This window comes from Mobula hypostoma, chromosome 5 (genome assembly GCF_963921235.1).
Source record: "Mobula hypostoma chromosome 5, sMobHyp1.1, whole genome shotgun sequence".
NCBI classification, from domain to species: Eukaryota; Metazoa; Chordata; class Chondrichthyes; order Myliobatiformes; family Myliobatidae; genus Mobula; species Mobula hypostoma.
In genome coordinates, this window is record NC_086101.1 from 177,746,679 (window position 1) to 177,807,626 (window position 60,948).

Genomic DNA, 60,948 nt, shown 5'->3' on the forward strand with positions numbered 1-60,948 from the left:
GTTTCTCTGTAGCAGCAATGTTTGGATTATGGCTGGAGATAACAGGACTTGGGTATGCATGTTAGCCAATCAGTATTTTATTGCCTTGTCTTGTGAATCTGGAAGCAGTTTTTTTGTGGGCTTTTGCCGGGAAGAGATGAGGAGAGAAGACGCAAATAGAGAGATCTGATTGATCGCTGGACAGGGTGGACTTGGAGTGAGGGTCCGAAGGGCTGCAACAATCAGAGGAGATCGATGGTGAACGATCAGCTCTTCTGTGAGCTCCAACTTCGCGCAACAGACTGTTTAATAAGATTGGGCCCTTTTTTTTCCTTTTATTTCGTTTCTTTACTAACCATCTGGTCAAAGTAAGAATTATAAAGCTTAATCGTTTAATCGCATATTGTGTACTGTTTGTAATTTCAGGGTACTGATTTGCAACAGGGGACACATCGCGCAGCATCCACCCAAAACGAGACTTATTTTAAGTTTGGCTGGGCCAGGGACTATCACCCACTATATTAAGTCGCTAGCCAAAGCGAGAGTTACATAAGAAATGTACGGGAACATTTAAGAAAGAAATCAGGAATGCAAAAAGAAGGCATGAAGTTGTCCTAGCAGACAAGATGAAGGAGCATCCTAAGGGATTCTACAGATATGTTAAGAGCAAAACAATTTCAAGGGACAAAATTAGTCCTCTGGATGATCAGTATGGTAATCCACCTGTGGAGCCAAAAGAAATGGGGGAGATCTTTAGTAAGTATTTTGCATCTGTATTTACTCAGGAGATGGACACAGAGTCTATAGAAGTGAGGCAAAGCAGCATCAACTTCATGGACCCTATACAGATTATGGAAATGGAGGTGTTTTCTGTCCTGAGGTAAATGAGAGTGAATAAATCCTCAGAGCCTGACATGGTGTTCCCTCACCCCCTGCACGAGGCAAGTGCAAAATTTACCGGGGCGCTATGAGGGATATTTAAAATATCCTTAACGATAGGAGAGGTAATGTGGCTAACTGGGTCAACAAATTTGCGGATAACACCGAGATTGGGGGTGTAGTAGACTGTGAGGAAAGCTAACATGGCTAACAGAGGGATCTGCATCAGCTGGGAAAAAGGGCTGAAAAATGGCAGATGGAATTCAATACAGACAAAAGTAAGGTGTTACACTTTGGTAGGACCAACCAGTAGGTCTTACACATTGAATGTTAGAACACTGTGGAGTGTGGTAGAGAAAAAAGGAACTGGGAATACAGGCCCATAATTCATTGAAAGTGATGTCACAGGTAGACAGGGCCACAAAGTAAGCTTCTGGCACATTGGCCTTCATAAATCCAAGTATTATGTACAGCTGATGGGATGTTAAGTGGAAGTAGTATAAGATGTTGATGAGGCCTAATTTGGAGTATTGTGTGCAGCTTTGGTCAGCTACCTACAGGAAAGATTTAAATAAGATTGAAAGAGTACAGAGAAAATTTACAATGATGTTGCTGAGCCTGGAGGATCTGTGTTATAAGGAAAGGTTGAACAGATTAGGACTTCATTCCTTAGGATGTAGGAGATTGAGAGGATATGTGATAGAGCTACACAAAATTATGAGGGGTATAGATAGGGTAAATGCAAGTAGGCTTTCTCCACTGAAGTTGGGTGGGACTACAGCCAGAGGTTGTTGGTTAAGGGTGAATGAAAGGTGAGAAGTTTAAGGAGAAAATGAGGGGAAACGTCTTCACTCAGAGGGTCATGTGCGTGTGGAAAGAGCTTCCAGCTCAACTGGTGCATGCAAGTTCGATTTCCAAATGTGAGCAAAGTTTGGATAGGTAACTGGAGGGCAGGGGTATGGGGGGAGGTGTGGCGCTGTGGTCCCGGTGCAGTTTAATGGGAGTAGGCAGTTCAAATCATTTTGGCATGGACTATATGGCCCAAGGGGTCTGTTTCTCTGCTTTAAACTTCTATGACTTTATGACTCTTTCGAGTCTTCGAATTGCTGTTTTCTGCATGGAAACTTGAAGTTCATATCTGTGATTAACTACTTAAGTGATTAAAAAAATACAGACAGCTTCAAGAAAAGTTGAACAGTCAGCTTTATCAAAGTACTTTTTGAAATTTGCAAATGCCTTTGTCGACATACCAACTCTCCTAACACTTCTAATTGAAATATAACTGCTGTCATGCCTTCTTTGCAATTGTATCAATATATTGGGCCTAGATTAGATCTTCAGAGATATTGACTCCAGCGAACTTGAATATCTTCACCCTTTCCACTTCTGACCTCACAATGAAGACTGGTGTGTGTTCCCTCAACTTACCCTTCCTGAAGTCCACAATCAGTTCCTTGGTCTTTCTGAGGTTGAGTGCAATAGGCGACACCACCCAATCTATCTTGCTCCTGTACACCACCTCGTCACCATCGGAAATTCTGCCAAAAATAGTTGTGTTGTCAGGAAATTTATACGGCATTTTAGGGTTTATAGAGAGTAGAGCAATCGGCTAAGTACACGTCCTTGAGGTGCGCCAGTACTGATTGTCAGCGAGGAGGAGTTGTCATTTCCAAAACGCACAGACTGTGGTCTCTCGATAAAGAAGTCAAGGATTCAGATGCAGAGGGAGATACAGAGGCCCAGGTTTTTAAGCTTGTTGATCAGAAATGAGGATAAGATTGTCTTGAATGCTGAGCTGTAGTCAATGAACAGCAGCCTGATGCAAGTATTACTATGGTGATCCAAGCCCTTCAAGAGCCAGTGAGATTGCATCCTCTGTAGACCTATTGTGGAGGTAGGCAAATTGAAGCGGGTCCAGGTCCTTGCTGAGGCAGGAGTTGGTTCTAGCCATGACCAACCTCTCAAAGCACTTCATCAAAGTAGGTGTGAGTATCACTGTGTGCTAGTCATTGAGGCAGCTCACCCTGTCGTCCTTTTGAAGCAAGTGGGAAACTCTAACTGCAGCAGTGGGAGATTGAAGATGGTCCAATGATTGAAGATGATTCAATGGTCCAGCCAGTTGGTTGGGACAATTTTTCAGAGCCCTACCTGGTACACCCTCAGGGCCTATCACCTTGCGAGAGTTCACTCTGTAGACAGTTGTCCTGACGTCGACCTCCGAAACTCAGGGTAGACGTAGTTTTATTCTCTCTTTTAAGACATGCATGAAAGGTGTTCAGCTCCTCTGTGAGTGAAGCTTCACAGTCATTCATGATGTTGGGTTTTGCTTTGTAGGAAGTAATAGCCTGCAAACCCTGCCAGAGCTGATGTGCATCCGATTCTGTCTCTAACCTCAATTGTACTGTATTATTGTTCTTAAGATAAGATATTGTTCTGTAGGTTGTTCCTGGACTTCTTGCATAGTTCTGGATCTTTGGTCCTGATTGCCACGGATTTAGCCCTCACCAGGCTACGAATCTCCTGGTTCATCCAAAGCTTTTGATTTGGATATGTCTGGTATGTTCTTAGAAGCACACACTCATCCAGACAGGCTTTGTTGAGGATAGTGACAACTGTGGCGTATTCATTCAGCCGCAAAGTTGAATCACTGAATATTGTCCAGTCCATCAATATGAAGCAGCCTTTAAGTGCTCCTCCACTGCCCTTACTAATATTACCAAGGTTCAAAGGGGTTATGTGGCCTTTAATTTGGTAATTTGTCAGTCACCCATAAAAACAACATAAAGACAGCTCCAAATTGTTTCCATAATGGATCAGCCTCATATTCCACACCTGTCTCTAATTCAAACCAGGTGGAACTCACTCACTCCCAAAGAAAGAAACTGAGGGAATTACTGTGTGTGTGTGTGTGTGTGTGTGTGTGTGTGTGTGTGTGTGTGTGTGTGTGTGTGTGTGAGAGAGAGAGAGAGAGTGTGTGTGTGTGTGTGTGAGAGAGAGAGAGAGAGAGCGTGTGTGTGTGTGTGAGAGAGAGAGAGAGAGAGAGTGTGTGTGTGAGAGAGTGTGTGTGTGTGTGTGTGTGTGAGAGAGAGAGAGTGTGTGTGTGTGTGAGAGAGAGAGAGAGAGTGTGTGTGTGTGTGTGTGTGTGAGAGAGAGAGAGTGTGTGTGTGTGTGTGTGTGTGTGTGTGTGTGTGTGTGAGTGGCCTCTGTCATTTGTGGTTGACCATGGGTACTGTGCCTCTGGTAGTCAAGCGAAGCTGGAGTGGCCTCTCCAGGGCACAAGCCAGGGCAGAGTTGACCTGGAGATCCATCTGTTGCCCATGCAACATGGGATCCCCCTCTCCATGCTGATGACAGGTCCAAAGGAACGACGAAAGTCGATACAGTTTGGTGCCAGCAGCATCGCAAGAGTTGCCGTGCCGGTGCTGGGTACAGCAGTTAGCCGCCTTCGGGTCTCTGACTCAGGACATTTCAACGGGGTTTACTCCCAAAGCCTTTCCCATGAGCGGGTATAGCCGCAAGGCAGTGGAGGTTTGAAATCGGAGTTTTCCCTCTCCTAGATGAGCTACCATCCGTGGTTAACGAGCCCCATCTGCCAGGAGCAACTGGTTTTAAGGCGCCAGTGGCCCGCCTTTGCCCCTTCTCCTGTCAGTGAGAACAGTTCTGCCGGGCTTAAGAACTGTACCACATGTGAAGGCCAGGAGTTGGACTTGATTGTCAGAGGCTGTTTAAGACGCACGCCATGAAGAGCATTTATTTAGCAGTGGGAGCTCGTCCCCACTACCACCTTCGGCTATGACTACCTTTGGAGCAGGGAATTACTATGAATGCAATTTCTACAATCAATTTAGAAAGGCAGGATATCCTGACTCTGATCTGCTCTTGTCTTCTCAGTATTTATGTGAATGGTCCAGGTGATTTTCTGAGCTCCAGTGGAGATCCCCAGGAAGTTAATGGTAAGAGAATCAGCAAGGATAATGCACTGAATATATTACTGACCAGTGAGAAGCCGATGCCTGAATGAAATATAGATCATACTACATGCAGGCTTAGGCCGCTTCAATTGCTAGTGAATGGAATTCAGTATTGTTCAATCACCAGTGACTATACCTATTCTGATCTGATAATGGAAGAAAGATGGTTGATTGTTGGGCTGAGGACACTGCTCCACCTGCGAGTGAAGAACTGCAAGCCTAGTGTTTGGGGTCCTTTCATGGGATAGTGAGGGGATCGATCCTGAAGATCAAAGCCTGAAGGTCAATCAGAAATCCAGAAGCTAAAGTCCGATGGCCGAAGCCTGGAGACTGGAGGCCCAGCGGGCTCTCCTGGGGTCGGAGGACTGCCCTCTGCGATGTGTGGGAGGGAGGAAAGGGTCTTGTTTTGCTGTTGTTGTTTCGTTACTTGTTGTGTTCTGTTTCATTGAGTTCTGTGTTGTCCTACTAGGCGTTGTGGACATGCTGTGTTGGCGCCAGAACGTTTGGGGATACCTGCGGGCCACCTCCAGCACACCCTTATGTATTGGTCATGAATGCAAACAGCCCATTTCACTGTGTGTTTTGATGTTTCAATGTACTTATGACAAATAAAGCTAATTTTCAATCTTTAATCTTAAAAAAGAGCAATCACCCCAGAAGCTGAAGGCCATGCTGGAAACTGCTGACTGTTGGATCAGTCAATGCTTCTGTAATGCCCTGGTTCATATGGTTCATATTTTTTCTCTGTTATGCTTTTCCGTTCTCTGTGTAAGCTGCTTGTTTGATATTACTGTTGAAGATAAGAGATAGGAGAAATGTGTGCCATCGAATTGGGGTGAACGGATTCAGGGGAGGTTTCGCTGGTGAGGGACACTAAGGTTGGGCTTGGGGCCTTTGACAGGGGAGAAGAGGTCGGAGGAGTCGACCCGGAGTGGTCAATGAAGTTTGGAGAGATCGAAGGTGTTGTATTCTTTACACGTACCGTGGGTTACTAAGAACAAACCATATTCTGGAAGAATTAAAACTAGAACGTTTATTTACAACAGCAAACAGCAAGCATGCCTTTAACATACAGTTTCTAGATCAGTCTGTCATTTCTGCGCATGCTCCCGACTCCATCCAATCACGTTCTTACACGTGATATGTGATATCACCACAGGAGGATCGGTGAAGGCGAAACCATGAGTTCCAACTTGTGCACATTAGACTTTCATTTAAAATGGGCCCTTTTCTTTTTTTGCTTTTTCTTTACTAACACTTTAGTCAAATTAAGAATTATAAACCTAAATCTGTTAATTGTATGCAATGTACCGTCTGTTATTTTGTGGTACTTATTTGTAACAGGGTAACAAATCACGCAGCATCCACCCAAACAGGGGGATTTGGGGGGCCTGCACTTCAATCTCCCACGTTTGGCGGGGCCGGAGGGTGTCTTCCCTAGACTTACGCAGCCGAACTCAGAGTGTCACATATAATTAACACTAAAAATGTCAGCTGGTCCACAGTAAGGAAGCTGCACAGCAGAATGCATACATTTTTAAACAGTTCCAGTGGACACATAATCCAAGTGTCCGTATATTCCTGGAGCAATTCCACTCTTCACCTGAGTTATAATAATCACATCAAGAATAGCTGTCATTTCAGCTGTCAAAACTTAAAGCTGAAATAACCACTCCCTAAACCTCTTTCCTTAAAGATACCTCCTTAACCCTATTCATCTGACCGTCCACATTACTATGATCAGGGAGGTGGTACAGGAGCCTGAAGACCCACACCCAAAGTCAGACATCCCATCTCTCCCGGAAGTTCCGGGAGTCTCCCGCATATTAATAGTGGCTCCCTAACCCCCGCAAATTATATACAATATCACAGAAATCAATTATTTGGGAGTGAGCGAGCGAGAAAGCAAGCAAGAGCACGAGAGAGTGAGAGAGAGCGCGCCATGGCAGAGTTTTCTAAAATAAAAGGAAATATAAAATGTATGTCACCCCAGACTACACTAAAGTGTACCCCTGCCTAACAGGGGTCAAAAATAATGACAGTGTTGCTCACTGCACCGTTTGCAACAGTGACTTTTCTATTGCCCATGGTGGGTTAAGACTGTAACAGATGTGTTGAGGTGAGTTTAGCAGGTATCATTCGTTCATTAGCATAGCTAACGTTATTTAAACTAGCTGGCTAGCTGCTAAGGAGCTACTCTATTGCAGACATCCCACCTCTCCTGGAAGTCTCCCGCAAATTGATGGTGCTACCTCTCTGAAATGAGTTTTTGTAGGGTGGGATGTCTGCGCAAAGTTTTTGGAACAGAGTCTTCCCCTCCGCCAGCAGAGTTTTGAAGCAGTCCATTCTTTGTCTTGTTACTTCTTGCTCATTATTTATTGCTATTTATTTATATTTGCATTTGCACAGTGTGTTGTTCATTAATCCTGTTTACAGTTACTGTTCCATAGATTTGTTGAGTATGCCCGCAGGAAAAAGAATCTCAAGTGTGCGTGGTGACATGTATGCATTCTAATAAAATTTTATTTTGAACTCACGAAAACTGCCTTATTATTCCTCTTTTGCACTGTAACTTACAATATTTTTTAATGTCTTGCTCTGTACTGCTGCTGCAAAACAACAAATTTCATGACACATCAGCAATAATAAACCTGATTCTGAAGGTTTTGATCCTTTGTTTTGAAAGTTTCTTGTGTTGCTCATTATCAAATCAGTTTGGTGAAATAAATGCCTTGTGATGCTTGCTACCTTAAAGGCATCAAATAAATGTCACACTATCAAGAGAAGACAGACCTTGGACTAGATTGTTTAGAACTGGCAACACTCCAGTAATTTAATAACAAGCATTGAGGGCAGTTTTGGGCCCCTTATCTTAGAAAGGATGTGCTGAAACTGGCGAGAGTTTAAAGGAAAATGATTCCAGGATTGAATAGTTTGTCATATGATGAGCATTTGATGGCTCTGGGCCTGTACTCATTAGAATTCAGAAGAATGAGGGGTGACCTTATTGAAACCTATCGAATGGTGAAAGGTCTTGATTGAGAGGATGTGGAGCTGATGTTTCCTATGGTGGGTCTAAGACCAGAGGACACAGCCTCAGAATAGAGGGGCATCCTTTTTGAATGCAGATGAGGAGGAATTTCTTTAGCCAGAGAGCAGTGAGTGTGGAATTCTTTACCACAGGCAGCTGTGGAGACCAATTCCGCTCCTAATTAACGGTTCTCCTTTTCTATTCCAACTGTTTGCTTTGTCCACTAGCCAAAATCAAGAAATAAAATGTGCTCAACGCACTCAAAAATCAGCGCGATTTTTCGAGTCCTGTTCTTAAAGCTACCATCGATACTTCCCGGAGATCGAAGCATCGAAAAGTGCATTGCAGTTGAAGCAAATTTACTGCACAGAAAGTGCTTAACCTTCAAATAAAGTAATATGAATTGAACGGAAAGGCCATGCTCTGATCCGGCGGAACTATTATAGTTACATAGGGCTGACAACTGACTAAAATTCAGCGCAGAAGCGTTGCTTCCACAGCGTCCTCCAGCAGCCACCGTACGTGGGTGAAGTAGGAAGTCTGCAGGAGGCTCTGAGAGCGCCGGACATTTGAGTGACGGGCTGTCAGCTTCCGTTGCCATGGGGCTCCCGGGCTACGTTCCATTGTTGCTGGCGCTGAGCTCCTATGACCGAGGAGCGGTTGCCCAGGTGCCCCTGGTGCTCAATACGTGGGGCTTTGCAGACGCTGCGCAGCGGGGTGAGTGCTGTTTAAGTGCTGTCAGCATGGAGGGAAACCAGTTACTTCCTATCTCTCAAACTTTGCAGACAGTGTGACTTGGCTTGACCACAGGCATTGCACGCTCATTCGTTATTTATTGTTCTTAATGTCGAGTCCCGATGCTGTTGTAGGAAATGTGGTCGGCTGTTAAATGCATTCTCCGCGTATAGGATGGAGTGGGCAAGATCGAGCGTTTAGTGCCCTTCTTCCATTTACCCTTAAGGAGTTCGCAGCTACTGCCTTCAAAATTGCGGACCCCACTGTGAAGTACAGTACAGTCAGATGGGGTGCTCCAGAATTCGGTGGAGTGATATGTTTCTCTGCCAGTGATATATTTGTAAGCCGGGATAGTAATTAAGCAGCGAACTTGCAAGTGGTGATGTTCCTCTTGTCCATGACTTTCACGGGACAAAAGGTGCAGAATGGGCATAGACATACGGCCCACTGGGTTTGTGCTAGCCATTGATAATCTTTTTAAAAACTATTTTTAAAAAATTCTTCCCACATGCTCAGTAATTTCCTCCAGGGCAGTTTAATGCTACCAACTGACAAGTCTTTGGAATGCAGTAGGAAACTCCATGCAGTCACAGAGAGAATGAGCAAGCTCCACACAGACGATTAGTCAGCACCAAGACGGGAAGATGTTCCTGCGGTGCTCTGAGATACGAAGCCTCTTCGCCAGTGAGCTGCCCTTCACCCCCCCCACACACACACACACACCTCCAGACCCATCACCCTATTTCTTTCCCCTCCCGAACGCACTCCATCTGCCCATCACCCCATAGGTCTCTCACAGGGCCCCTCCACCTACTGTCCCACCTCCCCAGTTGACTCCATGCTCCTCCTTCCTGTCCTTTCAGATTCCGTCAGGTGCAGCCCTTTGTCACCTCCCCCTATCACATTCCAGCCTCTGCAGTTGTTTCTAATCCACACCTCCTCACTTGGATCTGCTTCTCACTTACCAGCTCTTGCCCCAGCCCTTCCCTCTCTTAGACAAGCTATATCTTTAGGTCCAGGTGAAGGCTCCTGACCCACAGCTGGACCTGCTGAGTTCCTGCAGCATCCATCAGGAAGGAGAGACAGAAGCCTGAAGGCACACAGTCAGCGATACAGGAACAGCTTCTTCCCCTCTGCCATATGGTTCATAAATGGACATTGAACCTGTGAACACTACATCACTTTTTAAAATATATTATTTCTGTTTTTGGACTACATTTAATCTATTTAGTATACATAAATATACTTACTGATATTGTTTTACTTATTTTTCCCTTCTATATTATCGTGTATTGCATTGAACTGCTGCTGCTAAGTTAGCAAATTTCACGACACATGCCTGTGATAATAAACCTGATTCTGATTCTTATTTTCCGCTTCAACTGCCTTGACATTAGGGCTAAAAATGTATCTACTCCGGGACTATCTCTTCAACTGTTGTATTATTCTCCTTTTAGCACTGGCCAGTGCAAACACCCTTATCAGCCAAGGACTTTAACTAAGCCTGACCTGCAGCACTGAGATGTGAAGGTTATGTGTCCTGATTTGTAAAGTCAGCATAAAAGGTACAATATAATTGCAACATTGAAAGTGGTGTAGCGATGGCTACACACAGCGCTAGAATAACCACACGGAGTCAGAGAGTTAGAGTTGCGATGAAAGAGATTTATTCAAACTTTGCGGCCTGCTTTAAAGCCTTCCCGTTCCCGCCCTCCCTGGGCGGGATTGCTGTGGGGAATGCATATTCCCAGACCCTTTCTGCGCGCGGGATTTTCCCCCTGCTGGTAAAGATGGCCTGGCGCCCTTTTTGGGGCCGGGCCTCTGCCTGCGCGCGCTGTTGTGAGCCGGTTCGTGTGTGCCAGAAAGTGGGTCGCCACAGTGGTATTGATTACAGAGCAATCAAAACATCATCGAGCAACAAATACTGTTGCAATACTCCAATTCTTTTCAAAATAGCATTGTTAACATATTTAAAAACGCAAACACGAGGAAGTCTGCAGATACTGGAATTTCAAGCAACACACACTTAAGTTGCAGGTGAACGCAGCAGGCCAGGCAGCATCTCTAGGAAGAGGTACAGTCGACGTTTCGGGCCGAGACCCTTCGTCAGGACTAACTGAAGGAAGAGCTAGTAAGAGATTTGAAAGGGGGAGGGGGAGGGGGAGATCCGAAATGATAGGAGAAGACAGGAGGGGGAGGGATGGAGCCAAGAGCTGGACAGTTGATTAGCAAAAGGGATATGAGAGGATCATGGGACAGGAGGCCTACGGAGAAAGAAAGGGGGAGGGGAGGAAAAAGCCCAGAGGATGGGCAAGGGGTATAGTGAGAGGGACAAAGGGAGAAAAAGGAGAGAGAGAAAAAGAATGTGTGTATATAAATAAATAACGGATGGGGTACGAGGGGGAGGTGGGGCCTTAGCAGAAGTTTGAGTAGTCAATGTTCATGCCATCAGGCTGGAGGCTACCCAGACGGAATATAAGGTGTTGTTCCTCCAACCTGAGTGTGGCTTCATCTTTACAGTAGAGGAGGCCGTGGATAGACATATTAGAATGGGAATGGGATGTGGAATTAAAATGTGTGGCTACTGGGAGATCCTGCTTTCTCTGGCGGACAGAGCGTAGATGTTTAGTGAAATGATCTCCCAGTCTGCGTCGGGTCTCACCAATATATAGAAGGCCACGTCGGGAGCACCGGATGCAGTATATCATCCCAGCGGACTCACAGGTGAAGTGTCGCCTCACCTGGAAGAACTGTCTGGGGCCCTGAGTGGTGGTAAGGGAGGAAGTGTAAGGGCATATGTAGCACTTGTTCCACGTACAAGGATAAATGCCGGGAGGGAGATCGGTGGGGAGGGATTGGGGGGTACGAATGGACAAGGGAGTTGCGTAGAGAGTGATCCCTGCGGAAAGCGTGGTGGGGGGGAGGGAAAGATGTGCTTAGTGGTGGGATCCCGTTGGAGGTGGCGGAAGTTACGGAGAATAATATGTTGGACCTGGAGGCTGGTGGGGTGGTAGGTGAGGACCAGGGGAACCCTATTCCTAGTGGGGTGGTGGGAGGATGGAGTGAGAGCAGATGTGCGTGAAATGGGAGAGGTGTGTCTGAGAGCAGAGTTGATGGTGGAGGAAGGGAAGCCCCTTTCTTTAAAAAAGGAGAACATCTCCCTCATCCTGGAATGAAAAGCCTTGTCCTGAGAGCAGATGCGGCAGAGACAGAGGAATTGCGAGAAGGGGATGGCATTTTTGCAAGAGACAGGGTGAGAAGAGGAATAGTCCAGATAGCTGTGAGAGTCAATAGGCTTATAGTAGACATCAGTAGATAAGCTGTCTCCAGAGACAGAGACAGAAAAATCTAGAAAGGGCAGGGAGGTGTCGGAAATGGACCAGGTAAACTTGAGAGCAGGGTGAAAGTTGGAGGCAAAGTTAATGAGCTCAGCATGCGTGCAGGAAGCAGCGCCAATGCAGTCGTTGATGTAGCGAAGGAAAAGTGGGGAACAGATACCAGAATAGGTTTGGAACATAGATTGTTCCACAAACCCAACAAAAAGGCAGGCATAGCTAGGACCCATACGGGTGCCCATGGCTACACCTTTAGTTTGGAGGAAGTGGGAGGAGCCAAAGAAGAAATTATTAAGAGTAAGGCCTAATTCTGCTAGATGGAGCAGAGTGGTGGTAGACAGAAACTGGTTAGGTCTAGAATCCAAAAAGAAGCGGAGAGCTTTGAGACCTTCCTGATGGGGGATGGAAGTATATAGGGACTGGATATCCATGGTGAAAATAAAGCGGTGGGGGCCAGGGAACTTAAAATCATCAAAAAGTTTAAGAGCGTGAGAAGTGTCACGAGCATAGGTGGGAAGGGATTGAACAAGGGGGGATAAAACAGTGTCGAGGTATGCAGAAGTGAGATTGGTGGGGCAGGAGCAAGCTGAGACAATAGGTCTACCAGGGCAGGCAGGTTTATGGATCTTGGGTAGGAGGTAGAAACGGGAAGTGCAGGGTGTGGGAAATATAAGGTTGGTAGCAGTGGATGGGAGATCCCCTGAGCTGATAAAGTCGGTGATGGTGTGGGAGACAATGGCCTGGTGCTCCTTAGTGGGGTCACGATCGGGTAAATAAGAGGAGGTATGCGCAATACGTCGCTGTTCCTCGGCAAGGTAGAGGTCAGTACGCCAGACTACAACAGCACCCCCCCTATGGGCGGGTTTAATAGTAAGGTTAGGATTAGTGCGGTGGGAGTGGAGAGCACAGCGTTGGAAGGAGTAAAGTTGGAATGGGAACAAGGTGCGGTAAAGTCGAGACGGTTGGTGTCCCTTTGGCAGTTAGCAATAAAGAGATCCAGAGCAGGCAGAAGACCAGAGCGGGGTGCCCATGAAGAGGAGGAGGGTTGAAGACAGAAGAAGGGATCATTGGTGGGGGTGGAAGAGTCCTTGCCAAAGAAGTAGGCTCGAAGACAGAACCGGCGGAAGAAGAGTTCCGTGTCATGGCGAACGCGGAACTCGCTGAGGTGTGGGCGAAGGGGGACAAAGGTGAGGCCTTTACTGAGGACAGAGCGTTCTGCCTCAGACAGTTGAAGGTCAGAGGGGATGGTAAAAACCCGGCATGGATGAGAGCTAGGATCAGAGGGGGCAGGGGGAGGCATCTCCCCCTCGTACCCCATCTGTTATTTATTTATATACACACATTCTTTTTCTCCATCTCACTATACCCCTTGCCCATCCTCTGGGCTTTCCCCCCCTCTCCCCGTTTTCTTTCTCCATAGGCCTCCTGTCCCATGATCCTCTCATATCCCTTTTGCCAATCACCTGTCCAGCTCTTGGCTCCATCCCTCCCCCTCCTGTCTTCTCCTATCATTTCGGATCTCCCCCTCCCCCTCCCACTTTCAAATCTCCTACTATCTCTTCTTTCATTTAGTCCTGACGAAGGGTCTTGGCCCGAAACGTCGACTGTACCTCTTCCAATAGAGCTGCCTGGCCTGCGGCGTTCACCAGCAACTTTGATGTGTGTTGCTTGTTAACAAATTGTTCCCTAGGTACAGATTTGATTTGTTGACCTGCGGTATATTGATGATAGGGAGCCAAGGTGGAAGAAAAGTTCTGCCTGTGCATACCAACTTGTGATCTGGGAATCTCCACCCGAAGGCATTCACATAGTTTATTATTTTGATCTTTTAAATTTAAATCCATCAACTTTTATTTGTGAGGCCTGCAGCAATGCAAGGAAATTATGCAGAGTGAAGACCAAAAATAAGAATGAGTGTGAATTGTGCTTAATAAAATGGAACTGCTTGACATTCAGATTTGCAAACTGGTAATGACTGATATGATGGACTTGGTGCTACATCGGCTAAGAAAATCGTTATTGGTGCGCCAGGGAGGTTTTACATCTGCAACATTAGAATCAAAGTTAACTTTTTTTTCTCGAGTTCAACCCATTAAGGCGGGAGGAGAGAGCAGCACACTGCGCGTGTGCAGCTTTCCAGTGAAAATTGATACCGTATCCATTAAATAGGGGCCGTGGACAATTCTGATTTGATGGAGTGGGACATGAAAGTACAGAGGAACATCTGGAGAAATTTCTGAAATGCTCGTCCGCTGCTGTTGTTACTGCATGGTCGGGAATCTTTCGGAGGGAAGGCCTCAAAATCCCCTGCTTTGCCTGCTGTTGGCGACCGAGATTGAGGTCGAATTGTTCGGACAGAGATGGCGCTCTGTACTCGGTGTCGGAGAGCTGATCAGATCTCGAAGTTTTCGGATGACTCAGAGTCGGACTGTGGTCAGCATGGCAGGGAGAGTTCTTCCTTCTCCCGTCTGCATGAGATGTGGGACATTTGAGAGACTTTGAACTTCACTGTGCTCATGGACTTCTTCATCAAGTTATGGTATTGTTGCACTGTTGGAACTATATGTTATAATTATATGGTTTTGTCAGTTTTTTCAGTCTTGGTCTGTCCTGTGTTTTGTGATATTTCACCAGAGGAAATATTGTATCATTTCTTAATGCATGCATTACTAAATGACAAAAGAGGACTGCATGTCTTCATAATCTAATTTTGGTAGCTATTGACCATGTTGTTTTTTTGCTGAATATTTTCTCCAAAAGTAGCTGTGGAAAATTGCTGATTGTTGTTCTGTTATATTTACCTTTATGAATAGGCTTGTCTTCCCTCATACATCGCTCTCAGTTTTTCTGTATGAATGAAATGACGCTGTTCTAATCTTCCCTGTCATTTATTGAGATACAGCTCAGAGTAGACCCTTCTAGCCCTTTGTGCCGTACCCGCAGTTTAACCCTCGCCTAATCATGGGACAATTTACAGAGACCAATTAACCTGTACGTCTTTGGCCTGTGGGAATCAGAATCAGGTTTATTATCACTGGCATGTGACGTGAAATTTGTTAACTTAGCAGCAGCAGTTCAATGCAATACATAATATGGAAGAGAAAAAAATAAATAAAATAATAATAAATAAATCAATTATAGTATATGTATATTGAATAGATTAAATATGTGCAAAAAACAGAAATACTGTATATTAAAAAATGTGAGGTAGTGTTCAAGGGTTCAATGTCCATTTAGGAATTGGATGGCAGAGGGGAAGAAGCTGTTCCTGAATCGCTGAGTGTGTGCCTTCAGGCTCCTCTACTCCTACCTGATGGTAACAGTGAGAAAAGGGCATGCCCTGGGTGCTGGAGGTCCTTAATAATGGAAGCTGCCTTTCTGAGATATCGCTCCTTGAAGATGTCATGGCTACTTTGTAGGCTAGTACACAAGATGGAGCTGACCAAATTTACAACCCTCTGCAGCTTCTTTCGGTCCTGTGCAGTAGCCCCTCCATACCAGACGGTGATGCAGCCTGTCCGAATGCTCTCCAGGGTACATCTATAGAAGTTTTTGAGTGTATTTGTTGACATGCCAAATCTCTTCAAATTTCGCCATCTTGTCTTCTTTATAAATACATCAATATGTTGAGACCAGGTTAGATCCTCAGAGATCTTGACACCCAGGAACTTGAAACTGCTCACTCTCTCCACTTCTGATCTCTCTATGAGGATTGGTATGTGTTCCTTCATCTTACACTTCCTGAAGTCCACAATCAGCTCTTTTGTCTTACTGACGTTGAGTGCCAGGTTGTTGCTGCGGCACTACTTGACGAGTTGGCATATTTTACTCCTGTATGCCCTCTCATCACCACCTGAGATTCTACCAACAATGATTGTATCGTCAGCAAATTCAGAGATGGTATTTGAACTATGCCTAGCCACACAGTCATGGGTATATAGAGAGTAGAGCAGTGGGCTAAGCACACACCCCTGAGGTGTGCCAGTGTTGATCATCAGCGAGGAGGATATTTTATCACCAATCCGCACAGATTGTGGTCTTCTGGTTAGGAAGTAGAGGAGCCAATTGCAGAGGGAGGTACAGAGGCCCAGGCTCTACAACTTTTTAAATCAGGTTTGTGGGGATGATAGTATTAAATGCTGAGCTATAGTCGATGAGCAGCATCCTGACATAAGTGTTTGTGTTGTCCAGGTGGTCTAAAGCCGTATGGAGAGCCATTGAGATTGCATCCACTGTTGACCTATTTGACGGTAGGCAAATTGAAATGGGTCCAGGGTCCTTGCTGCGGCAGGAGTTCAGTCTGGTCATGACCAACCTCTCAAAGTGTCTCATCACTGTAGATGGGACTGCTACCAGGTGATAATCATTTAAGGCAGCTCATATTCTTCTTAGGCACAGATATAATTGTTGCCTTTTTAAAGCAAGTGGGAACTTCTTTCCGTAGCAGTGAGAGGTTGAAAATGTCCTTGAGTACTCCCGCTAGTTGGATGGCACAGGTTTTCAGAGCCTTACCAGGTACTCCATTGGGACCTTCCGCCTTGTGAGGGTTCACTCTCTTTAAAGACAGTCTAGCATTGGACTCTGAGACAGAGATCACGGGGTCATCAGGTGCAGCAGAGATCTTCATAGCTGTAGTTGTGTTCTCCCTTTCAGAGCGGGCATAGAAGATGTTGAGTTCATCTGGTAATGGAGCATCGCTGCCATTCATGCTATTGGGTTTCGCTTTGTAGGAAGTAATATCTTGCAAACCCTGCCAGAGTTGCCGTGCATCCGATGTCACCCCCAACCTCATTTGAAATTGTCTCTTCACCCTTGAAATAGCCCTCTGCAAATCATACCTGGTTTTCTGGTATAGGTCTGGGTCGCCACACTTGAATGCCACAGATCTAGCCTTCAGCAGACAATGTACCTCCTGGTTCATCCACGGCTTTTGGTTTGGGAATGTACAGTAAGTCTTTATAGGCACACACTCATGCACACAGGTTTTAATGAAGTCGGTAACAACTGCAGCATACTCCTCCAGGTTCGAAGATGAATCCCCGATTACAGTCCAGTCCACCGACTCAAAGCAGTCCTGTAGGCGCTCTTGTGCTTCCTTTGTCCATAACCTTGTTGGTCGTCGCTCCTGGTGCTGCAGCCTTCAGTCTCTGCCTATACGCAGGGAGTAGCAACCAAAGCACGCGGAGGAAACTCACACCATCACGGGGAGAACGTACAAACTGCTTACAGGCAGTGCCAGGAATTGAACCTGGGTTGCCTGTACTGTAGAGTGTCATGCTAACCACTCTACTACCGTACCGCCCCTTATCATGTCCATCTCTAAACTGTGACAGACACGTTTACACGATGGCTTTATTTATTTGTTTACAAAATGAATTGTTGGGCAATCGTAGCATTTATTGTTCACCTGATTGTCTCTGAATGATTATTAAGAGATAACTGCACTTGTCAGTTTGGAATTATATGCACATGGGACGAATGAGTAAGCAGATTTAATTTCCTAAAGAAGGTGTGTATCGTTTTAAAGTTATTCTGTTATTGTTCCTCGCCACGCCTTGTGGCGCATCGGGAGGCACTAAAGGTAATGTACTGTTAGGGAGATGAGGCTGAGTACAGGGCTACAATAGGAAACTTTGTCACATGGTGTGAGCAGAATTATCTGCAGCTTAATATGAAAAAGGCTAAGGAGCTGGTGGTAGACCTGAGGAGAGCTAAGATACTGGTGACCCCTGTTTCCATCCAGGGGGTCAGTGTGAACATGGTGGAGGATTACAAATACCTGGGGATACGAATTGACAATAAACTGGACTGGTCAAAGAGCACTGAGGCTGTCTACAAGAAGGGTCAGAGCCGACTCTATTTCCTGAGGAGACTGAGGTCCTTCAACATCTGCCGGACGATGCTGATGTTCTACGAGTCTGTGGTGGCCAGTGCTATCATGTTTGCTGTTGTGTGCTGGGGCAGCAGGCTGAGGGTAGCAGACACCAACAGAATCAACAAACTCATCCGTAAGGCCAGTGATGCTGTGGGGATGGAACTGGACTCTCTCACGGTGGTGTCTGAAAAGAGGATGCTGTCTAAGTTGCATGCCATCTTGGTCAATGTCTCCCATCCACTACATAATGTACTGGGTGGGCACAGGAGTACATTCAGCCAGAGACTCATTCCACCGAGATGCAGCACAGAGCGTCATAGGAAGTCATTCCTGCCTGTGGCCATCAAACTTTACAACTCCTCCCTTGGAGGGTCAGACACTCTGAGCCAATAGGCTGGTCCTGGACTTATTTCATAATTTACTGGTATAATTTACATACTAATATTCAACTATTTATGGTTCTATTACTATTTATTATTTATGGTGCAACTGTAACAAAAACCAATTTCCCCCGGGATCAATAAAGTATGACTATGACTATGACATTATTAAAGCATATCTGATTTATTGAATTTAGTTTAAATGTCACATTGTCTTGGCGGAATTCACATGTATGGTACTGTGCAAAAGTCTTAGGCATATATATCTAGCTAGAATGCCTACGACTTTTGCCCAGTAATGTAGTAATTTTATGTATTGCACTGTACAGCTGCCACAAAAAAAATTCTTGAGATATGTGAGTGATGATAAATCTGATTCTGATATGGGTCTCTATTGTGGACGGAGAGTGGGAAAGAGGGCAGGGAAAGGGGAATCATGGTTGGGGAGAGGGAAGGGAGTGGGAAGCAGTAAAGAGGCATTGAGAATGGAATTGAGGAATTAAATGAGCTTGCCTGGTGTTTCAGGGTTGAGTGTGCCTCCCCCCGGGCACTCGTTCTCTGTCACCTGTCCCACACCCCTCCCGCGGCAGTCGGTCCACCCTCGTCATTCCCAACGTCCTTTGCTCCCACCAGATCTACGGACTTGCTCTCTGCTCCACGTTGTCAAATACGGTACTGTGCAAAATCCTCAGGGTAAGTGCAAGCAGGCTGTTTCCACTGGGGGTGGGTGAGACAAGAACTAGAGGTCGTGGGCTAACACTGAAAGGTGAAATGTTTTAGGAGAACATGAGGGGGAATGTCTTCACTCAGAAGGTCGTGAGAGTGTGGAACGAGCTGCCAATAAAAGTGGTGGGCTGTCATATTACTGTCATATCTGCTTCCACTACTTAATTCATTCTTGCCCAATATTCACTGGTTTGCATTTTCTTGATCGGTTAAACTCTACATGGCATGTGCTTGAAGTACGGAGTTTAAGCCACTTCTATAAAATTGCCAAGACACAATGTCAAATGTGTAGTTGAGAATTTAGGAGCTTTATTTCATAAAAAATGCCTTTATTTATTTCTGCGATTAGCCAATTAAGTGATTGTGTCATGATCCAATTAGTGTTAAGGCATCATGTATATCAAGAACATGAGAAGGAAGAGCCTAATACCCAATGTATCAAGGCTTATCTCCATGTCCTTTCTCTGCACTGTTCCCGTATCCCTCATTTTCCTTAATATCCAGAAATCTGTAGCTCTCTGTTTTGTATGAACTTCCACAATGCTCAATAATAGAGGAAAAAAACTTCATCTCAATTCTAAGTGAGACATCCTTTATTCAGAGATTGGAATTTCTTGATTTGGCCCCCTGAGCAAAGTGAAATATACTCCTTCCATCTTGCCCATCGAGCTCTGTGAGAACTTTGTACTTGTATGTCTTAGAGTAACACATACAAGATGTCGGAGGGTTTCAGCAGGTCAGGAAACATCTATGGAGAGAAATAAAGAGTCAGAGTTTCGGGCTGGGTCCTTTCATTAGGATTGGAAAGGAAGGGGGAAGAAGCCAGAATAAGAAGGTTGTGGGAGGGGGGTGCTAGTACAAGGTAGCAGGTGAGAGGGAAGGTAGATGGGTGGGGGAGGGGAGATGAAGTGAGAAACTGGGAGGTGATAGGTGGAGAAGGTAAAGGGCTGAAGAAGAACACATTTGATAGGAGAGGAAAGTGGACCATGAGAGAAAGGGAAGGAAGAGGGGCACCAGTGTGGGAGTGTTAGGCAGGTGAGTAGAACTGGTAAGAGGGGAACCAGATTGGGGAATGGAAAAGGAAGTGGGGGGGGGGGAAGAAATTGCATGAAGTTGGAGAAACCAATGTTCAAGCAATTATAGTTCTCATTTTTCTGAATACTGGAAAATATCAAAGGACAATCCTACCCTGATTAAAAGCAGACATGACCCCCTATCCTGACAAAACTGTGCAAGTTGGTTTTAATATTTTAATTTTTATTTCTTCACTTAATGAATTGTCAGAATAAGTTTATTTCCGTTCAAAATACTTGCACAACACAATTTTTTGTCAACCCGTGGAAAGATTTGGTCCCAGCTCTTTACGTATTTGGGATTAATTTCTATGTGCTTTATGTTTAGCATGGAGTACTCTTGCCTCTGGGGGTTCAGCTCTGGATGCAGTGGAACAAGGGTGCAGGCAATGTGAAGTCGAGCAGTGCGATGGCACTGTGGGGTATGGAGGAAGCCCGGATGAACTTGGGGAGACAACACTGGATGCAATGATAATGAATGGGTAAGAATTATGCCTGATCACTGTAACATAATGGGAATCTACTGTATCTATTTAGAAATTAAATTTTAGTGCTGATATACATTGGTTTACCATGACCCGCAATAACATGGAGGGTGACTAACATTCCGTACAGTACTATAGTGGTTAGCGTAACGCTTTACACAGAGACAGCTGTAAGATTGGGGTTCCGTTTCAATTTCTATCTATAAGGAGTTAATACTCCCTCCCCGTGACTGTTTGGTTTCTTCTGGTTACTCCGGTTTCCTCCCCCATTCCAAAGATGTAAGGGTTAGGGTTAGTTGTGGGCATGCTTTATTGGCGCAGGAAGCGTGACAACACTTGCAGTCTGCCCTCAGCACATCCTCAGACTTGTGTTGGTCTTTGGCGTAAACAACACATTTCACTATATTTCAATGTACACGTGACAAATAAAGCTAATCGTAATCTTCCATTTTGTGTGTTAAATGTAAAGCAAAACTTCAAAATTTTGCCATGTCATTTCAAAAAGCAAAATCTGCGGGTAGAGTTGTAGAGCTCTACAGCAGAGAAATAAACCCTTCGGCCTATCTAGTTTATGCCTACTTCTTCGACCTACACCCAGACCATAGCCCTCCATTCCTGTACCATTTACGTACCTATTCAAACTTCAAAGTTCAAAGTAAATTTATTATCAAAGTACATATATATCACCTGAGATTCATTCTTTGCAGCATACTCAATAAATCCAATAACCATAATAGAATCAATGAAAGACTGCACCAACCAGAGCTTATCAATCAATATGAAAAAATAACAAACTATGCAAATACAAAAGGAAAGAAATAATAATCATAATAAATAAATAAGCAATAAATATAGAGAACATGAGATGAAGAGTCCTTGAAAATGAGTCCGTAGGTTGTGGGATGGGGCAAGTGAAGTTAACCTCTGGTTTAACATCCTGGTGGTTGAGGGCTAACTTCCAGAGTTAGTGTGCCTGCTTCTGGCCTATTTCATCTAAACCTTTCCTAACTATGAATGTTTCAAAATGTCCTCAGAATGTTGTAATAGTCTTTTACCCACCTCTGTCACTTCCTCTGGCAGCTCATTCCATATACCTCTGACCCTCTCTGTATGAAAACTTGCTCCTCAGATCTCCTTTAAATCTTTCTCCTCTCAACTTAAACCTTTGCCCTGTAGTTCTTGACTCCCCTAACCTGGGAAAAAAGACGATGACCATTCATCTTACGTATGCTTCTCATGATTTTACAAATTTCCATAAGACCACTTCTTGGCCTGTCCATTTCCCCCTTATAACTTAGTTCCTCTATCCCAGCAACATCCTCGTGAATCTTTTCTGCATCCACTCTAGCTTAATCACATCCTTCATATGGTATGGTGATCAGAACTATGCACAATACTCCAGGTGCGGTCTCACCAATTTACTGAAACCACAGCAGATGCAAACATGAAAATCGAGATCTGTTAATCTGCTTGATAAGGAAATTCATCAGTGTGAGATAACTTATTTTAAAACTCTCTCCAGTAACACAATTGAGGTTGGTGCAGTCGGAGGCCTTCGAAGGATTAAGAGTGCGATCAGTGTTGCTCGGGCAGTGATGGAACACAGTACCCATACACTGTTGGTGGGGGAGTCAGGTAATCCTTTCTCATTCATCTTCGAAAAATAAATTATTTTGCATTGTTGTTGAACTTCCTGCTATGTTAGAATGCCCCAAGTCATACAGCAATGTATAAAGGTAATGAAGTTCCTTGATGTAATGTAGTCATGATATCATGAACAAGAAGCATGCATATCAACATAAAATGTCTGAAGGTTCATGGTATTCAGAACAAAAATGTTGGATAACAATGGCTAAGGCAGCATCAGATTATGACTGATGAAGGGCCTTTGATATGAAGTATCATCTTTTTTTTAGAAACTGTACGGCACAGTACAGGTCTTTTGGCCCACAATTTTGTGCCAACCTATGTGAATCTATTCCATGATCATCTTAACCCTTCTCTCCGACATGGTCCATAACTCTCCATTTTCTTTTGATCCATGTGCAATCTACAAGTCTCTTAAAAGTCCTATTGTATTAGCCAATATCACTAAAGCATCAACCTTTTCTTCCACAGATACCACCTAACCTACAAAGTATTTCCAGTGTTTTCTGATTTTGATGCAAATTAGTGTGATGACATTAGGTGCCAGTTAGTCAAGTTCTTACAATTCCATATTGTCTTTGATTTTCAAAATAATAAGACCATAAGACATTGGAGCAGAACTATGCCATTCAGCCCACTGCGTTGCTCCGCCATTCCATCATGGCTGATCCCGGATCCCACTCAACCCCAAACACCTACCTTTTTGCCATGTCCTTTGATGCCCTGACCAATCAGAAAACAATCAACTTCCGCCTTAAATATACCCACTGACTTGGCCTTCACCGCACTGTGGCAGAGCATTCCACAGATTCACTACTCTCTGACTAAAAAAAAATTCTCCTTACCTCTGTTGTAAAAGGTCATCCCTCAATTTTGGGGCTGTCCCCTCTAATTCTGGATACCTCCATCACAGGAAACATCCTTTCCACATTCCATCCTTTCTAGTCCTTTCAACATTCGGTAGGTTTCAATGAGATCCCACGGCATTCTTCTAAATTCCAGTGAGTACAGGCCCAAAGCTGCCAAACGTTCCTCATATGTTAACCACTTCATTCCCAGAATCATCCTTGTGAACCTCCCTCTGGACTCTTTACAATGACAACACATCCTTTCTGAGATATGGGGCCCAAAACTTTTGACAATACTCCCAGTGCACCCTGACTAGTGTCTTATAAAGGCTCAGCATTATTTCCTTGCTTTTATATTCTATTCCCCTTGAAATAAATGCCAATGTTGCATTTGCCTTCTTTACTACAATGATAACATATTGTGTGTGCTACAGAAAGGGCAGCCCATGGCATCAATTTTGATGTCCCATTGGAAAGACTGCATGACCAGCAGTGTAGCACTCCACTTGCGCTGCAGTGGAGTGTCAACTTTGATAGTAGGTTTCAGTATTGTTCAACAGAGCTAAGGTGACCAATATGAAAAATAGTCAACTAAAAGACTTCTGCATGATTTTTGTTGTAATATTCACAATCAAAATAAATGCATAATTGGAAAGTGACTAGACTAAACTAACAGAATTATCTGCAGTTTATTTACTATTTTTAATTGGGGTAACTGAACATGTGGAAATATATGGTGCTTTGTGATGTTTACTGCAGTGGATTCGGGTTAATTAGGCCATCAGTTAATTGGGCCAGCCATTTATTTGGGAAAACTCTTAAAGAACTAAAGCTAATTGATAAAATAGCAGGGAATCCCTTTGATTATTTGTGACAGTATGCTACTTAATTGGGACGGGAGACTATTTCCGAACAATTTCTAACTAGTGTCAGTTGTGTGCACTTATGTGACCGTTAGACACTACACTGTACTTAAAGCGAACAGTTATTAAGTAGCGTCAGATGCATGTGTTTATGTTCAAAAAGCACTGATTTTTTTTGTCACTGATAGTAGGCAAGAAATAAGCATAAGCCAATTCAGAACTGATTCGCTCAGTGCAGTTTCAAACGTTCAGGCTCAAAGATGCCAGAAATGGCTAGGAGTGAAAAAGAAATAATTTCAATGTTCAGGAAGTTAGGAACTACAAAGCATTTGAAGGTATTGACAATCATCCTGAATGTTAAAATGAAAGTGAAGATTTGGAGGATGCACTCATCGAAAGCATTGTATGAAGGTGGTCTATTATTTGCACTCGGTGTCTGCGCTAATTTATAGTCAAAGGAACACAGCAGTGTACACTGGATGAATTCCTCCACCTTAACTATTAGGAAGCAATATACAGTTTTATAGTACTGATGTTTTACTAATAGTGTTCTAATTTATACTTTATACTTTATTGTCACCAAACAATTGATACTAGAACGTACAATCATCATAGCGATATTTGATTCTGCGCTTCCCGCTCCCTGGATTACAAATCGATAGTAAAATATTAAAAATTTAAATTATAAATCATAAATAGAAAATAGAAAAATGGGAAGTAAGGTAGTGCAAAAAAGAAACCGACGTGCAGGTCCGGATATTTGGAGGGTATGGCCCAGATCTGTACGGTTCAGCAGTCTTATCACAGTTGGAAAGAAGCTGTTCCCAAGTCTGGCCGTACAAGTCTTCAAGCTCCTGAGCCTTCTCCCGGAGGGAAGAGGGACGAAAAGTGTGTTGGCTGGGTGGGTCGTGTCCCTGATTATCCTGGCAGCACTGCTCCGACAGCGTGCGGTGTAAAGTGAGTCCACGGACGGAAGATTGGTTTGTGTGATGTGCTGCGCCGTGTTCACGATCTTCTGCAGCTTCTTCCGGTCTTGGACAGGACAACTTCCATACCAGGTTGTGATGCACCCTAGAAGAATGCTTTCTACGGTGCATTTGTTGCGTATTTCATTTAAATATATAATTTGTTACTCAGTTTGTCTTTTTTATGTCTCTTTCTATTTCTGTGAAACTTTGGCTAATTGGAGCAGCCGCTTAATTGGCCCAAAATGTACTAGTCCCAGTTAACGGAAATCTACTCTGCTCCCATGTTTATTCAATTACTCTTAAAATATGCAGAAATAATATGGCAACTTACCGAAAGTTAATTAACAAATCCTACTCGTGGAAGACAAAATAACCTTTAGATCAATGGCATAATTTGTGGCATAATATCTTGGAAAGAATTTGTATTATGAATGGTAAAATATGTGCCGATCATCATTAATATGCTACAATCCTAATTATGCAGATTAAGTTAAGTTTTAATGTAGGGATAATTAATGAATAATTGTTTTATTATTGTCATATGTACTGAAATATGTACAATGAAAAGCTTTGTATGCATGCCATTCAGACAGACCATTCCATACATGTAAAGGAAAAACAATAACAGAATGTAGAGTATACACTCAATGGCCACTTTATTAGGTACAGGAGTGGAATCCTGTGTGATCTTCTGCTGCTGTTGACCACTGTGGTAACACATGATAATTTGAGTTATTGTCATTCTCCTGTCAGCTTAAACCAGTCTTGACAACTCTGCTCTGACTTCTCTCATTAACAAGGTGTTTTTGCCCACAGAGCTTCTGCTCACTGGATGTTTTTGTTTTTTGCACCATTCTCTGCAAACTCCAGAGCAGGGGTTCCCAACCTGGGGTCCATGGAGTCCTTGCTTAATGGTATTGGTCCATGATATTAAAAAAAAGTTGTAAATCTCGGCTCTAGAGACTATGTGTGTGAAAATCCCACGCGATCAGCAGTTTCTGAGATACTCAAACCACTCTGTCTAGCAGTTAAAGTCATTTAGATCACTTTTCTTCTCTCATTCTGATGTTTGGTCTGAACAACAACTGAACCTCTTGACCATGTCTACATGCTTTAATGCATTAAGTTGCTGCCACAGAATTGGCTGAGTACATATTTGCATTAACAAGCCAGTGTACAGGTGTACCTAATAAAGTAGCCATGGAGTGCAGTGTTACAGTTTGAGAAAAAGCTTGGAAAAGGTAGTTGATAAGGTGCAAGGACTATGACAAGATAGATCGAGAGATCAGCAGTTCTTTGTTGTACAAGAAGTTGGTTCAAGAGTCTTATAACAGCGACGTAAAAGCTGCCTTTGTACTTGATGGTACATATCCTTAACCTTTTGTATCTTTTCCCTGATGGAATTGGGAGAAGGAAGAATGCATAGCTAGAAGTGGTTTGATTACATTGACTGCATTACTGATGCAGTGAGGATGGTATATGGAGGCAATGGAGGGGTGAATGGTTTTTGTTGTCGGTTGGTTTGTGTTCACAACTCCCCACAATTTATTGGGCAAAACAGCTTTATCACTCTCTGTCTAATTCCTATTGTCCACTTTTATTGTGCATTTAACAACGTTATTCGTAGTTCTGGCTGCTTTAAACATTTCAGATAAAGCTACAATTTTCCCCACAGCATCAAATTTTGCTCAGAACATGGGCTTCCTCAGTGAAGATTTAACAACAAACAGATCCTTGCACTTGCATGCAGAGTGGCTACGCAAAAACTGCCAGCCCAACAGCTGGAAGGTAAGTACCATGTGAATCCTACTTCTCCGACACAAAAATAGGCTTAAAATATTTTTTTAAAAGTTTCTAAGTAATTGCCTGCTACTGATTGAGAAATTAATTAACTTTCATAGAACGTCTCGCCAAATCCTGAGACTTCTTGTGGACCGTACAAACCAATCAAGGCGCTGGGGTCAAAACAGCGTATGATGCCAAGACAGTGGGTCAATTTACACAACCATGACACGATTGGTAAGAGCTTTCCTAATTTTTCAAGATCGCTCCATGCTTTGAGCAAGTAAAGAAGATTTTTGGCAACATCTGTATGCGATTCCTTTTATTTTCTGAATTTGAATTTAGGTATGATTGCAATCGATAAGCTTGGAAATATTGCTGCGGGGACATCCACTAATGGTCGAATCCATAAAATTCCAGGGTATGTATTGTGTTGAAGCTTCAAACTGAAGACATTCCTGTCTGTACATCTGCTTAAGCATTTTCTCCTTTCCTTTTCAACTGTCTCTTCTTTCTTTGCTTATCTTACTCTTTCTCTTTGTAGCATTAGAATGAGAAGAAATATCATTTGAGCTCAAGTGATATCCTGGTTTATCTATAATATTGATAAGCTGAAGTGAAATTTGGGCTTTATTTGTGGTTGACTACTGTTAGAGCAACATGCTAAATGTCAATCTCTGTTGGATTAGGGCAAAATTACTTGTATGCTTACCTATGATACAATTCTTATGTAACATACTCGTACTTGCATTATTATTACAGGGTTAAAAGAAAATTGAAGTTAAATTGATGGGACAAATGTATTATGAAATGCAAGTCTGGTGATCAGTTTACTCTCATCATTGCATTCCAGACAGCATAGTTGAAAACTATTGCCATGTCGCAAATCTACCTGTCATCAAGGACATGCTGTACATACGGAAAAGTCCTGAAAAGGGCCAGTAGCATCATGAAGGATCCCACCCACCCTTGCTCATGATTGTTTGTCCCACTCCCATTAGGGAGGAGGCTTCATAACATCCACGGCAGGACCACCAGACTCAAAAATAGTTACTTTCCCTATCCAGCAGGTCTGATCAACACCTCCATGTACTAGCCCACCTTCCACAGTCCCCAGCAGTATTACTTTATCATTTCTGTGCCCAGCATCACTTTATGAAAATAAAATCAATATGTGTATATAAGCTATCTTATATATTTATATCAATTATGTTTTATTATTATGTTCTTTATCTTGTGTTTTTTTGTGCTGCATTGGATCCGGAATGACAATTATTTTTATAGTTGTACACTAGAAATGGCATTAAACAATCTTGAATCTTGAATGTCAGACTGCTTAACACTGCTTAACTGCTTATGTGGTTATGGCTTTTAATGCCAACCAAAGTGATTGAATGGGCCTAGAGAAGTTAACTAAATTATAATGCGATTCTAAAATTAGCCTGAAAACAGTAGATTTCTCACAATGTAGGAGAATATCAGGATGTTTGTTTGGTATGTGGGGAAGATGAAATAGGATTAGTGTAAGTGCCTGCTTAATGGTCAGTGGAGATTCAGTTGACCCTGCTGTCTGGAGTAGTAATTTCTACGGTAAACATCTGTATATTGATAGCTTATTGAAATCCCACTCCCTTAAGCTTGTTAAAAGTTCTGTTTACTCTCACACTGCATTCTGTAAGAGCTCCACTTAATTTAATTCTGTTTTCTCAGTTCTTCCACTTTCATCTCATTGATGACATTCTGCAGAGTTTCCTCTGAAATGTCTTCCTTCTTCCTGTACAATGGCTTACCCATTAAAAAAAGATCAGATTTATTTGTGGCATGAACACCTCAACGTACAATGAAATGTGTTGTTCATGTTGAATCAAATCGGCAAGAGCTGTGCAAGTGTTGCCATGCTTGCGATGCTAACACAGCAGGCCCACGACTCACTAACCCTAACCGTACACCTTTGGAATCTGGGAGGAAGCCCACACGGTCACGAGGAGCGCATACGCACTCCTCACAGAGAGCACCGGGAATTGAACATTGGAGCAGAATTACGCCATTTGACCCTTTGAGTCTGCTTCGCCATTCAATCATTGATTGATTTATTTTCCCTCTCAGCTCCATTCTCCTGCTTCTTCTCCGTCAACTTTGATGCCCTAACTAATCAAAAACCCGTCCAACTTCGCTTTATGTATACCCAATGACCTGGCTTCCACAGGTGTCCTTGGCAATGAATTCCAGCACCTAGCTCAAGAAATTCCTCCTCATCTCTGTTCTGAGGCTGTGCTCCCTGGTCCTATAACCCCAATTGGTGATGCTAGCGCTGTAAAGTGATTGTGCTAACTGCGATGCTACCATGACACCCTTAGTTTAAGGAACAGTACCTCTCGGTTTCAGGAATTTTGATGGACCAATGCATGCAGTATTACAGTTATTGCTTGAACACTTTCAATAGTGTTACTCAAAATTGATGGACAATTCAGATGTGCCTTTTTTTAAAAGCCATTATTGAACATATTCTTGCATTTTTCCCCCAGCCGTGTAGGGGATTCACCAATAGCTGGAGCAGGTGCTTATGCCGACAGCACAGCAGGAGCTGCAGCGGCAACTGGAGATGGTGATGTTATGATGCGATTCCTTCCAAGGTGTGTCATTTCTCACTGCATACGTATGTTTCAGGCACATAGCACAGAAACCGTCCATTTAGCTAACAGAGTCCGTGATAACACACATTTATGCGAATCCCATGTGGTTCTTCCCACATTCACATGAGCTCCATCTTTGTTTATTCTGCTGTTCTACATGCTAGGAGCAACTTGGAGCAGCCAAGTGACCTCACGTCCTTGAGATGTGGGAGGAGGGCAAAACACTTGAGGAAACCAGGTGGTCACAGGGAGAACGTGCAAATTCTACACAGTTGGCTCCTGAGTTCCAGATTGAACCTGGGTCTCCAGAGATGTACGGCAGTGTCTCTACTAGCTACGTTACGGTGCTGCTTAATAAATCTTCAGTGGAATATTTGATTTGGATACAGGAAGTATCAAACACAAGGGGTCAAATGTTGTAACTAGGCAGGGTTAACATTACCCTTTGTCAGAACTGGGTTTGATGGAGAATCCTTGACCTGAAGCATTCACTGTTCCTCTTCCTGCAGATGCTGCCTGACCTTTTGAGTGCTTCTAGTATTTTAATTTCAGATTTCCAGCATCTGCATTATTTTTTAAAGCTTCTTTTCATTAAAACAATTGGCATTTATTAATATTCTGAGTACTGATATATAGTGTGTAGTTTTCAAAAAGTGCGTTTGGTGAACGTGCTAAGAGTACAGTTTCATTTTGGATTTTCATTGTAGTTTGCTCTTTTCTATCCTTCAAATTAGCTACCAGGCTGTGGAATATATGAGAGCGGGCATTGAACCAACCATAGCATGTCAGAGAGCTATTAAGAGGATCCAAAAGTATCATCCAACCTTTTTTGGTGCCATAATCTGTACCAACATGACTGGGAGTTATGGTAAGTCTCTAAAATCATGCCTTATTATGACATAAACCATATCTTGAGAGAAAAGTTAAAAGATAGAGGGAAATTTTTTTTAAATCATAGAAATTGGGTGCGCATAACTATATTGTGTTGCTGAATATCTGTGGAATTAAAAGAAACATTTCTGATGAAAGGTCATTGAGCTGAAATATCAATTCACTTTACTTTAGCAATACATCGCAGAGTAGGCCCCTCTGGCTCTTTGAGCCATGTTACCCCAGCAACCCCCGACATACGCAATTAACCCTAGCCTAATCATGGGACAAGATACAATTACCAGTTAACCTACCTAGTACATCTTTGGACTGTGGGAGTAAACTAGAGGACCAAAGAAAGCCCACACATTCAACGGGGAGGATAGACAGAGACTCCTTACAGTACCGCACAGGAATTGAACTCCCAAACTCCCGGAGCTGTGATAGCATCACACTGTGCTACCATGGCGCCATTGATGCCGCCTAACTTGCTGCGTTTGTCAGATGCTTTCTGTTTTTATTTCAGGATTTCAACATCTTTCAGTATATAAATTTATGTCATAGTTTTGCAATCTATGAAATAAATTTGTATAATTACAAGTTGCATAGACTGAGTTGGACAAAGTGTTCTTGTCCTTGATTATATATTTGTTCTCAACCTATGGACGTACTTTCAAGGACCCTACAATTCATGTTCTCAGTGGTCTTCATTTATTTGTTTGTTTATTTATTATTATTAGCTTTACTTCTGTATTTGCACAGTTTGTCTTTTGCATATTGGTTGTTCATCAGTCTGTGCGTAGTTTTTCATTGATTCTATTGTATTTCTTTGTTTGACTGTGAATGCCTGCAAGAAATTGAGTCTCATGGTAGTACAGGTCGACCTTCACTAATCTGACTACCTGTAATCCGGCACTGATTATGCTTAGTGTGATCCTTCTGTAATTCGGCATTTTCACTAATCCGGCACCCCTCAGGTCCCAATGGTGCCGGATTAGTGAAGGTCGACCTGTATACATATACATACTTTGATAATACATTCACTCTGAATTTTGAACTTTTTACTTCAAAGTTAAGAGTAAATTTACTATCCCAAATGCTACTTCTCTAGTTTGAGTACCCATGTGCCAAAGATTCCTCGGGATCAGTGGGGATGTTGCCTTCCTTGAAGGAGGCTTTGAGCAAATAGTTGAATATCCTTGTTCATTCAAAGTTCAAAGTAAATTTATTACCGAAGTACATGTATGTCACCATATACAACCCTGAGATTCATTTTCTTGTGGGCATTCACGGTAAATAGAAAGAAATACAACAGAATCAATAAAAACCCACACACAACAAAAATGGGCTGACAATAGTTGTAGTGACATGCAGCTATAATTGTGAGTTGCTGTCCTGCCTTTGGGGAAATACTGTGAAAGTACATAGCAACAAGACAGAAATAAATCTTGTTTTCCTATGACCTGTTAGACTGTGAAACTAGTTGAACCTTGTTTTTTTTTTGGAGGAGGGAACGAATTGAGACCAGAGACAAGAAGCACAGTACAAATTCCAAAGCAGTTTTGAAATCCTGAGTGAAAGAGTATCACACTAGGCCAGTAAGGTTATGGTTGAAATGATCTTGGTCTTGACATTCCCGCCCAGTTTCCCCACATCCCGTCACTCTTATATTGTCCAGAAGTCAATCTGTCTCAGCATTGGGTATATTCAGCATCTCCATCCGAAAGGCAGCCAGATTCTGGGGTGATAAAATAGACAGGTTTGTATTCCGAGGTGTAGGATGAAATTCCTCATCTAGCTCATTGTGTTTTACATTCACATAGACTTGAGAAGGGCCAAATTGAATATTTTAGAGAATTTGCCCTGACTTTTGAATCAGGTACAGGTGGAATTCAGTTAAAAGCAGTGGTTACAAAATCAAAAGCACTGAAGGATAGATGTAGGAAGCCCTTTAATGTGAGTAATTTAACATATTTTAAAACATAAATTGAGACAACCCAAATTTCAGGACAGATATTGATAGAAAAAATCTGCAAGGCTCTAGGGAAAGATCAGGAAAGTTGGACTGGCTGACAGATCTTGTAGAGCCAATCTTAGTTCCTGCAATGATTATACTTTTTTAGTCAGTTTGAAATAAGTGATCTTTTGGGAGACTTTTCGACTGACTTTGAGGAGCTGAGCTGTCCTCACTGGATTTACTTAAGTGTTGGACTTGGAAATACTTGGCAACTTGGAATAAATTACAAGAAATTTTTTAAATAGACAATAGGTGCAGGAGTAGGCCATTTGGCCCTTTGAGCCAGCACTGCCATTCACTGTGATCATGGCTGATCATACAGTATCAGTATCCAGTTCCTGCCTTATCCCCATAACCTTTGATTCCGCTATCTTTAAGAGCTCTATCCATCTCTTTTTTGAAAACATCCAGAGACTTGGCCTCCACAGCCTTCTGGGGCAGAGCATTCCATGTATCCACCACTCTCTGGGTGAAAAAGTTTTTCCTAATAAGAAATGGGAGCAGAATTAGGGCACTCAGTCTATCAAGTCTGCTTGATGGTTGATTTATTATCCCTCTCTTCCCCATTCTCCTGCCTTCTCCCCATGCCCTCTGTCACCCTTACTAATCAAGAACTCCCCCACAAAAGGAAACAGCCTCTTCATATTCGCTCTTATCTAGGCCTTTCAATATTTGATAGATTTCAATGAGATCCTTCGTCATTCTTCTAAACTCTGGCAAGCACAGGCCTAGGGCCATCAAACACTCCTTGTACATTAACCATCCTCAATGAAGAACACTGAGCTCTTTTTTTTAAAGCACTGGACTTGGCAATACTCAGCAACTTGGAATAAATGAGTCAAATTTTGACCTTTTTTGTCTGAATTTACATGTGCTTAATTAAGCAAATAACTACATTGCCGATTAACATAATAATTCTCAGTTCTAAAAGTGGAAACAGCCCCTACTATTTCACAGTTGGCAGTTAAAAATTGTTAAGCCAAGATAACTCAAAAGAACTGTGGTGTTAATTATGTTGATGATTAACACTGAGTAAAATAGCAATCTGTTTATCTTCCAACTTTACTCACCTCTGGACATTGAGAAATATCTTAAAGGGAACAAATATTTTTAATGCATTACTATAGCCATATTGTTAGAAATGTAACAACAGTAGACTAAATAACCACCTTCCTAACATAACTAATATTCATCAATGATGATAAAGCATTTTCAGGACATCTTTATCACAAGAGATTCTGTAGATGCTGGAAGCCCAGAGTAAAACACACAAAATGCTGGAAGAACTCAGTAGGTCAGGCAGTATCTTTAAAGAAGAATAAACAGTCATTGTTTTAGGACTCATGAAGGTTCTCAGCTTGAAACATAGAAGTATACCTGCTATTCCGCTCCTTTTTTTCTTAACCAGGGCATTAATATCTCTTGAAAACCAAGGTTCTTACACTTGTTATTTTTATGTTTTAATCTGACAGGCACATACAAGCATTGAACTCACAAAATTTCAATCTTGAAGGCCTCCCACTTAGCAAGTGCACCTTGCCAGAAAACAGCCTGTCCATATCCTCACTTGCCAGATCATTTCTGATAAACCAAAAAAAGTGGCCTTTCTCCAATTTAGAATCTCATCCCACGGACCAGACTATCTATTTTTGCATATTTACTTTGAAACCAAGGGCATTGTGATCTCTAGATGAAAATGTGTTCCCCTACATGAACTTCTGTTACCTGCCCTGTCTCATTCCCCTGTAGCAGATGAAGTATCACACACTAACTTGTTGGTACTTCTATGTACTGATTAAGGAAACTTTCCTGATCACTTTTGACAAACTCTATCTTATCTAGTCCTTTTACAGAATGGGAGTCCCAGTCAATATGTGGAGAGTTAAAATCATCTATTATGACGTTACAGTTGCACCATAAATAATAGTAATGTATGGTTTTATTACTATTTATTATTTATGGTGCAACTGTAACGAAAACCAATTTCCCCCGGGATCAATAAAGTATGACTATGACTGTAACAACATTATGTTTCTTGCAACAGTCTGTGACCTCTCTGCAAAATTGATCCTCTAATTTTTACCGACTGTTTGGTGGCCTGTAAAATACTTTATACTTTACTTTATACTTTAAATGTAGCCGGGGAGTGTAGACCGCTGTCAGTATGACCGTGGTGAATTCCCGTGGCAGATGGTAGGGATGACACTTCACCGACAGGTGTTCCTGGTCCAGGCTGCAGGAGCTTGTCAGTGCCACTGTGTCCGAGCACCACACAGTGTTAATCAGTAGGCAGACACCACCTCCCCTCGTCTTGCCCAAAGATGCCATGTGGTCCATCCGATGAATCGAAAATCCCCCTGGTCGGATGACACAGTCGAGGGTGGCAGGGGAGAGCCAGGTCTCGGTGAAACAGAATACACAGCAGTTCTGCATCTCCCTGCAGTAGGTGAGTGTTCCTTTAAGATCATCTACCTTGTTCTCTGTGGCTTGCACATTTGCAAATAGCCCCATTAACATGGTCATACCTTTCTTATCTCTCATTTCCATCCATAACGCCTCACTAGATGAGTTCTCCAGTCTGTCCTGACTGAGCACTGCTGTGTCATTTTCCCTGACTAGTAACGCTACACCTCCTCCTTTAATCCCTCCTGCTCTGTCACGTATAAACCAATGGAAGCCCGGATTACTGAGTCTTGCCCCTCTTGCAACCAAGTCTCACTAATGGCTGCAATGTCATAACTGCAGGTGCTCATCCGTACCCTGAGTTTATCCGCCTTTCCTGTGATACTTCTTGCATTGAAATATACGCAGCTCAGCGCATTGGTCGCACCATGCTCAACCTTTGATTCCTGATTTTGAGGTCTTACCAACATCCACCTCCACAGCCTCTGCACTAACTGTTCCGGCAGTCTGGTTCCCATTCCCCTTCGGTCCAACTGATCCATGCCAAGCAAGCATGTTCAATCTGTTATATGACCACCGTCTGGGTAACAAAAAATTGCCCCCTTGGTTGCCTGTCAAATTCATCTCTCTCTATGACCTCTAGTTCTTGATTCCCTAAGCCTGGGAAAAAGACTTGGCACGTTGATCTTCCTATGTCCTTGATAATTTCATACACCTCTGTAAGATCTGATTTTATTCTCCTGCTCTACGATGCAAAATGTCCCAGTCTGCTCGACCTCTCCCCATAACTCAGTTCCTTGAGTTTTGGCAACAGCCTTTTACATCTCCTTGATATCCATCAGCTTAATCACATCTTTCCTATAGCAGAACACAATACTCCAAATGTGTCCCTACTTTGTACAATGGCAAATAACATCCCAGCTTCTATATTCAATATTCAGCTCATGAAGGCCTGTGTGCCAAAAACTTTCTTGCCATTTTCGGGGAACTGTGTACTCGCACTCCTAGGTCCTGATGAAGGGTCTCGGCCTGAAATGTTGGCTGTTTATTCCTTTCCCTTGATGCTGCCTGAGCTGATGAGATTCATCAGCTTTTTTTGTATGTGTTACTCTTTGATCCCTTTGTCCAGAACAGTCATAATGGCCCTACCTTTCACTGTGAAAATCCTACCCTCATTTGTATTCCCAAGCTTCTAGTGGTCCACTGACCCCTCAGCTGAGATTGTTCTAGCCCATGGGGCTGTCTTTCTTCCACAACTTAGTTATTTAGAGTTGCCATCTCCTAATATTGGTTTAGCTCAGTAGTAACAAAGCTGGCTGCTTTGTTGAAATGTTTAGAGAGTGGTGCAGACTCTGTAGTATTAAGATTCATAAAACTTTTTCCAAAAGGAACAGTTAACATTGTCTGCATTTGCTGGAAGTCAATAAGTTCCCAGTCCGGCAAACTGTTTCAGACGACAAAGTATGATATATGCTGTACTTCGGAAAAATTGATAATTCTAGTGGGTAAGTGGAAATATGATTTCTGATCTGCAAGAATACATAATTCAGAACATGTAATAGGGCCTCTAGAGGACTGCAGAATGCCTTCAATAAACTACTGAAAGCCTACTGTGATTTTTATTTTGTATGAGATACATTCAGTATATATAGGACTGAAGACAATATGTGGGAAGTGCACCTGCTGGAAAGGAAACAATTTGAATTTCTAAACGGCAGTCTAGATTAGTTTTATTTTGTATTATGCCCCTCCTGCTGGGAAATTGATAGGAGTGTTGGGAATCTGTTAACAATCCCTCGCATTTGTGGATTAATGTCCTGTGGCACCTAGTGGGATAGAGTATTTAGGATCCATATATGAAATCAAATATAATGATAGCTTGCTTTCAAGGTGACATTTTGTAACAAGTAAGTTTTTATGAGAAGTATGAGTTTATTTCAGAAACTGGTGATGTTGACAAAGGGTAGCATCTCTGATAACATTATGTCAAAGAGCTTCTGTTGAACTTTTATTTTAAATGTCTGGAGTATAACATTAAAATCTAGTTACCAAACTTAAGTAAGAACATGAATGTTCTGGAGAGAGCAGGCATAAGCGGTGAGCAGTAGAGGAAGAAGCTGGAGTTGTACAAGATTTAGACAGGTTTAGGAAAGTTCCTCTCAGCATCAAGGACTCATATCCAAAGGAAGTGAACCATACAGGGATGGTGGCGGTGGGCGGGGGGGGGGGGGGTTAGTTGTGAGAGGCAAGAAGCAGTTGAGATGCAGCACAAGGAAAACCTTTGTGTTTTGGGCTCCTTATCTAAGAAAGGATGTGCTAGCATTGGAGAGAGTCCAGATGTGGTTCATGAGAATGATTTTGGGATTGAAAGGGTTCATGTATGAGGAGCTTAATGGCTCTGAGCCTGTACTTGCTGGAGTTTAGAATGACAGTAGAGCTCATTGAAACCTATTGAATATTGAAAGGCCTAGATAGAGTGGACGTGGAGAGGATGTTTTCAATGGTGGGGGAGTCTAGGTCCAGAGGGAACAGCCTCAGACTAGAAGAATCTCCCTACAGAGTTGAGGAGGAATTCCTTTAGTTAGTGGGTGTTGAACCTGTGGAATTCATTGCTATGGATGGCTGTGGAGTCTTAAGTTAGCCAATAGACAATAGGTGCAGGAGTAGGCCATTCGGCCCTTCGAGCCAGCACCGCCTTTCACCAATACCGTTGTAGTTGTTGGGTATATTTAAAGCAGAGGATGATAGGTTCATGGTTAGTAAGGGCATCAAAGATTATGAGAAGAAAGCAGGAGAAGGAGGCTGAGAGGAATAATAAATTAGCCATGATGGGATGGCGGAGTAGACTTATGGTCGAATGGCCTGATTCTGCTTCTGTGTCTTATAGTCTCATGAATTTGATATGGAATTTAATGGTTAAATGGGTGGTGGAAACAATAAATCAAGTTTTTCAAAAGAGAACCTGGATAGGCTTGTGAGGAATCGGAGTCATAGAGCAGAGAAACTGGTCCATTATGTTCAGACCAACTATTAAGTCCCCATCTCTACCACTTGGAGCAGGAACAGGATTAAGATCTTAAAGGTCTTAATAATTAGCTTTATTTGTCACACCTACATTGAAACATCGAAAAATACAGCGAAACGTGTTGTTTTGTGACAACAGCCAACACAGTCTGAGTATTGTGCGGTGGGGGGGGGGGAGGGCAGCCTGCAAGTGTCGCCATGCTTCCACCACCAACATAGTGAGCCAACATCTCACCAACCCAAACCCGTACATCTTTGGAATGTGGGAGGAAACTGGAGCACCCGGAATTTCACACAGTCGTGAGGAGAACAGAAAAGCTTACAGACAGGCAGGAACCCCAGTCAGTGATTGCTGATGCTGTAAAGTGATTGCACTAACTGCTACACTGCCATGCCATCAATATAATAGAGACTAGGACTATTCCCTGACAATAGGACCTGCAGTTCTTTCCTACAAAGAGCCAGCATGGGCATAATATGACAGCTCAATGACTAGATTCCAGGTTTAAATAAACATTAAAATGAACTTGATGAAGAGGTCTGTTGGTTGTTATGAACCACCTGGAATGATAGAGCTATTTTAAGCTCTGCATTTAAAAACAAAACAAGAAGACTTCTCCATGAGACTGATCCTGGCTGTGCAACTCCAAAACTTTTGCAGAGACAAAGGTGACTTTCCACCTCAACAATTTTGTTCCATCCCCAGCTGTTGTAAAACACTGGTGCATAGAATAGAGTTTTAAAACTAAAGCTTCAAAGTACATTTATTATCAAAGTACATTTATGTCACCTTATACAACCCTGAGATTCATTTCCTTGCGGGCATACTTAGTAAATCCATAGGATAATAACCATTACAAAATCAGTGAAGGACCGTTCCAACTTTGGCATTCACCCAGTATGCAAAAGACAACAAACTGTGCAAATATGAAAATAAATAATACTAATAAATAAATAAGCTTTAAATATCTAGAACATGAGACGAAGAGTCCTTGAAAGTGAGTCTGTTGGTTGTGGGAATATTTCGATGATGGGTTAAGTGAAGTTGAGTGAAGTTATCCCCTCTAGTTCAAGAATAACTGGTCCTGAGCCTAGTGGTGTGAGTCCCGAGGCTCCTGTACCACTTTTCTGTTGGCAGCAGTGAGAAGAGAGCATGTCCTGGGTGGTGGGGCTCCCTGAGAATGGAATCTGATCCAATCAATATATGTAAGGAAATTGTTTTATTATGCAATTAGCTACAAGGACCAACATAGATCAAACCTTTAGATTATCCTTCACTTGTTTCACTCTCTCAAGCATCTTATGTCACCTCTACTAATACAACATTGAAAAGGTTTATACAAATCAAGTAAACACTTCTTTGGTCTCTTCTTCTGCTGTTCCTCACAACAATAAATACTAGAGTCCTCAATAACTTGTCCATGATTACAGTTTGAAGGTAAAGTCTATCCAGGAAACAAACGAGTTCTCACATCCCTTCAGCTTTTCCAAAGCCCTGGTGTAAATGTAGGCATATCTTCTGTGATTAGGGTCCTTAGCACCAACTCCAATCCAAACAAATTCTCCCTATCAATGGCAAAATCTCCTTTTACACACCTGATTAAATAACTTGTTGCAGGGCCAATACTTTCTGCACGTGGCAGATCAGCACAGCAACCAGGAAATGGTATTGGTTTATTATTGTCACCCATACCGAAATACTGTGAAAAGCTTGCCTTGCATACTGTTCGTACAGATCAAATCATTACGCAGGGCACTGAGGTAGAACAAGGTAAAATAACAATACAGAATAAAGTGTAACACCTACAGAGAAAGGACATTACAGGTCAACGATGAAGTTCTGAAGTACATATCAAGGTAGATTGTGAGGTTGAGAGTCTATCTCATAAAGATATCCGTTCAAGAGTCTGATATTAGTGGGCTAGATGCTGTCCTTGAGCATAGTGGTACGTATTTTCAGGCATTGTATCTTCTACCCACTGGTAGAAAAGAGAATAAAGAGAGAATGAAGCTGTTTGCAAAATTAACCAGTATCGTGTCAGCGTTCGTTCTGCGGTGTTAGCTGAACATGTCACAGAATTCGATAAATATGGTAGAATGTCTGCTAATTGGCCACTTTATTAGGTACAGAAGTGGAACCCAGTATGGTCTTCTGCTGCTGTAGCCCATCCTCTTCAAGGTTTGATGTGTTGTGCACTCAGAGATGCTATGCTGCACACCACTGCTGTAATATGTGGTTATTTGAGTTACTGTCAGCATGAATCAGTCTGGACATTCTCCTCTACTCTCTCTCTCATTGACAAGGTGTTTTCATCTACATAAATGCTGCTCACTGAATGATTTTTTTTTCTTGAACCACTGAGACTGTTGTCATGAAAATTCCAGGAGATCAGCATTTTTTTGAGATGCTCGAACTGCCTTGTCTGGCACCAACGATCACTCCAGCGTCAAACTAATTTAGATCACCCGGCCTGAAACGTTGACTGTACCTCTATCTGGAGATGCTGCCTGACCTGCTGTGTTCACCAGCAACTTTGATGTGTGTTGTTTGAATTTCCAGCATCTGCAGAATTCCTCGTGTTTAGATCACATTTCTGTATTTCTGTCTCATTCTGACGTTTGGTCTGAACAAAAACTGAACCTCTTGACTATTATCTGCATGCTTTCATTCATTGAGTTGTTCCCACAGGATTGGTTGATCAGATAATGAGCAGGTGTACAAATGCACCTAATAAAGTAGCCACTGAATCAGAATCAGGGTTAATGTCACTTGCATATGTCATGAAACACACATGAAAGTTGCTGGTGAACGCAGCAGGCCAGGCAGCATCTCTAGGAAGAGGTACAGTCGACGTTTCAGGCTGAGACCCTTCATCAGGACTAACTGAAAGAAGAGCTAGTAAGAGATTTGAAAGTGGGAGGGGGAGGGGGAGATCCGAAATGATAGGAGAAGACAGGAGGGGGAGGGATGGAGCCAAGAGCTGGACAGTTGATTGGCAAGAGGGATATGAGAGGATCATGGGACAGGAGGCCCAGGGAGAAAGAAAGGGGGAGGAGGGAAGCCCAGAGAATGATATGGAGTATAGTGAGAGGGACAGAGGGAGAAAGGCTGAGGAAGAGCAAGAAGGGGGCGTGAGAAGGCCTTGGCGAGTAGGGTAAAGGAAAACCCCAAGGCATTCTTCAATTATGTGAAGAACAAAAGGATGACAGGAGTGAAGGTAGGACCGATTAGAGATATAGGTGGGAAGATGTGCCTGGAGGCTATGGAAGTGAGCGAGGTCCTCAGTGAATACTTCTCTTCGGTATTCACCAATGAGAGGGAACTTGATGACAGTGAGGACAATATGAGTGAGGCTGATGTTCTGGAGCATGTTGATATTAAGGGAAAGGAGGTGTTGGAGTTGTTAAAATACATTAGGACGGATAACTCCCCAGGGCCTGACGGAATACTCCCCAGGCTGCTCCATGAGGCGAGGGAAGAGATTGCTGAGCCTCTGGCTAGGATCTCTATGTCCTCGTTGTCTACGGGAATGGTACCGGAGGATTGGAGGGAGGTGAATGTTGTCCCCTTGTTCAAAAAAGCTAGTAGGGATAGTCTGGGTAATTATAGACCAGTGAGCCTTACGTCTGTGGTGGGAAAGCTGCTGGAAAAGATTCTTAGAGATAGGATCTCTGGGCATTTAGAGAATCATGGTCTGATCAGGGACAGTCAACATGGCTTTGTGAAGGGCAGATCATGTCTAACAAGCCTGATAGAGTTCTTTGAGGAGGTGACCAGGCATATAGATGAGGGTAGTGCAGTGGATGTGATCTATATGGATTTTAGTAAGGCATTTGACAAGGTTCCACACGGTAGGCTTATTCAGAAAGTCCGAAGGCATGGGATCCAGAGAAGTTTGGCCAGGTGGATTCAGAATTGGCTTGCCTGCAGAAGTCAGAGGGTCGTGGTGGAGGGAGTACATTCAGATTGGAGGATTGTGACTAGTGGTGTCCCACAAGGATCTGTTCTGGGACCTCTACTTTTCGTGATTTTTATTAACAACCTGGATGTGGGTGTAGAAGGGTGGGTTGGCAAGTTTGCAGATGACACAAAGGTTGGTGGTGTTGTAGATAGTGCAGAGGATTGTCAAAGATTGCAGAGAGACATTGATAGGATGCAGAAGTGGGCTGAGAAGTGGCAGATGGAGTTCAACCCGGAGAAGTGTGAGGTGGTACATTTTGGAAAGACAAACTCCAAGGCAGAATACAAAGTAAATGGCAGGGTACTTGGTAGTGTAGAGGAGCAGAGGGATCTGGGGCTGCATGTCCACAGATCCCTGAAAGTTGCCTGACAGGTAGATAGGGTAGTTAAGACGAGGGATAGAGTTTAAGAGTCGCGGGTTAATGATGCAGTTTATAAAACTCTGGTTAGGCCACACTTGGAGCACTGTGTCCAGTTCTGGTCACCTCACTATAGGAAGGATGTGGAAGCATTGGAAAGGGTACAGAGGAGATTTACCAGGATGTTACCTGGTTTAGAGAGTATGTATTATGATCAGAAATTAAGCGAGCTAGGGCTTTACTCTTTGGAGAGAAGGAGGATGAGAGGATACATGATAGAGGTGTACAAGATATTAAGAGGAACAGATAGAGTGGATAGCCAGCGCCTCTTCCCCAGGGCACCACCGCTCAATACAAGAGGACGTGGCTTTAAGGTAAGGGGTGGGAAGTTCAAGAGGGATATTAGAGGAAGGTTTTTTACTCAGAGAGTGGTTGGTGCATGGAATGCACTGCCTGAGTCAGTGGTGGAGGCAGATACACTAGTGAAATTTAAGAGACTACTAGACAGGTATATGGAGGAATTTAAGGTGGGGGTTATATGGGAGGCAGGGTTTGAGGGTTGGCACAACAATGGGGACCGAAGGGCCTGTACTGTGCTGTACTATTCTATGTTCTATCTTATATTTGGGGACAGTTCGATTCAGTCTTATAGAAGTTATCGTTGAGCCTGGTGATACATGCATGCAAGCTTTTGTATCTTCTGCTCTCAAGGAGGAGAAGGGGAAGGGAGAAAATCTGGGGGTGAGTGGGTTTTTTATTATCTTGGCTGCTTTATCAAAATAGTGAGAAGTGTAGACTGAGTCCATGGAGGGGAGGCTGGCTTTCGTGATGTGCAGAACTGTGTATACGACTCTCTGCAACAATTTCAAGAAGTCGCCAAACCAAGTAGATAGGATCCTTTCTACTGTGCATCTATAAAAATTGGTGAAGGTTAAAGGCAGCATGCTAAATTTCTTTAGTCTTTTGAGGAAGTAGTCACTGGTGAGCTTTCTTGGTCATGGCGTCTACCAGGCAGACTGTTATTTGCTCCTAGGAACTTAACCATTGCTTCCTCAACACTGATAAAGACAGGCATGTGTACTCCACCTCCCTTCCACATGAAGGAATATACTGACATTGAGGAAAAGGTTTCATCACATCGTACCATTGGGCTCTCTATCTCCTTCTCGCACTCTGACTTATCTTTATTTAACATTATATTATTAGTGCCATTTCTGGTGGAGTACAACTGGGACAGCTATCAAAGGGAGACAGATCAATTTTGATCAGGAGAAACAGTACCAAAAGCATGTCCAAGAACAAGATTCTATAAAGGAGTTGAGTTTTACTCCGAGGAATGATAGGATCAAGGAATAGGTTATACTGGTTATGTTGAATAAGAAGCAAGATTCAGGGTTGAATGGCCTCCTGCTGCTCCGATTTCCAATGGTTCTCTCCCTGTTAACTAAACTGTACTGTTTTATAGACACAATAGAGAAACAGTGAAGCGGCTGATAGTAACAGGATATTTTATTGTGGTTGCCTTGAATGGAAAGAGATAAAGGCTCTTAAATAACCTTGGACAATGATTACTTGGTGTAAATAAATAAACTTCTAAGGGTAGTTCAAAGTTCAAAATAAAGTTTATTATCAGAGTGCATAAATGTCACCACATACAACCCTGGCATTCTTTTTCTGGGGGCATACTTAGCAAATCTATAGAACAGTAACTGTAAATGTAACATCAGGAACAATAAACTGTAAACAAACTGTGCAAATGCAGGTTATATAAATAGCAGTAAATAACGAGCATGAGATAACAATATAACAGAGTCTTTAAATGAGTGTACCTATCCCCTTTTGTTCAAGAGCCTGATGGTTGAGAGGTAGTAACTGTTCTTGAACCAGGTGGTGTGAGTCCTGAGGCTCTTAGACCTTCTGTCTGATGGCAGCAGCGAGAAAAGAGCATGGCCAGGGGTGGTGAGGATCTTTGATGATGGATGCTGCTTTTCTCCGGCAACGTTCCATGTGGATGCGCTCAATGGTTGGGAGGGTTTTTACGGGTGATGTACTGGGCCGAATGTGCTACCTTTTGTAGGATTTTTCACTCAAAGGCGTTGGTGTCCCATACCAGCCCTAATGCAGCCAGTCAGCACACTTTCCACCACACAACTATTGAAGTTTGTCAAGATTTTCAATGATATGCCGAAGTCCCGCAGACTCCTGAGGAAGTAGAGGCGCTGTCGTGCTTTCTTTGTAATAATATTTATATGACGGGTCCAGGACAGGTCTTCTGAAATAGAGACATCCAGGAATTTAAAGTTACTGACTGTCTCCACCTCTGATCCTCCAATGATTACTGGCTCATGGACCTCTGGTTTTCCTCTGCTGAAGTTTACAATCAGTTCCATGTTCTTATTGACATTGAGTGAGAGGTTGTTATTACATCACTCAGCCAAGTTTTCAGTCTCCCTCCTAAATGTTTGGCACTTCACACCATCATCCCCTCAAAACCAAGCAATAAACTCCAAGACCTGGGTCCTAATATCCCCTTGTGTGATTGGATTCTGGAGACCCCAGGATCACTTGTAGACCACAGTCAGTTCGGATTGGCAAAAACATCTCCTCTACAAACTCCATCAGCACAGGAGCACCTTGGGGGTGTGTACATAGCCCCCTGCTCCACTCGCATTACACCTATGACTATGTGGCTAAGTACTGCTCCAGTGTCATATACAAGTTTGCTGATGACACCAGTGTTGTGGACTTTATCAAAGTTGCTGACCCTCTCCACCTCTGAGCCCCTGATGAGGACAGCTCCTTTGTCTTGCTGACATTGAGTGAGGGGCTGTTATTGTGGCACTACTCAGCCAGAATCTCAGTCTCCCTCCTATGTGCTGATTCATCACCACCTTTGATTCTGCCAATGACATCAGCAAACTCAAATATGGCATTGGAGCTGTGCTTAGTTACACAGTCACAAGGTCATAGAGCTGGGGGCTAAGCACACAGCCTTGTGGTGCACCTGTGCTGATGGAGATTGTGGAGGAGATGCTGTTGCCAATCTGAACTGGCTGGGGTCTGCAAGTGAGGAAATTAAGGATCCAGTTGCACAAGGAGGCATGGAGGTACTAACTGGTCAGGTAACACCCTCCGAGGGAAGCAGAGTTAATGTTTCAGCTTCGTGTCTTTCTAGCTGATAAAACGACCATTGATTTGACCCCAGCTGTACTGTGTTTCAGATATTATCAGTTTTAATTTCTGAATTCCATCAATATTTTGATTTTTCATTCAGCAATAATAACAGTTATACCAGAATCACAGTCAGGTTTAATATCACTGGCATATGTTGTGAAATTTGCAGCAGCAGTACAATGCAGTACGTAATAAAAGAGGGAAAATGTGAAATACAATAAGTATATATAAAATAGTTCAATGAAATAAGTAGTGCATAATGAAAATTTAAAAAGTAGTGAGGTGGTGTCCGTGGGTTCACTGTTCATTCAGAAATTGGATGGCAGAGGGGAAGAAGTTGTTCCTGAATCATTGAGTATATGCCTTCAGGAACCTCTTCCTGATGGTAGCAATGAGAAGAGGGCATGTCTTGGGTAATGGGGGTCCTTAATGATGGATATGGCCTTTTTAAGGTGTTGCTCCTTGAAAATGTCCTGGATGCTACAGAGGCTAGTGCCCATGATGAAGCTGACTAAGTTTACAACTCTGTACAACTTATCTTCCCCCCCCTCCACCCATACCAGACAGTGATGCATCCCGTTAGACTGCTGTCTCCCATGGTACTTCTGTAAAAATTTCTGAGTGCCTTTGGTGCTCACACTTGCCACTTCTGATCCCTCTCTGATGACTGCTATGTGTTCCTAAGTCCCGATTCAAATTAACAATTGTACTTCTGAGATATTATGTCAATTGTGATTTTTTTAAAAATTGTTGTCTTATAGGTGCGGCATGCAGTAAAACTGTAGGATTTGATCAATTCCATTTTATGGTTTACAATCGTGCGAAAGGCTCTGAACAAATAGTGGACTGCGTTTAATGCTCTGCAGGTGCATCACTTGCAAGATACTTTGAAGACTTCTAAGATTCAGATTATTTGCAATCAATGGTATTTATACTGTAGTTGGGTTTTAACTATTGTTTGATAAACACTTCTTGAAGAGCCTTAGAATAATCTGCTTTGTTAAAGCACTAAATAAATTATTTTTGATGTAAATGCCAACCAGCTACATTTCAGCTGCAATCTTCTAAAATTTTAAAAATGAGCTGTAGAAATTGAGCCTTGCCTTCTCTGATTTGCTAATTAAATGTGTGTGCAGGTTAAGTATAAAGGGTGTTAGTCATGTGCAAAACATCTACTTTGTTTACAGTTTCTACATGTACACGGGAAAAAGCCATTGCAACAGTATTGTGGCGACCCACTTTCTAGCACCCACGAACTGGCTCACAACAGCGCACGCAGGCAGCGGGCCGGCCCCAAAAAGGGCGCCAGGCCATCTTCACCAGCAGGGGGAAAATCCCGCGCACGGAAAGGGTCTGGGAATATGCATTCCCCACAGCAGTCCCCGGTGCGAGGGTCGGGACGATGAGAGGGCAGTTCCGGGGGTCCGGAACGCGCTGGATCGAAGGACCTACTGGAGAAACATCATCGGATTCTGAATTCTTGGCCTAAGTAACAACTTCTCCTACATAATCATGTTGAGTTCTGCCCACAATATTCTCTCCACACAGGAGGGTGCAAACACTACTGGACCGACTCCCCCACCCAACAGCACCCGGAGGCCCAGTGCCTCTGTCCCAGGGGGTGGCACGAATAGAGGTGGACGTTTCGACTGTAAACCCATCTCCACTGCGGTACCGTGTATTGTTCTGTTGTTTCTCGGCCATCACCAGCTTTATTGTCGTCTCCTTCTCCATCGTAACTTGGATCAGCCTCCTGGGGGTGGTGTTTGCAAGTGTCTCCTCAGGCCTGGGGGAGTACACCTTTCTGTCACTGACAGCACACTTCCAAACGGAGGTTGTGTGGGGTAGGGCAGGAACGGGAAGGCTTTAAAGCAGGCTGCGAAGTTTGAATAAATCTCTTTCATTGCAACTCCAACTCACCGACTACGTGTGGTTATTTTAGCGCTGTGTGTAGCACACTGCTACAGTATCTTAAATAGCATTTTGTTTTCACTTTAAAAATTAGCTTCTAGACAAACAAAATTATAGATTTTATTTTTTAACAGAGCCAAGACCTGTAATGAAAAAATTGAGAACCAATGTGTGACATTTCATATCATGTGTTTTCTGGAAAAATTACAGTTCTACAGATGTACAGATTTATTCTGCCTTATTTATGTTTAATCATTTGTTAATTTCACAATTCATTGAAAGGTTACAGTTAGAAAGGAGGCCATTCAGCCCATGGTATCTACCAGTTCTATGTAAGAACTAAAAGGCTAGTCCAATTTCTTCACCCTCTCTCCAGGCCTTCAAGTATTTTCTGTTGTGTTACCAGTCCAGCTGTCTTTTGAACAGCACGATTGAAATCTGGGTCCACACATTTGTGTAAGACATAGGAACAGAATTAGGCCATTTGGCCCATCAGGTCTTCTCCAGCATTTGATAACAGCTGATTTATTATCCCTCTCAATCCCATTCTGCTTTTCCCCCATAACACTTGACATCCCTACTCATGAAAACCTATCAATGTCCACTTTAAACATACCCAGTGACTTGGCCTCCACAGCCAATTGTGCCAATGAGTTTACCACCCTCTGGCTGAAGAAATTTCTCCTCAGTGGTCCAGGTAGCATAAGACTATAGGAGCATCATTCGGCCATTTGGCCCATTGAGTCTGCTCTGCCATTCTATTGTGTCTGATTTATTATCCCTCTCAGATACATTCTTCTCCTGCTCCCTGTCACTCTTAAAGCCCTGAGTAATCTGGAACATGTCTCTCCTCCTCACCTATCTCCTGGTAGCCACCGATTTCAGTTCTACTTCGGATTCCTAATCTGACATGCCAGTCCATGACCACCTCAACTGCTGCGATTGAGGCCACACACAGATTGGAGAAGCAACACCTTATGTTCCATCTTTTTAGCCTCCACCTGATGGCATGAACATTGATTTCTCGAGCTTCCAGTAATTGCCCCCCACTTCACTATTCCCCATCCCTCTCACCTTTTTCCTTGCATGCCCATCACCTCCTCTCTGGTGCTCCACCTCCTTCCCTTTCTCTCATGTCTTCTATTCCTTCCCTATCAGATTCCCTCTCCTCTCTTTCACCAATCAACTTCCCAGCTCTTTACTTCACCCCCTCCACCTTTCCTGGTTTCACCTATCACCTACCACCTTGTACTTCTCCCTCTCCTCCCACCACCTTCTTACGCTGACTTCTCTTTTTTCCAGTCCTGTTGAAGGGTCTCAGCCTGAAACATTGACGGTTTATTCCTTTCCATAGATGCTGCCTGACCTGCTGAGTTCCTCCAGCATTTTTTGTGTGTTGCTTTGGATTTCCAGCATCTGTAGATCATCTTGTGTTTGTGAACCTCCTCACCAGTGCATTCCAGACCGGGCCTAATTGTATGAGTGATTACTCCCTCCTGTCACTTTTGGCTATTGTGTTGATCCATGTTTTGTTCATTCCTGTATCTATGGGAACAATTTCTCTCTACCTATTCTGTTAATACATATTTACACTGTAAAAATATTTCCTTGAAAATATCACCACACGATGGTGTGTGAGAATACAATGGAGTTGGCTTACACCCTTGTAGCAGTAATTTTTATGCAGCCTTTGTACTACGTATTTGGATCTGAATCAAACTCAGGTTTACCTACACTATTTCTGTTTAGAATATCGAACAGTACACAGGCCCTTTGACCAACGATGTCGTGCTGATCTTTTAACCTACTCCTAGAACAATCTAATGCTTTCCTCTTGCGTAGTCCTCCATTTTTCTTTCATCACTGTGCCTATCTCATATTTCTCTCTCAACTTTCAATTGCATGGCCCAGATTACCTCATTTCACCATAGATGTCCAGTCCCTATATAATACTGACCCCAACAAGAAGGCCATAAGGCTCTTTGCTTCTTTCTCATCAAGAGACCCCACCAGTTCACAGATCCCTGAAAGTTGCCTCAGAGGTAGATAGGGTAGGTAAGAAAGCTTATGGAGTGTTACCTTTCATAAGTCAACGGATAGAGTTTAAGAGTCGTGGGGTAATGATGCAGCTCTATAAAACTCTGGTTAGGCCACACTTGGAGTACTGTGTCCAGTTCTGGTTGCCTCACTATAGGAAGGATTTGGAAGCATTGGAAAGGGTACAGAGGAGATTTACCAGGATGCTACCTGGTTTAGCGAGTATGGATTATGATCAGAGATTAAGGGAGCTAGGACTTTACTCTCTGGAGAGAAGGAGGATGAGAGGAGACATGATAGAGGTATACAAGATATTAAGAGGAATAGATAGAATGGACAGCCAGCGCCTCTTCCCCAGGGCACCACTGCTCAACACAAGAGGACATGGCTTTAAGGTAAGGGGTGGGAAGTTCAAGGGGGATATTAGAGGAAGGTTTTTTCCTCAGAGAGTGGTTGGTGCGTGGAATGCACTGCCTGAGTCAGCAGTGGAGGCAGATACACTCGTGAAGTTTAAGAGACTACTGGACAGGTATATGGAGGAATTTAAGGTGGGGGTTATATGGGAGGCAGGGTTTGAGGGTCAGTACAACATTGTGGGCCGAAGAGCCTGTACTGTTCTATGTTCTAATAGGGGCCTTTTCTGGTTGGCTGCCAGTGACTAGTGGTGTTCCTCAGGGGTCAGTATTGGGACTGCTACCTTTCACGTTTTTTTTTGTCAGTGATTTGGATCATGGAATTGATGGCTTTGTGGCAAAGTTTGCAGATGATGCAAAGATAGGTGGAGGGTGAGGTAGTGATGAGGAAGCAATGTGATTGCAGCAGGACTTAGACAGATTGGAAGAATGGGCAAAATAGTGGCAGATGGCATACAGTTTTGGGGAATGATAATGCATTTTGGTAAAAAGAATAATGTGGAGTATTATTTAAATGGGGAGAAGGTTCAAACATCAAACATGCAGAGGGACTTGTACAAGACTCACAGAAGATTAATTTACAGGTTGAGTGTGGTAAGGAAGGCAAATGGAAAGTTAGCATTCATTTCAAGGGGAATAGAATATAAATGTAAGGAGATAATGCTGAGCATTTATAAGACACTAGTCAGGCCGTACTTAGAATATTGTCAAGAGTTTTGGGCTCCATATCTCAGGATGTGTTGTCATTGAAGAGAGTCCAGAGGAAGTTCAAAAGGATGATTCCAGGAATGAAGGGGCAACAGATGAGGAGCATTTGGCAACGTTGTGCCTGTACTTACTGGAATTTAGAAGAATGCGGGTGGAGCCTATTGAATGTTGAAAGGACTAGACAAGATGGATGTGGAGAGGATGTTTCCTATGGTGGGGGTATCCAGAACTAGAACAGAGGTAAGGAGGAATTTTTTTAGCCAGTGATTAGTGAATCTGTGGAATGTTCTGCCACAGACTACAGTGGAGGACAAGTCCGTGCGGATACTTAAGGTGGAATTTGATCATTTCTTGATCAGTCAGGGTATCAAAGGATATAGCAAGAAAGGAGGTCTGTAGGGTTGAGTGGGATCCACCATGATGGAATGGTGGAGCAGACCTGATGGGCTGAATGGCCTAATTCTGTTCCTATGTCTTATGGTCTTAAGTGACCTTATCCCTGCAAATGGTCTCTGGGGGAAAAACATCATTCATTTTTCATAATTGGTTTACTATTGTCACATTTACAGAGATGCAGTGAGGAACTTTAACTTGGATGCCGTCTAGACAGGTCATTACAAACATCAATACTGTACATTGATCAGGACAAAGATAAAACAAGGGAATGCACAATATCATGTTAAAGTGACAGAGAAAATTCACAATAAGGTGCAATGAGATTTACAGGAAGATGTACCTCCAACAGTGTAACAGGGTCATCAGCCACAGTGTGGTATTATATTTCCTCATGTGTTCTTGTACCCGCAGTAGTTCTGGCCTTCCAATTTGAGTTCCTTTCTAGCTGCAACGTGAAAATTTGAATGTACTTTTTCATAGTTATACCAGCAAGCAAACCAGTTGTGCAATAATGCAAATTTGTATGGTAACTGGAAATTGTAATTGGTTCATTCAAGATTCACGCACATTTATAATCAAAAGATATATAAATTATTCAACATTGAGATTTGTCTGCGTCCAGGCAGCCACAAAGCAAGGAACTCCAAAAAAAAAACAATGTCCTTTAAAAAAATGGACACTAAATGCACAGAAAAAGAGGGAAAAAAAAACACAAATCATGCAAACGATGGAAGCGAGCACAGCATTCTGAACCAAATTCAGTCCTTAGATCCAAATCCCCGGAGCAAGTCCAAAGCCTCAGTCTCCGTTCATCATATTAGCTGGGCAATCATTCTTCTAAAATGTACCAAGCTATAGGGAAAACATTGTTTTGCATTTTCATTGAAACATACATTGTGTTAACAACCAACACAACCGAAGGCACACAGCGCCATGCTAAATGCATGCAATTTATACATATTATTCCATACATAGGTATATCATGGTTGTACATTAACAATGCAGAACATCATTTACATTTATGGAAAAAGCGTAGTATTGTAATGCCCTGGTTCATAGTTTTGATGTTATGCTGTATGTATTTCATTTTGGCAGTTCTGTAAGAGCTGCTTGTTTTCAGCTTGTTTGGGTTACTGTTGAAGATAAGGGATGGTGTGGAATGTGCGCCATCCAATTAGCAGGAACTTTTCATGGTGAGTGACAATAAGGTTGGTCTTGGGCTTTTGTTCTGTGGGAGATGAAGAGAGAAGACGCTGGGGAGAACCGGACGTAGCATACGATCTGGTGGGAGACCGTTTGAGATGGATTGCGAGCGACATTGGGAAGGTGGTGTGGACGTTCAAATGACGAGGGCCCAGCGCGAGTGACAGAGAAGTTCAAGATGAGCTCCAACTTGTGCACATTTGACTCTTTAATTAGAATGGACCCTTTAGTTAAGATTCATAAGTATAATTCCTTCAGTCATATGCAGTGTACTGTGTTATTTCGTGGCACAAATTTGTAACAGGGTAGCAAATTACACAGCATCCACACAAACCAGGACGCCTCAATCTCATGAGCTTGGCTGGGCTGGAGGTTGTCTTCCCGAGACTTACGCTGCCAAGGAAACCAGGGTGTTTCACTGTGGGGGTATCGTCCGGAAACGATTTCATTGGGTGCTGTGTTACTGCCCTGAGTATTATTCCAGTGGGTGGTGTGTGTAAGTCTGTGTCTATTGTTTGGAAAAGTGTTTACGATACGTGGTTATAGACGCTGCAGGGGTTGAGCGGTGGTGCGAATTCACGGGGTTACTGGTAACGAATGTGTGTGTATTGAGTGGGGTAGACATTTGTATTTCTGACGAATTGTTAACTCGAACTTTAAGTACCGTTAAAGCCGTAGGAGCAGTTATGATTGTGGAGTGGCGGTTTGATAAAATGGCGGTCCAAAATTTGTTTTAGTTCAGACTAGCGCTGATGTAACGGTAGTGGAACTGCCTGGTACTATTGGGGCCCTGGGAGAGGGGAGGCCATGGGTTGTCCATACTTTCTGGGAGGAGGAGAGCGTAGGTGAACAGGCTGAATCACAAGCCGAATCTCCCATAGTTGGGGGTGGAGATTTCAAAGACAGTTTGTTCTCATTCCTGTGGAGCGAGGGGAAGGAGTGGTCTGGTATGAAATGTCTAATTAATGAGTCCTCCAGTGAAGAGTGGGACTTCGGAGTTGGTATCAGTCCTTACCTCCCGGGTGGATAAATGGCCCAGTGCCCACGCAGAGGGTCCTAGCTATCGAAAGCTGAGAATGTTCTCGGGGTGAAGCCCACCCCCAAGGGGGAAGAGGAGTATGAGACTTGGGCAAAGCCGAACTCTCAGATGCTGGATGAGTGGCAGTGCTCTGAGGATGTAAGATAGCGATTGGTTGAGAGTTTGGGAGGCTGGGCTGCTGATGTAGTGAAATCTGTAAAGACACAGAACCCTTACATGCAAGCACTGGAAAAGGTGTTTGGTGCGACGGGAAGCCCAATGGAGCTCATGAAGGGGTTTCAGAATATGTGTCAGAAGAATGGGGAGAAGCTTTCCGCCTACGTTTTTCTGCTAGAGAGGCAGCAAAATTGTAGAGGGGCCATTCAAACGGCTGAAGTGAATCAGTTAAGAATGGACCAAGTGGCGAAAGGCGCCCAGGGGCCGGATCTGATCACTTGAGGTCTCTGAAAGTCTCGTAAGAAGCGCCCCCTCCGTCGTTAGTCGAGGTATCCAGAAAAGTAAGAGAGGAGGAGAATGCGATGGAGGCGCGTGAGGCCTCCGCCTGTAGGGAACAGGGGTCCCTTTGGCTGAGGTGACCACATTAACCCATCCTGGGGAGTGGTGAAGGAGCTTGTGGCAGAGTTTAGGACTGAGATGTCCTGGTTGTTACCGGCGAGTGCAACCACCCTGCACCATAAAGCCAACAGGGAGTCAGACCCCCTGAGGGGACGGACTGGGAAGAGGAGTGCAAGTGAATGGGGTCCTGCGAGAAGGGGAGCTACCAGTATTGTCTGCTATAACTGTGGAGAAGAGGGACACATCAGGCGGGAATGTGAAGGACAGGAAAACCCTCAGAGAATGAGCCCCAGGTACCTAAGTGGAGAGACCCAGTGAAGAAATGGTCTGGCATCTCAGGGGGGGCATGTTCCCAGCAATATATCAAGGAATACCCCAAAGCAAAATAACCTTTTCCTGAAGGCTTAGTGGGGCCAAGCTCCAGTGTATCACTACAGATTGAGGATATTTATGCTAGAGCCATATTTGACTCAAGCTCTCAGGTTACTTTGTTGTACCATTTGTCTTACAACTGGTATTTGACGCATTTACCCTTGACGCCACTCAGTGCGCTAGAGATCTGGGGTTTTACTACGGTTCACTACCTGTACGATGGTTACTTATCATTTAAGCTGGAGTTTTGGAGGCAGATATGGGAGTAGCTGAGGTCCTTGATAAATTAGTGCTGGTTTGTCCGGATCCAGTCGAAAAGCTTCAATTCTTGTGGGGACGAATACTGCTATTGTGAGGAGGCTAGTGAGAGCCTGCAAGGAGAAAGTTAGAGAGAGCTTTCTGAAAACATTGTCCATTCATCCTGTGTTCCGGGCTGCTTCTGAGGACTTGCGTGGCCACACTGGGCTGGATGATGAGCATAAACGAGGGACTGTGGTGTTCACCCAATCAGCACCAGTCGTGCTGCAGCCTGGGAAAGCAGCGAGCGTGATAAGAAACCCCAAATTTCCCAGAATGCCTGAGGCCGAGGTAGATGGTGGATGCTTAGGAAGACCAGGAGGAGGAGTTAGGCTTACCCGCTGGGGCACTAGTGAGGCCCGAACTGCAGAAGCCCTCGGTTGTACAGATGAACAGGATGTCAATGAGTGTCAAGAACACTTTGGAGCGGGAGGTCACCCTCAGGCAGGGGATGCCAGTGGCGTTCATCTTCCCAGTGACGGTCATGTCTAGTGTCCCTGTGAGACAAGCTGGGGAAAAACTCCCTCTGAAAAGAGGAAAGTTGACTACTGAGTCATTCAACTTTGGGGACTCCCTGGTAGTTGGAGGTTGGAAGAGGAGGTTGATAGAGAAGATGTTGAAACTGGAAGATGTTTTTTCTACTGACAAATTTGATGTGGGTGATGCAGGAGGCTTGGGTCCTCGATGGCAGAATCTGGAGTACAGTAGTTGTCCTGCAGCTGTCGAGCTCCTGGGCCAGCTTCATTCGCTGCAGCACTGAATGGACTGTACGACTGTGGCCTGTAGCCATCGAGCTCCTGGACCAGCTTCTCGCGCATGCCTCAGTGTTGCACTAGCTCTGTGACTGTTGGCTCATTTCAGGAAATTTTCCATTCATGCTCTGTGTAGTATTTGCTTACTTTTTTTATTATTTGCTTTTTTTTTGTACAGTGGATGTTTGTCAGTCTTTATTGTGTTGGGTTTTTAATGAATTCTATTGTGTTACTTTGTTTTGTGGGTGCCGGAAAGGAGATGAATCTCAAGGTTGTAAATGGTACACATACTTTGATAATAAATTTACTTTGAACTGCTGGATAGAAGCTCTCCAACAGCCTGGTGGAACAGACTTAAAACTTTTGTTATCTTCTACCCAGTGGAATGGGAGAAAAAGAATGACCAGGATGGAAAGGGCCTTTAATTATGTTGGCAGTGGGAGCTGTACACAAAATCAATTAAGGGAGGCTGGTTTTCATGGTTGATTTGTGTTCATAACGTGGTAATTTCTTGCAGTCATAGCCAGAACAGTTGCAATACCAAGCAGCGGTGCATTCGGATAGGAAGCTTTCTGTCGTGTATCTACAGAGAACAGTAGTGCCCGACAACCATTGGGCTCTTGAACCAGTTTGGATAACTCCACTCACCTCAACTCTGAACTGATTCCACAACATATAGACTCACTTTCAAGCACTCTACACCTCATGTTCACAATATTATTTATTTATTTGCTACAATATATTTCTCACCTCCTTTCCTTTACTCATGGTCTATTATCCTCTCCCAACAAACACCTTCCACTTCAGACCTTTGCCTCTTTTACCTGTCACCTCCCAACTTCTCACAGTATGAAGTTCAAGTTTATTTTTATTACTGCTAAACGAGACAATGTTCCTCCAGATCAAAGTGCACAATACAGTACATATAACTCACACATATATTACCACAAATAAATTAACGAAGTATAAGGTGCATCTGCAAGTTTAAAAATAAACACTATTACGCTAGTGGCACTTCATATGTGATGAGACCTGGGTGGTGACAGGGAGTTCAGTAGTCTTATGGCCTGGGAGTAGAAGCTCCTAACAGTTTTTGTCCTAATGCTACAGCGCCTGCTGCCTGTTGGTAGGGAGTGGCAGAGGTTGTTGGATGGATGGGAGGGATTACTGTCAATGCTAAGGGCCATGCATGTGCAACGCTCATGGTAAGTATCTCTCATGGCTGGAAGAAAGATCTTGGTGATCCTCTTAGCAGGTCCTGCAATTTTTGTCCTGATTTGGAGTCAGATGCCTTGCAATTCACATACCAGATGGTGATGCAGCTGGTCAGAACACACTTGATGGTGCTCCTGTAAAAATTGGGATTCCTACTTCTCCCTTCCCCATCTTCCTTTCTTTTCTTTTTAAATCTTTTTATTGAGTAAGTATACAAAAAAGGTAAGCCATATAAACATTAATACAATGTTAAAGTATAATAAAATTCCAAAAGATAACAATACCAAAAAGAAAATACTACAAACAATGTAATTTAAGCATAAGAAAGCAAGATAACATAATAGTATACTAGATTTTATATATATCAATGGAAAAAAAAAGAAAAAAAAACCCCAAAAAAAAAACCCACCGTGCAACTAACTAAAAGCAAAGCAAAGCAATGGGCTAACTTGAAACCAAACAGAGTTAAACTTAAAATCACGTCCTCAATCCCGACCTCCATTAAAACAGTGAAAAAAAAACAAGAAGGGTAAATATTACATTAAATGAAAATATCGAATAAAAGGTCCCCAAATCTGTTCAAATTTAAATGAAGAATCATAAAGATTACTTCTAATTTTCTCCAGATTCAAACATAAAATCGTCTGAGAAAACCAAAAAAAGGTAGTTGGAGCATTAAGCTCTTTCCAATGTTGTAAAATACATCTTTTCGCCATTAAAGTAAGAAATGCAATCATTCTACGGGCTGAAGGGGAAAGATTACTAGAAATTTTAGGTAGTCCAAAGATAGCAGTAATAGGGTGAGGAGAGATATCTATATTTAATACCTTAGAAATAATATTGAAAATATCTCTCCAAAAAGTTTCCAAAGTAGGGCAAGACCAAAACATATGAGTTAAAGAGGCTATCTGCCCCGAACATCTATCACAGAAAGGATTAATATGCGAGTAAAAACGCGCTAACTTATCTTTGGACATATGTGCTCTATGAACCACTTTAAATTGAATTAGGGAATGTTTAGCACAAATAGAGGAAGTATTAACTAATTGTAAAATCTGCCCCCAATCATCCACAGAAATGGTAAGCCCCAATTCCTGTTCCCAATCTACCCTAATCTTATCAAATGGAGCTTTCCTAAGTTTCATAATAATATTATAAATCATAGCCGATGCACCTTTCTGACATGGATTAAGGTTAATTATCGAATCTAAAATATATATAGGAGGAAGCATTGGAAAGGAAGAAAGTATAGTACTTAGGAAATTTCTAACTTGTAAATATCTAAAAAAATGTATTCTTGATAAGTTATATTTATTAGATAATTGTTCAAAAGACATAAGGGAACCATCTAAAAATAAATCCAAAAACCGTAAAATACCCTTAGTCTTCCAAGTTTGAAAAGCGCGATCCGTAAAAGAGGGAGGAAAAAATATGTTACCTAAAATAGGAATCGCTAACCCGAATTGATTAAGATCAAAAAATTTTCTGAATTGAAACCAAATGCGCAAAGCATATTTAACTATCGGGTTAGAGACCTGCTTAAGGCGTTTCGAATCAAAAGGAAGAGAGGAACCTAAAATAGAACCAAGTGTATAACCCTGAACAGATTGTAATTCCAATGCTACCCATTTAGGAATAGATAGTATGTCCCGGTCAAGTAACCAAAATTTCATATGTCGAATATTAATAGCCCAATAATAAAATCTAAAGTTAGGTAATGCTAAACCTCCATCTCTCTTAGCTTTCTGTAAATGTATTTTACCCAGTCTCGGATTCTTATTCTGCCAAATAAATGAAGAAATTTTAGAGTCAACTTTATCAAAAAAAGATTTAGGAACGAAAATTGGTAATGCCTGAAACACATATAAAAATTTTGGCAAAAAAAACATCTTAACTGCATTAATACGACCAATCAAAGTTAAATATAAGGGAAACCATTTAGATGAAAGTTGAGTAATATGGTCTATTAATGGTAAAAAGTTAGTCTTAAATAAATCTTTATGTTTACAAGTAATTTTAATCCCAAGATATGAAAAGTAATTATTAATCAATTTAAATGGAAATTTATAATATAAGGGAAGATGTTTATTAATCGGAAAAAGTTCACTCTTACTAAGATTTAATTTATAACCTGAGAAAAGACCAAATTGTGCTAATAACTCTAAAACAGCAGGAATGGATCTCTCAGGATTAGAAATATATAAAAGTAAATCATCAGCATAGAGTGATAATTTATGGGACTTTAATCCCCGAGTTATCCCAGTAATATTTAAAGATTCTCGAATAGCAATTGCAAGAGGTTCTAATGCAATATCAAATAATAGGGGACTAAGAGGACAGCCTTGTCGAGTACCACGAAAGAGAGGAAAAAAAGGTGAGTTTAAGGAGTTAGTACGAACCGAGGCTACAGGGGAGTGATATAACAGTTTAATCCAGGATATAAATTTCAAGCTAAAATTAAACATTTCAAGCACCTTAAATAAATAAGGCCATTCTACTCTATCAAAAGCTTTCTCGGCATCTAAAGAAATAACACACTCAGGAACATTTTGTGAGGGAGTATAAACGATATTTAACAATGTACGAATATTATAAAAAGAGTAACGACCTTTAATAAAACCCGTTTGGTCTTCCGAAATAATAGAAGGAAGTACTTTTTCTAGTCTATTTGCTAATAACTTAGAAAAAACTTTAGAATCAACATTTAATAAAGATATTGGTCTATAAGATGCACATTGAGCAGGGTCTTTATCCTTCTTTAGTATTAAAGAAATTGATGCTCTATTAAAAGATTCCGGAAGTTTACCAAGTTTCAAAGAAGCCTCAAAAACCTTATAGAGCCAAGGAATCAATAAAGAAGCAAAACATTTATAAAATTCAACGGTAAACCCATCAGGGCCAGGAGCTTTCCCCAGATTCATAGAAAAAATAACATTCTTAATCTCATCCATTGTAATGGAAGTATCTAATAAAGAAGACATATCCTGTGAAATCTGAGGGAAGTCTAACTTATCTAAAAAATCATTCATATATTTAGAATCTCGAGGAGACTCTGATTGATATAAAGAAGAATAAAAATCACAAAAGGTTTGATTAATCCCCACATGATCCAATATCAATCGATCATTTTGGTTATAAATCTGATTGATTTGAGATTTAACATAATTAGATTTCAATTGATTAGCCAGCAGCTTGCCAATTTTATCACTGTGAACATAAAAATCACTTCTTGTTTTCTTTAATTGGTTTACAATCGAGGACGAGAGTAGTAAACTGTGTTCCATTTGAAGTTCAGTTCTTTGTTTGTATAGCTCCTCAGAAGGAGCCATAACATATTTCTTATCAATTTCTTTAATCTTGTCCACAATTGCCATCTCCTCCTGCTTCTGTTTCTTCCTCAAAGCAACGGAATACGAAATAATCTGACCCCGAATATAGGCTTTAAAAGTGTCCCAAAGAGTGTTAACCGAAATATCTTCTGTATGGTTAATTGTAAAAAAAAGCTCAATCTGTTCATTCATAAAATTAACAAAGTCCGAGTCCTGAAGCAACAGCGAATTAAAACGCCATTGTCTATTGTTTGGTATATTGGCCATAATTTTAATAGAAAGCTTAAGTGGAGCATGATCCGAAATGGTTATAGAATCATAATCACATTTAATCACTGAAGGAATGAGACGAGAATCAATGAAAAAATAATCAATTCTTGAATAGGAATGATGAACATGTGAAAAAAAGGAAAAATCTTTTTCCTGAGGATGCAGAAAACGCCAAATGTCCGTCGACCCAGAATCAGAAAGGAAAAAATTAATCAAATTTGCAGATTTATTAGGTAAAGTCCGTAAAGGAGCCGAACGGTCCAAAGCTGGAGATAAACAGGTATTAAGATCTCCGCCCCAAATCAATGAAAACTCGTTCAAATTCGGAAACTGATCAAACAATGATTTATAAAATTCCGGACAATCCATATTAGGAGCATAAACATTAACCAAAACTACTTTTTTATTAAATAGTAAACCACTAACCAATAAAAATCTACCATTCGGATCAGAGATAATATCCTGTTGTATAAAAGTAACTGAGGAGTCTATAAAAATAGAGACGCCTCGAATCTTAGCATTGGAGTTCGAATGAAATTGTTGTCCCTTCCAGAATTTGAAAAAACGTAGTCTGTCCCCCCTCCGTACATGGGTCTCTTGTAAAAATAAAATTTGTGCTTTAAGTCTCCGGAACACTTTAAAAACTTTTTTCCTTTTAATAGGATGATTAAGACCATTAGTATTCCAGGAGACAAAATTAATAATAGACTCCATAAATCCTAAAGTCAACCCATAACAAGGAGGATTGACAATAGGCGCGACCCACAAACCCGGAGAGGAAACAGAACATACAAAAGATACCAGGGAAAAGGACGCAACCAATACTTCAATAATGTATATAGCCCAAAGAGAAACAAACTAAAACGTGAAGCCCCTCCCACCACCCCCCACCCCAAGACCCCAAGGCGAAATCTAAAGCAGACCCGCCAGAAAGAAGCAAGCGCTAAAACTACCCCCATGACTTCCGGTATACGCTCCCTAAAAAAAAGGTATAAATATGAAAAGGATCAGCTAATTGTAAAACAGTAAAAAAATAAGTAAAAAAAAGTTAGCTCAATTAAAATACACACAGAACAGAACAAAAGCCGGAAAGTATATATTAAAAAAAAACCACAATAAACCTCAAACTCATGAATAGACACAGCAACAAAAAAAATAGGATTATTAACATAAAATGATTATAAAAAGCAAAACAGAATAAAATTTAAAAAAAAACTACAAAATTTAAGGCCGCACAGGAAATACGTAAGATGACAAAAGGGAAGTAACCACCCAGAATCCCCTGGGAAAAGAAAGAAATGACGCAGTTAAAAAGAAAGTTTAGCAGCCATATTAAGAAATCGAAAGTAAACTTTTCTGCCCAAATAGGGCACAGAAAAGTTAAAACCAACCAATTCACAGCCTCCGATCAACGGAGAAAATTAAAAAAAGGC

The 60,948-nt window shown here is 42.5% G+C and overlaps 1 protein-coding gene across 2 annotated transcripts; it reads left to right on the forward strand.

The window, feature by feature from the left end:
- The first annotated feature begins 8,362 nt into the window (after nt 1-8,362).
- On the forward strand, nt 8,363-46,927 carry LOC134347188 (N(4)-(beta-N-acetylglucosaminyl)-L-asparaginase-like). Of its 2 annotated transcripts, XR_010018102.1 has the most exons (10): nt 8,363-8,577; nt 20,313-20,466; nt 21,992-22,104; nt 26,471-26,583; nt 26,697-26,814; nt 26,923-26,998; nt 29,103-29,210; nt 29,945-30,078; nt 45,780-45,943; nt 46,206-46,927. XR_010018102.1 is itself a non-coding variant. In XM_063049446.1 (9 exons), exons 1-9 carry the CDS (start codon nt 8,460-8,462, stop codon nt 45,872-45,874), a joined length of 1,029 nt encoding a protein of 342 aa, XP_062905516.1. In that variant the 5' UTR covers nt 8,364-8,459; the 3' UTR covers nt 45,875-46,927. The 2 variants fall into 2 exon arrangements, 1 of the variants encoding a protein (XP_062905516.1); XM_063049446.1 differs by having other exon boundaries at nt 8,364-8,577; nt 45,780-46,927.
- The last annotated feature ends 14,021 nt before the right edge of the window (nt 46,928-60,948 follow it).

Excerpts from the sequence above, each read along its gene's own strand:
- LOC134347188 (XM_063049446.1), top strand. The coding sequence starts at position 8,460 with ATGGGGCTCCCGGGCTACGTTCCATTGTTGCTGGCGCTGAGCTCCTAT. Across the intron at positions 8,578-20,312 it reads TGCAGACGCTGCGCAGCGGG|CATGGAGTACTCTTGCCTCT; the intron begins GTGAGTGCTGTT and ends CTTTATGTTTAG. Across the intron at positions 30,079-45,779 it reads CAACATGACTGGGAGTTATG|GTGCGGCATGCAGTAAAACT; the intron begins GTAAGTCTCTAA and ends GTTGTCTTATAG.